A 60,948-nucleotide genomic window follows, 5' to 3' on the forward strand; every position below is an offset into this window, starting at 1 on the left:
GATTATAAAAGGCCTACGTAACACATTTATGAAAAGCAAATTCTATTATACATCAAGGTATAATAATTGGTATTTTTGATTTTTTAGTGGTTAATTTAGAACTTCACGATACACAATACACTTCTACACGTGTCATGCTTAAAGTTATGTTAACAATATGAGTAATATGTTCTATTGAGCTGCTCTGCTTTGCTCAGAAGCTCAAAAGAATAGAGTCTAAGACTAGAGTTCCTATTATTTGTATTCTGTATGTAATTTGCATAATCAAGAAGCTAAACTAAAGCATTAAGCAATAAGCACTAATATAATGCACTAAATACACTTGCTAGCTGCTTTCTTTACGTACACTTTGATCTTGATTTCTTGAAAGTCACAACTCACAAACATGAAATAAGATAGCCCACACAGCTGGATCATGTGTGTTGAGCAGACATACCACAGCCTTATTTACCTAAAGAAGCCATTTTTTCTTTAGCTTTGTTTTTAACTTTTGAATATGAGCTTAATTAATTTGTGTTTCTGCTTAAAAAGGAAGTGATCCTGTAAAGACATGCTTGCTTCCTACATACTCCCTATAAATCAAAGCTAGTTTAGTATAGTTCCAATTTTTGAATCAAAAATTTGATTTTATTTAACTTTAATTAGTAAGATATACTTCTTAGCTATTATACAATCAATCAATCATTATCTACAATTAGTGATATGATCAAAATTATAGTCAAAACATCTATCTCTTTCGAACATTTGAGAATGTAGTCTAAAGTTTATGATGTTTATATGTTTCTATTTCTTGAATCACAATTTTTAATTATTTCAAACATTGTTACAGAAATAATCACTATCAATCAAATCATTATTAATTATTAGTAATTTCCTACCATAAGTCAAGCAATTGTTACAGTGATTTAAAAGTAAGAGGTCTAATTCACAAAATGTGGGAGACATAAATTTTAATTGGTGTTTTTTTGTTTTAGAATAATTGGTAATTAGCCGACCATTAGATGAGACTAATGTAATGGTTATATTTTAAATTATTATATACTTAAAACAGAACCAAAAAATGGATCATCAAACAACCTTAAGATGAAGCATAAATTAAAGTTCACTAGTTCCATAATAAGTTATTATAGATATTAGTCTCACATCATTTTTATAATTTACATGTCTCACGTTTTAATACTTATAGTTCAATAGGCAATATGGTAGTTAGCTTGTCTATAAAAGATTTTTTTTTTTTTTTTTTCTTATTAAGTTTTGTCTTTATATTTTAGTTTTTGCATTTGAGAGAAATCTCCTAACTAACTTAAAATGATTGTAGTAGGGTGTCGGTGAAGGATAGAAATTACAAAGTTTATTTGAAGATGTTCTACTATTATTATCATACAAATTAAAACATTTATGTTGGATGAATATAAGTAATACGCATTGTATATATAACCCATCTTTTAACTCTTTCTCTAATTAACTTATGTAATTCTTTATTAACACGTCTATTTTTATAAATGCTAAACCTACTCACATATACACGATTTTACATATATAAACATGTTGCAAATCATTAGATAATCTTAATAACAAATTTATAACCCACGTACTTATAGTCAAGCAAATTGCTTATAGTAAACTGCCTAATCAAGCAAATTCTCATATCGGATCAACTTTTACCAACTCTAAATAAATAACTACTATTGCACAAAGTGCATACATACATGTAATACATGATGGGAAAAAGGGCGCGCATAATCAGTGATGGTAAATGCAATGGTCTAAAGAAAAGTGGAAAAAATGAAGGTTCTTGGGAAGCAATGGTGGGGTTAAGGTCAGACGGATATCATGTGATCTTCGAATTCTCGCCATTTATCACAAACTCACTTACATAGTGACGATGATGTAATACTAATATAATTATTATAATACTCTTTATTTATTTTTAAATAGTAGGTGTACCTTTGTAATATCACGTGTCCCACGTGACCAAATGCCGTACATGTAGCCCAAGTGATGACCACTCGTCACAAATGGAGGGCTAAAGAAATTAAAGAAGAGTGTCGGTGAAGAAAATGGCTTAATTTGAACTCACCTAAATGTGATGTTGCTCTTAATTACTGTTGCGCATTGTACTACTCTACTGGACCATAGGTCCATGAGACCATGACCATTTATGGGTCCATTCCTAAAACATGCGTAGTTTTAGACCTTCTACAGTTGTAGTCGTTGTCTTCTAGTTCTTATGGTTGAATCGAATTAGTTTCCTAGTAAAAATGCGATTGTTGCAAACGAAACTTACTTTCTTACAAAGTTTTAAGTGATGATAATGGATTCTGATTCTACTTGCATTTCTTTTTAAATTAATTGCAATGTTTGAAATTTTAGGAAGCAAAACCTACATTGTGATTGAGCTTTATTCTCTTCATTAATTCTTTCATCAATAACTTAAACGAGCATAATTAGTACTTAGTAGCAAAATTTTAGCTGAATTACTCCTTCCGTCCCAAAATACTTGACACAGTTATCATTTTCGTCCGTCCTAAAATACTTGACACGTTATCAAATATGAAATAGGACCACTAGTAAAAAAATATTTTCTTATACTCTCTTTGGGACCACTAACCCCAAAACCCAATTAAATCCTAAAATTTCTCTCTCCTCACTACCCCACCTCTCCAACTTTTTGTTTTCTTACAGTATAAAATACGAAAGAGAATCCTTTATATTATAAACAAATATTTTAAATGGACCCATTTGTAGTTTTTTTAAACTACGTGTCCATCTCAACGTCCCAAATATTATGGGATGAAGGGAGTAATAAGAATCATTTGAAGATCGAGAAATTTCATTTGTACTAATCTATATTCAGGGTAGCTTTTACAAAATATAATACTTCTGTTGAAACCCATTATAACCCACTTGTTAGTGTCCTACATTGGAGAAAGAGGAGAGATAGTTCCACTTTATAAGGTAGAGGAGTTACTCCTACAATTGCCAATTCGTTTTAGTATGAAATCTCCTCAGCTTTGTTTGTGGACCAAACTCTCCTCCTCCAAACCGAGACCCATTTCGTATTATCTCAAAATTTAACAATTTCAGTTAGTCGTCATACACTCGTACCCATCCAAATTATTCGGGCCAATTACAAATTACAATGTCGGCCCAATTCAGTTAATTTCAAGTCAAGTCCAACTACTTTATCCAAACTCAGTCCATCTAGTCCTTTAAGAACAACCCTTCCAAAAGTAATCGATAATTATTTTTATTATTACATTGGATATGTTTCGATAACATTCAGAAAAATTAGTTCAAAATCATACAACAATTAAGACTACTACTGCAGTATATATTTTTTAATTGCAATATTATATGTTCAAATAGATAGAAACAAAAATGTCGTAGTTACAACTTACAAGAAAACAATTACACCCAATACATCAAACTCAAACTCTACTACAATAGCTAATCAACTAATTAATCAAAATCAAGGACTAAGAGCTGCATAAGTTACTGATGGCTGAGGTTGTGGGACTCCCTCTATTAACATTTCAGCATTCAAATATGGAGCAGTTTTCTTGCAAGGCAAATATTTGTGCATTTTATTTTCAAAGTCACCACAAGTTTTGGGCCTTTTGAAAAAGAATGCGCAATTATCTGGGCTTCTTTGATCCGGAAGGCCCAATATACAATTGTGCCTCACATCCAACACCCCTTTTTGGATCAGCTTCATACATTCCGGCCCAACTTGGGTGAAATAGTTATCACACAAGCTCAATTTCCTTAAGTGAGGCAACATACACACTTCCTCAGGCACAGGACCATAGAACTCATTCTTTTCCAAGACTAGATACTCCATTTTACCTAAACAAGCGAACGATCGCGGTATTGGGCCGGTTAGGACATTCTTTGAGACGTCGAAAACACGGGCCTTTTTTAGAAGCCCAATCTCATAAGGAAGGCAGCCCGAGAAACTGTTATCTAAGAAGAGGACCTCGAGGAGGGTATTCGAGGCCTGCCCAATGGATCTTGGTATTGGGCCTGTGAATCTGTTGTGGGCAAAGGTTAGGAAAGCGGCCGGGGTTGAGCCCAAATTAAGTGGAAGGTCCTGCTCAAAATAATTATTGTTAATAAAAAGGGCCAACACTTGCAAATTAAATAGTTCGGGCGGAACCGGGCCCACAAATTGGTTAAATCTAAGGTCCAAGAAGGTTAATTTAGTAGCACTAAGTACATTAATAGGAAACTTCCCTGTGTACTTGTTGTTACTAAGATCTAACTCAAATAGGTAAGGAAGACCGCTTAACACCGGGATTTTTCCTCCGAAATAATTGGAATTAGCATGGAAAATCGACACGTCGGGAACATTGTTGATGAAGTTATCTAGGGTAATATTTTTGCCCTTGATGTAACACCCGTTAAATTGAATCGAGTAGAGGCCATTTTCCTTTTTGTTGGGAAGAGGTGCACACCCAAACTTGGGGTTGGCACATAAGTTAGGATTCTTCATGTATTTAACCTTGGTGGATAAGCTACAATTGTCAGTATCAATCCCTTTAATGAATTGTTGTATGACATTTGTGGCTATTTGGACACGAGATTCTCCTAGGGATGGTGGTGGTGACGATGGAGGAGGGGGGCATGGTGTTGGTGGTGGTTGTGGTGGAGGACAATTCTTAGGCATTTCAGGGGCAGGCGAGCCACCAATGGAAATAGGCTCGCCGCCTATGACAATGCCTAAGGCTTCTCTATTTGGTCTAAGAGTGGCTTGAATGTTATGGGTGGCTACTACAATTACAACATGATACGTAGAACATAGTGACACAAATATTAAGATAATTTGTATGAAATGGGTAGTAGGAATGGCAAGAATAGAGGATTTGGTGCTCATAATTCTGCAACTAAGGTTTTCACTCTTTCTTAGTTTAGTGGTGATTATGAGTGTACCTAGTTTAGAATTTCTTATCCCCTTATAAAGATGAAAAATAATTGATAAAGAGACATCAGTACAGCTGCCATAGTACTATAGACAAAAGTTGACTAATAAGTCTTCTTATGTAGAGGCTTTGTACAATTGTACTCGTGTATGGGTGGGAGTTGAACAATCAGTGGTTCATGGAGGCGGATGTACCATGCGCATGGTACATCCGTTCAAAAGAAGAAGAAAAAGCGGAAAGAACATGTATAGAAATGTAAAGAACATTTAGTTAAAGTGAAAAAAACATGGTATACAACTGTAAAGAACATATATCCAAAGTGAAAAGAACATATTGTTAAAATGTAATGAACGTGATAAAAGAACATAAGAGATAAAAAAAAAAAGAACATAAAGCTTTTAATAACAATGAACATGACACTATTTTATAAAGAACACACTGTTAAATAATATTCTTTATCTCCGTGTTATTTGATTGTCAGTGTAATGTATTTTTATTCGTGACATAATATTCATTGTTTACTGTGAAATGCTCTTTAAATTTTGTCTTTAGATTATGGTGGGTGAATATAAATAATGTTCATTACATAATATTATCACGTTCTTTATTAATATTATGGTTGTTCTTTAGATATACAAAAGAACATAAAGCTGGATGTTCTTAGTAAAATAGCTATATGTTCTTTACAAAACAGGTATATGTTCTTTACAAAGCAACTATATGTTCATTTCGCCTTTTATCAAAAATCCGGATGTACCATGCTTGGTACATCCGGCTCCACAAAGAAAATTTCAGGAGTTGAGTGAACTTTTGTTCTTAAAATAGCTACCAAATTTAATTTAAGGTTATGCACATACATTAAATTCCACATTAATTATTTGATGATTGCAACGAACATTTAATCTATTATGTCAAGTTATCTTATAAAGACATACATAGTACCTAATGTATACTTTGTAATAATTTAGGTTAAATGAGATAAAGAACGCTACATTATTTAATTGCAATTATGGGTATAGGAAATAAATTTTCTCATACAATGGTTGTGTCACTATAGGCAATACAGTGTATTATAGAAATTTATTAAAGTTGTAATTTGTTTTAATTTAATGCTCCGTATGATCAGTTATCAACCCTTGTATTGTATCATTTGGCTTTACAATGACTAGCGGAATTTTTCTTGCCGTATGATGCATAGAAAGAAAATGAAAAAAAAAAAAAAAAAAACGGAGATAGTAATCGGAGAAGAATGAAATGAATTGAAGGCATTTATAAGTAATTATCATTGCCATAGATGGGATATTAAAATGTCATTAATTTTGTCTTTGTAACTAGTTTTCTTGATGCAGACATTAAACATTCACACGTGGTATGTTTAAACCATTATAATGCTATTTGATGGAAAGCCACCTACTAATCTACTACATGAGACTATTTACTACAGTGTTTCTCATTTCAGGAAAATAGAATAAATAATGAGAGCAAAACCTATTGCATACTTGCGTAAAGGGGTGGTACAATTAACAACATGCATGCTACTGAATTCATGAAATTACAATTTATTATAGTTTGCATGCTATAATCAGTAAAATTATTAATTTTGTTTATGATCATGTGAAGGTGATAACACTAAGTGAATATAGGATACATGATCAAACATTTTAGAAGTACTAGTAAGTATAAGACTTGTTTTACAAATAAAAATTTTAATTTGAGTCCGGCCGAGACATGTTGTAAAATCCAAACATTAGTCATTAATGTGTTGATAAAGGTGACATTTTTTCCCAATTGTCTTAAACTACAATTCGTATTTCTTCTTTCTCCGCTTGAAAAGTTGGGTATTTGACTATTACTGTCAATTTGTGCTCCGCTTAAATCTATGAATCTATCATGTAATTCTTAAAGGTAGAAGAGGCAAATATGAGTATAAGTGGATGTGAAACTATACATGTAATCTGAAAAATAGAAGAGGCAAAAGTGATTATAAGTGAATATGAAAAATTACACATGCAAATTGGAAGAAGAAATTAAATTTCTAATCTAATACAGATTGACATATATTTATGCTCATTTTTGGTCTATGATATGTAAACTTGCATTAATATTAATTTCCATCATAAAAAATACTCTCATGATGAACGATCGTAAAGCTCCAAGAGTTTTTGAATCATGGATTTTTATAGCTGAAAAATACAAATCAAGTTGTCAACCTTTTTTTGTTTTAGTTTGAAAAGTCAAGAATCACAGGCAAATAGGCTTGGATATTTTTTGAGAGTAGGGCAACATTAAGTTTCATGTGTTTTGTTTTCATGCATTTTTATTATCTATAGCATATGGTTCATATTACTTTGTTGAGTTTTTTTATTTTTTATTTTTTATTTGTAAGTTGACCATACTTTTTAAAGTCTTTATTGCTGCCTAACTGCCTTTCAATTCGGTTGTACGTAGTCTATTAAGTTCCTCCTTAATAATATGACATTGAGATTCTTTTTATCCATCATATATTATGGTAACATAATGTACGAACAAAAAATTTATTAGTACAGAGTATTGTTACTATATAATTGTATAGTGTATATATACTATGAATTTGCTTAAGAATAAGGATAAGAAAAGGAAAGAATGGAAGTTGATTGTAGTTAAAAAATGGGATGTGCTTAGACGAAATATTTTGCATGCATGGGTTTAGCAGGATTATGGTGTAAAATTTTTTGTTAATGATGGATTAATAACCATATACGAAGTATTATGCATTTATGCATAATGAAGCGAAGCTCTAGTCAATTAAGAAGCTCCGACACTCATATATAAGTAAAACAGTTCTGTTAGTTTCACAATTACTGCAGTTATAATCTAAGGATTACGCTATTAACTATCCATTGATTTGTCCAAACACTGTTTTTAAACAGCTTTGGAATTAATTTCATACTAGTATGTGACAAGAAAAGGGTACATCAACATCAATCTTCCAAAAAACAACATTTATAATTATTATTGAAGAAAAGTAAAAAAGCTCCCGAGTTGAATTTTTCTTTTTCCCCACCTTGATGTGCCTTATACAAACAAGAAAATTTACATCATCTACATACAATAACAATAATTATTCATTGTAAATATCGGGTTTTGTACATCAATTTTGATAAACGGGTCTAGGCCGCACCCGTCACAAGTGTCCACTATACAAGTTTAAGGAGATTACACCTCAAAACCATATGGCAATAAGGGGAGTAGCCCCTTAGCCTTATAAAAGAACTTCCTCTTTTCTTCAATGTGGGATACACATCCCAATATTCCTCTTCACTTTTATACTCTTTCAATGTGGGACAACATTTTCACTCACATGTGGGTTTTCTTATGGGCTCAACAATATGTTAAGATAATAATTAGAGAATATTTAGAGAATATTGTTAATATCTTTAGATATCTTATATATGTTAATATTTATCCTTCCTAGTGTATTTAGGTTAAGGAATCTTATGTAAACTATATATATTGTTTTAAGATGAAATGAGAAGGTTGAGAAGTTCACATTAATTTGACATGGTATCAAGAGCCTAGGTTTAGAGTTCAAAAAAAAAAAAAAAAAAAAAAAAAAATCAAATCAAATCAAATCAAATCACAAATTTTTTTACACGCTTGAAATTATCGGGGTGAGATTTGTGTGTCAATAATGACAAAAGACAATGATGATTTAATTCCACCACAAATTGACCTTGAGTATCACCTTGTATCAAGTGATCACCCTGGGATCGTGATAACTCTGATCAAACTAAAGGGGGTCGTGAACTATGACGAATGGGCAAAAGCTGTTCGTAGGTCTTTAATTGCAAGGGTTTATTGATGGTTCGATTGAGGAACCTTTGACAGATCCTAAGAAGAAGAAATATTGGGTTGCGGTGCATTCGATGTTGGTTTCTTGGATCACCAATACTCTTGTAGACAGTCTGCGTTCAACCATAGAGGACTTCGATATTGCAAGTGAACTATGGACACACCTGAAGCAGAGATATTGTGTTGTGAGTGGCACAGGAATTTGCCAGCTTAAGCATTCGCAGGGCATGTAAACAAGAGGCACAAGAATCGCTGACAGATTATTTTTGTTGATTGTCCAAAATTTGGTAGGAGTTGGTGCAATATTGTAGGGTGCCGAAGTGTTCTTGCGGGAAATGTACGTGTCACATTGCACAACAAGGAGAAATTCGTGAGGAAGATTACCTTCACTATTTCTTGATTGGCCTTGATGATCCTTATGAAGCAATTAGAGCACAACTCTTCGCACAAACACCTTTGCCAATGGTGGATAGTGCGTATCAAACGGTTATTAATACCGAGAGGTTGCGTATGAAAGATGGAAAGAAGGATTATGTTGTGGCCTTTAAGGTTGATTCGAGGTCGACACAATCTTATGGAGAGAGTGAGAATTTGATTTATGACCATTGCGGTAAGGACGGTCATGTGAAAAAAAAATGTTACGAATTGATTGGTTATCCTGATTGGTGGGATGATAAGAGAAGAGGAGGAAGAGGACAAGGAAAAAGTGGTCGTGGAGGTCGAGGAGGCCGAGGTGGACGTGGAGGTAGCACAGGCAACAACAATACTGTGCGTGCCAATGCTGTGCAAGGAGGGGTGATAGTGCAAGTAACTCCCATTCAAACAACAATCAGCAGTCTACACAAGGTCTTGCAGGGGTCTCTCCCGATCAAGCTCAACAAATCCTTGATTTTTTAAAGTCAAAATCAAAACTTGAAGGTAAAACTTGTATGCCGTGGATTGTAGACATGGGAGCTTCAAATCATAATACGAATGATTTGTCAATCATGGAAAATATCAAGACAATTCAAAATTGTCCGATTGGGTTACCGGATGGTCAGACTGTAAATGCGAATCAACTTGGTTCAGTCACATTGGAGGGTGGTTTGAAAATTGATAATGTGTTATTTGTTCCCCAATTGAATTGTAATTTAATTTCCGTAACAAAGTATAGTAATGAACTGAGTTGTTTGATTCAATTTACTAACAAAATTTGTGTTATTCAAGACGAGTTAAAGAGGACAGTGATTGGTATGGGTGAACGTCGAGATGGAATTTATTTTTCCATGGTGTTTCGCAAATAAGAGTGCTAGCAATAGATTGTGTGGTCGACTTGTGGCATCAACGTATGGGGCATCCGTCGGAGAAGATATTAAAGTTGCTCCCTCATGTGAGTAACTCTAGTAGAGAAAATAATAATGTTTGTGATGTATGTTCTCGTGCAAAGCAAACAAGAGATAGTTTTCCCATTAGCGATAGCAAAGCAAGTAGTACGTTTGAGTTAGTTCATATTGATCTCTGGGGACCGTATAAGACGGCCTCGTCTTGTGGATCAAAGATGTTTTTGACAATTGTGGATGATTATTCTCGTGGTGTTTGGATTTATTTTCTTAGCAATAAAACATAAGTTGAATTGATGTTTCTTAATTCTATTGCTTTGATTAAACGACAATTTGATAGAGTTATTAAAGTTGTTCGTAGTGATAATGGAACCGAGTTTAATCATTTACAAGATTATTTTGTGAAGAATGACATAATTTTTTAGTCTTCGTGTGTTGGTACTCCTCAACAAAATGGGAGAGTGGAAAGGAAACATCAACATATTTCGAATGTGGCTCGAGCTTTGCAATTTCAAGGAAAATTACCTATAAAATTTTGGGGGGAGTGTGTTTGGACTGCTTGTTATTTAATTAATCGCTCTCCGAGTCCGATTCTTCAAAAACCCCAAATGAGATGTTGTTCGATAAAGTGCCGGTGTATGAGTGTATTCGAGTGTTTGGATGTTTGGCATATGCTCATAATCAACGAAGTAAGAGAGATAAATTTGAATCCCAAAGCCGAAAATGTGTATTTCTTGGTTATCCTTTCGGAAATAAAGGTTGGCAATTATTTGACTTGGAGACTCGGGAAATTTTCGTATCTCGTGATGTGAGATTTCATGAGCATGTATTTCCGTTTGATGGTTTATTGGGTGATGATTTAGAAAAGTCCGAATCAAGTATGGATAGGATTTTTGATGAAGGTAGTGTTGAATTTGGAGTGTGGCAGCAGGGTGGCTTTGATGACGATGCTAGAGGTGCAGCACAAGGCACAACCAACAGATTCAGCGAGAAATCAGCGTCCGCTGATCGGCAGCAGCCTCGCCACACCGAGCAATTTGCTCTGGCCGCTGGAAATACATCGACGGTTGGTCAGCCCACATCACCCAACGACCAGCCAGCGCCTGCTGACCGAGGAGAAGCAGATACAACAGCAGCTTCTAGTTTAGGCGCTGGATTTCCAGCGGCAGATGGACGGACGACCCTCCAGCCTGCATCGCCTAGCAAATATGCAGCACCTGCTGGGCGAAAAAGGCAGCGACAGCAGCTTAGTCTCATCACCACAGCCCACAACACTCACCTCTCCTCCAGCTGGCAGGTGGTGATTGAGCAGGAATTAGGCTCTAAATAGGCCAGCACACAAACATTTGAGGAAGGGTCGGAGCTAGGTAATGCAGAAGATCAAGGTGCTGATTATGAGGAAGAATTAGGAAGGGGTAAACGACAAAAATTTCCTTCATTCGACAAAGTTGCGGGATTGCGTGACTCCCACAATACGGAAAAATAAAGATCCATGTTCACCGCCAACATCATCATTCTCTTTAAATACAGGTCTGGGCCGCACCCGCAAACCAAGAGAGATAGTCCACTTTACAAGACCAAAGGAGGTTCCATCCCAAAACCATATGACAATAAGAGAAGTAGCCCCTTAACCTTATAAAGTGATTAACTCTCTCTTCTTCAACCAATGTGGAACACTTACATGTGGTGATACTTGGGAGGTCTATTCTTCAACACTCCCCCTCACATGTAAGGTCCCTCTTTAACTTTATCTCATGTGATTTGTCGAGCTAGAGTGCTTCTTCACTCCCCCTTACATGGACCTACTCTTGGCCCAGTGAACTTTAGCCATTTGAGGTCCCATATTGTGAACCTGGCTCTGATACCATGTTAAATACGGGTCTAGGCTGAATTTATTTTAGTTCTTCATTTGTTCATTTAGGAGAGTTTTGACTGAGCAAAATGACTATGGTAATCTTGTAGATAGCACACTTCACTAGTAGAAATAGATAAATGTGCACCGATTATTGAAAACCGGTGCGAAAAATGCAAGCCTAAACCACAAAAATAAAACAGGCTTAATAGGGCACTAGTTAACCGATGCCCTTTTCCCAAATATTCCCTAAAATTAGAATTCTCTCTCTCTCTCTCTCTCTCTCTCTCTCTCTCTCTCTCTCTCTCTCTCTCTCTCTCTCTCTCTCTCTCTCCTCTCTCCTCTATTTCCTCTCTCTTCTCGAACTCTCTCGCTCTCTCTCCTCTCGAACTCTCTGCCTGTCTTTTCTCTCTTCTCGCTGTCTCTCCCACCACCAACCACCACCACCGCAGTCACTAATGGAGATGTTAAAGCAAGCCCTTAAAAAACTAGGAGAACGATGCCAAGATCTCTAATGGCGACGTTGCTCCTCACAAGGTTTATCCCTCCTTTATTTTTGTTAATTTTGTATAATTTGGGTTAGGGTTTCGATTTCGTTGAGCTTTTGGGTTTTGATTTTGGATTTTGTGATTTGGTTGTTGTGTTTGAGTTTGAATTTGTATGTGATGTTTGATTTTGAGTTTGATTTTGTCCCTCTTATTCGATGATTATTGTAATTTTTTTATTCCCAGAAATCCCTTTTTTTATTTTTCTTGTAATTTTGATATCTAGGTGTTTTCACTTAGTTTAGATTATGGGTTTAATTGGGTTTTAGTAGCCTTAGCAGACTTGATAGTAAGTTTTGGGGTTTGAAATCAGATTCTACAACTCAGTTTTATTGCGATTGATCTAGGGTTTTGTTAATTTGTTTCAATAATTGCGATTGATCTAGGATTTTGTGAATTTGAGCTTTTGGAATTGTGAATATACGGAAAACGGAATTAATTATGAGTATACGGAGTATTTGAATTGTGAGTATTTTTGAGTATTTGATACTTGAATTTTGAAATTTCAGTAGTTTGATTTGTGGATGTATTGTGAATATTGTATGGGTTGTCATTTAATTTGATTTTGTGGGTATATATTTGTTTGTGTATATTTTGACTGATTTATTGATTATGGACTTTATGGTATGGGTATATTTTGATCCTATTGAACTTACAATTTTAACTAAGATTGTGGTTTGATAAATCTGTTAAGTCAGTCTAAGTTGTAAATTTGACATATATAATGGTTCATGGAGATAGGTCAAATGTTCGTGTTGCATGTGTGTACATTGGTCACCTGCTAATTGCATTGTTTTCCTTGTGTGTGTGTGTGATGATTAGGAGCTGATTTCTGCAATCTGGTTGGGCTTGTTGCTTTACAGAGGATAGAATTTTGACACAACAATTTGCAATTCCTTTGGTATACGAGGTAATCTATGTGTTTATTGTAGTGGTTTTTTGTGAACTTGTATTGAGAAACTCAGTGTGAGCAAGTGAATTAGTGTGGGTTTTTTTTTTCTACTTAGGTTAGGGTACATCAGGGACAAGAGCCAATTGATGGGGTAGGCGTTTGCTTGATACAAATAGGCAGGATTATGGATATGGAAGATGGGATTTTGAAGCAAAGAATTCATAGTTTGGCTAGACAGAGAGAAGAGATGCAGCAAATCTCCTTGTTATTGTCGTCATAAATTCAAGGTTAATGACTCACTTACTTCTACTTTATTTTGGGTTCAAATTGTAGTGTTGCTTTATTATTTATAGATGTATGCTCAATATATTAACACACTAAAGTAATGACTCAATGCTTGATAATGTGATTAATCGCTTGATTTTGGTTCTAGAGTGTTTAAAATGACGCATCTGCTATCTTTTTTCTTTTTCTGCTTTCGCTTTGTTGCTCATAATATTGATGTTGGACTTGTTTGTTTGGGCTGAGAAATGTGACTTATGTGAGTCTTTTTTCTTTTTTTTTTTTTACCAGCTCTTACCTTGTTCATTGGTAGTTATTAGTCCTGTAAGTTGTGGACTATCTTATGGGTTATTGAGCTTTATTGTAGCCGTTCAGTTCCAAACCATGTCCGTATCATGTACTTTTGTCAAAATTATTAACGCTCAACACACTTCACATGATAGAATGTGTTGGATGCATTGTCTTCTGAAGAATATGGGCAGAAAGAATTGTCAAATGATGCTGCAATTCAGTTTGGATTTGATTTTCTGAGTTGTGTTTTGGCATCCTCGAATGACTTGAATATGCTGCCATGTTGCTTCCCCTCTGCTGCCTTTTTCAAATCTTAATTTAAGTTAACTTTGGTGTTCAATAAACATTTAATTTATCATTTCATAATATTTTATTTGGGGTTTTAATTGTTTACTTGTTTCTTAGTATTAGTTTATTTAATAGTTTTTGTCCCATCCATTAGCTTAATTTAGATTGCTTGATTCATCATTGTGTTTCTACTACTTATCCAAGTGTTATGTTTCAGCTCTCCACGCTGTTGACTTTTCACAAGAGAGTGGATCAACTCTCCACGTTGCTGCCTCTACTGCTCCCTGTACTGTTACTCCCTCTACTGTTGTTGCCTTATCTTTGATGCTACTGCCTCCTACATTTGATGTTGTTGCTGCTACTGCCTCCTTCTATTATGATAATAGAGAATATATTGATTCTGTAGTTTTTTTTTTCAGTTTTTTAAAGTGTAATATTACAAGTTATTGAAGAAAATATATGTGTTTTATGTATATTATGATTATATATAAGTATTTGGTACAATTTAAGTGAAAAAATGCAAAACCATTAAGGGCACCGGTTAACCGGTGCCAATAACCTTGTATTCGCACCGGTAAACCGGTGCTAATGTTAATTACTCCCACCGGTTTTGAACCGATACGAATAAACTTAGCTTTCTGCATCCCTCAAATAACCAACGGTTTAAAACCAGTGCGCAAAGCCAGTTTTGAACCGGTGCGCATTCATCTTTTTCTACTAGTGCTTGTGTGTCTAGTGGACAGTACATTATAATCATCTTTTGCAAGATATTTGCATTTGTAGTTTGCTTGCTACCCTATTACATCAAAAATATACTTGGAAAAAAAAGAAAAAAAAAAGACTAAATTGATCGATATGAAAGAGGAACAACTTTTTAGGTGAACTGATAAACATCGCCAGCAAATCTCTACATAAAGCCCACAAATTTGAAGTGAATCAACACTTTTGCCCACAAATTAAAAAACATACTCTCTTCTGCTCTCTACTCTCATTTTCTCTCTCTAAATTTTTTTTTTTTAAAATGTCGAGGCGGCAAGGCAAGGAAGTGGCGGCACCGGTGGCGGAGGGAAGGCGGTCACGCGGTGGAAAGGTATTTTTAATTTTTTTTTTTTAAAAAAACCTTGATTTGGCGGCGCCTTGGCAGGACGCCTAGGCCACGGCAGTGGTGTCTTACGTGGACGCCGCCACCGTGGCCCTGGCGTCAGGGTAAGGCACCGCCACTTTTTTTTTTTCCGGGTTTTTTTTTCCAGTTTTTTATATTTTAGGTTATTATTTTTTTGTTTTCTTTTCTTTTTTTTATTTTTTTTTTGTTATTATTTTTTTGTTTCCTTTCCTTTTTTTTTATTTTTTTGTTTTTTGTTTGTATTTTTGATTTTTTTTTGTTGTTTATATTTTTTTTGTTTTTTTGTTTTTGTTTATATTTTTTTTTTGTTTTTGATTTATGTTTATATTGTTTTTTCAATTTTTTTTTTATTTTTTTTATGTTTATATTTATTTTTCAATTATTTGTATATTGTTTTATTTATTTTTATTTACTTGTTTAATGTTCATATTGTATGTTTTGGTATTTCTTTTTTTTTGTGTATATTTTCTAATTTGTTTAAATTTTTTTTTTTGATGTTGTGTACTTTTCTTTTTAATGTCAATTTATTAGTATTTTTTTGTTTATTTGATATTTTTCTTGGTTAGGTATTTCTATTTTTTGTTGTTGATACTTTTAAAAATAGATTATTAATATAAATAATAATAATAAAAATTGCTATTATTTTCCGTTATTTAAATGGAGTTAGGCATCGCATTTTCGACCTGGTGCGGGAAGAGTATGGACGTTATTAGAAGTACAATCTACTCAATGGAGAGCTCGGGGCCCAAACACGTTAGATCCCATGGTATTTCGGCCCGGCTCGCAAAGAACGGGTGCACTATTCTGAGGATGATGAAGATGATGATGGTGATGATGATGAGGAGGAGGAGGAGGATGCAGATGAGGATGTGGACCATCAGAGTGGACCATATGATGATTACTGTCCATTCAGTCAGAGGCTTGATGATATGTATGAGACGCATAGGGTAGATGTGCGTAAGGGTAGATACGGTAGATTTGTTAGTAGATCTGGCACATCATCTGCGTTCATTGTATCTGCGGCTAGCAGAAAACGGTCGAGGGTCGTTAATGATTCTTGGGTGGTGAGGGGTAAGGTGGTTAGGGGACCTGTAGACGGGAGTGTGATTCCTAGATTTCTAGGACACATCGCTACCCGTATCTTGGAGGACCAGGAGAGGGCTTTGGATACGGGCATTTTGAAATGCCAAACCCGGAAAAACACTTGTAACTTTTTGCGTAGTTGGGCTGATGCTTGGCCTGAGGAGAGCCAGATGCTCGGCCGATTGAGGGGCACTAGAGTGAGTCACCTTCCTGCCACCATGCACGAAAGGAATGACTCAATGTTTATCACGGCTTTCGTTGAGCGATGGCAGTCGGATACGAACTCTTTCCACCTTCCGTTCAGTGAGATGACAATCATGTTGTATGACGTCGAGGCCATCCTTGGGATTCCCGTAGAGGGAAACCGAACAGGTTCCTTCCTGTACTTGTTTGTCTTGTATGTTGAATCGATCAAAATCAAAGATGGCCAAGACGTGATCATACCAGCACAATCAGGATGCACAAGGAATAAATGAGTCACCTCCGATGTGTCTTCATCAGATTTAAACCAGAACAGGTTCCACGTGCTTGTGCCTGGTGTAGAAGCTGCTGTATAGGGTTCCCTCCCTCTGACCATTCAAACCTCAATTTCTGTCTGACGTTGTAGATGTGTCTTCGGTTTGACTGGTCTTTAGGAAATTTCTCTAACACAGATGCTAATATTTTAGCAGGCTTCACTTGAGCATCACTCATTTCTTTTACAACTAGTTTCGCAGCAGGACTTAGGCCGCTTAACTGTCGATGACACACTTCATATACTATCATCTCATGGTTGTGATACCCCCATTTACCGTAACCCTTCACTTCCCAACCGTCACGACTTTGCTGTTGTCGAACCTTTACTCTGAATTGACACCCACAACCTTTCCGCTTTGTATCAAACCGAATCGCTTGACTGAAATCTCGTTCCTCAGCTCCCTTTTGCAATAACGGTTGCAAGACTCGCAACTCAAAATGCGATCCATTCTACCATCCCGTTGGAATTTATGACTTGCTACTACTAAACAAAAATCTAATCTAATTGCAACCTGTTTTGCCTAATCAATCGCTTGTTGAGCATCTTCGAACGGACCATCATGTACAAAAATCCCACTATAATCATTTCCGTCTCCACCATAATCCTGCAACAATGACATATAAATATAATTACATAAGGATTAAATTAATACATTTGACACAAAATTAACACAGAAATAATTTCTAAATTTTAAATTTCTAAATTTACACGTAATTAACACAAAATTAACACGTAATTATATATAAAAGTATTCACACACATACAAAATTAAAACATAAATTTGTTTATTTTTTGAAATTATTAACACATATTAAAACATAATTTCAAATTAAACCATAATTTTGTTTTTTTATTTTATAAATTATTAACACATATTTAAAACATAATTTCAAATGAAATCTTGTTTTTTTAAAAAAAATTATTAACACATATTTAATTTCAAATTTATCAAAGTTAAAAAACAAAAAAAATAAAAAAATAAATTAACACATAAGTAATTTCTAAATTTTAAATTTCTAAATTTCATTTGTATATTTAACGCATAATACATTTAATTTCTAAATTTACACATAATTAACACGTAATTATATACAAAAGTATTCATACACATACAAAATTATAAATTTGTTTATTTTTTGAATTTATTAACACATAATTTCAAATTAAACTATAATTTTGTTTTTTTATAAATTATTCACACATATTTAAAACATAATTTCAAATTAATTTTTTTTTAAAAAAAATTATTAATACATATTTAATTTCAAATTTATCAAAGTTAAAAAACAAAAACTAAAACAAAAAAAAAAAAACAAAAACAAAAACAAAACTTTAAATAAAATTAAAAAAAAAATGTGGCTGGGGCGCCTGGCCGGGACGCCGCCACCATGGTTAGGGCGATCCAGCCAAATGCCACTACCATGGTGGCGGCGTCCTGCCAGGCGCCCCAGCCACGGTGGCGGCGTCTCGGCTAGGCGCCACACCCACGGCGGCGGCATCCCGGCCAGACATCCGCCACCAATTCGTAATTTTTAAACGCCAAGTACCTCGTTTTTCGGCGACGATGACGGCTCTCCGGTGTATCTCGCCGACGATGACGGCTCTTCGGTGTCCCTCGGCGATCAAGTGCTGCTCCACATTTTTGGTGAGAGAAAATTTCGTTTTGGGTAAAAATTAAAAAAAGGGCAAAAGTTTCAAAGTTTAAAAAATTTTGGGCTTGAAGTAGAGAATTGTGGGCGATTTTTAACAACTCCCCTTTTTAAACTATTATTTAATTAATCACGGTTGCAGATAGATCACCAACTTTGTATGTAGGATGTATAAGTCAATCCCGTTATTATTTGAAGTGATAAGAATCCACACACAAGACACAACAACATGTCTTTCAATCTGGGAAATATTGAATTATCATTGTGTTCTTGTGTGAGTTTTAAGTTTAACAACCGTTACACAAGTAGGTGCAATGTGCACATGTATCACATCCCTCCCAAAATATATGAATTTGAGCTAGTTGATCACTTGAGTATTATGGACAAATTTAAAGGGTATTGGACGAAAGCGTTTGTTATGCACTAAATTCCACCAATAATACTAAAACGTTATTAACTTGTCTCCATGTTATAATATCTTTTTCTTTTAGCTTAATCCTTTACAACCTTAATTTCCCTCTGTTTCTGCACTCAAGTATACGATGCACAACTTAAACTTTAAATATTTTTTATTAACTTAATTTTTTGATATATACATAATACAAGTATGTGTCAAATGTATGCAAGAAATTCAATAAACATGATAACAAATTAAACCCACATCGACATCAAAAACATTGATATCTTATAAGAGAGTAAAAGAAGTTTTAATTAGTTGTTCAAAAAAATTAGGTCACTAGACCTTGGGAATTAACCTATATAGCTTAAAATTATAAAGGGTACGGTATTCTATTACTGAACATAAATATACATTGAGATCAACTAAACAAAAATTTGAACAATATCGTAAAAGTATATCATCACATATTAGTGATAAAATTATGGTAGAATCTAGTGTATAAAGAGATTTTAAGTCAAAATATTAATGCTTGCAAATATTAAGACACAAATACGAGTAGGCAATGGCATGCATGTATGGGTTACAATGGGCTTTGGATTGAGGATTTCATTCCCTCACAGTCTTTACAGATCCTTATAATCTTGTTACCCTTCTTCAGGGGATGGTCAAGGTATATAACATCGATTACCTTTGGCTCATCCGTAATATTAAACGACTTGGCTCAACCTTTCAGTATTGTAGTATACATAAGACAGATTGTCAACGTGCTCATCAAATTGTTGGAGAAGCTGCTGTGTAATTTTATATGCTTTAGTATTACTTTGTAGTCTGTTTTTATTCTTTTTTTTAAAAAAAAAAAAAGTGGGAAACAGGTGAGATAGTATCAACAGAGATACAAATCATACAATACAGTGCTTTTACAATCATAAGATAATTAAGATTCACACCCTACTCAGCTCCATGTAACACTCTACTCCATTCTTAAGAAAATAAATTTGGCACTAATAAATGCCAGCTTTACCTATTTACATATTCATGTAACATGACCAACATCCGAAGAAAAGATTAAAGGTTTGTACTAGACTAAATAAATTAGGAATAAATTATCATATCATTTATTTAGTTACTCCTTCAAAGACAATGCATGATCTATTGATTGTCTAAAGGTCCTTTTCAGTTTTCACCCTCTTTGTTACTTTGGTATGGTGGTTGAAAATTAAATTAATTTTATGCACGGTGATTTTTGATTTTATGAGAAACGTATACGATAAATATTTGGAGCAAATTTTAAGGAAACGAAGAAAGTGTGTCAAAATCAGTAATTTGTATGGCATAACTAGAGCTGTCAATTCGGGTAAATAGGTCGGGTTTTGATCGGGTAAGTGTAGGTCGGGTGAACTCGGGTCAGGTCAATTCAGGTTATTGTCGTAACCTATGCAGTTCGGGTTCGGGTTGGGTCATGCTTGAGTTGGGTCACGTCGGGTTATACATCTTATCGGGTTTGGGTCGGACTTAGATCGGGTCAATAACAGGTCGGGTTACATTTGGGTCGGGTGAATAATAGGTCGGGTTTAATTTGAGTTTTCACGGGTTAAAACGAGTTAGGGTCATTCTCGGGTTCGAGTCAGGTTCGGTTCAAATCAATAATTTGCGGTTTATAGTTAGGTCGGGTCATTCCCGGGTTCGAGTCAGGTTCGGTTTAAGTCAATAATTTGCGGGTTATAATCAGGTCGGGTCATTTCCAAGTCGGGTCCTTCTCGGATTCGAGTCGGGTTCGATTTTAGTCATAATTTGTGGGTTACAATCAGGTCGAGTCATATTCGGGTTCGGGTCTCAAATATGGGTTAATTTGGGTTTCGGGTTGATTTCAGGTCGGGTCATATTGGGTTCGGATACATTTTTTGGGTCGTTTTGTTAACGGTTCATGTAATGACGTTCACATTTAATCATTATCAATTTCTTCATTTATTGTAAGAGAAATAATTTCAGATAAGTTTAAATTCGAGTTAATTAGTTCAAATAAGTTTAGATAAGATATACATAATAAGTGACAACGTAACTATATAACTATACTTTGATCAATAATAATAAGGTGGTCTAAATTGAATTTAAGGTGATTTGAAATCGGGTCAAGTCAATAACTAGAGCTGACAAAAACTGACACGACATGAACCGAACACAAAAAAAACGGGTTAGTATCAAGGGTTTTCAACATGTTTAATTAAACGGTTCAACACGACATGACACGTTTAATTGAACAGGTTGGGTTAGTGTTGAGATTCTCAACACGAAATTAACATGACTCACCCGCCTAATATAAAAACCCAATAATTTTTGGAATTATTGATAAATCTATTGAACAAGACCAATATTTTTCAATTCAACACGAACCGAACACGAAAAAAGTGGGTTAGGGTTAAGGGTTTTTGACACGCACGATTAATTAATTGGGTCAACACGACACAACATGTTTATTAAATGGGTCCGGTTAGTGTTGACCTTCCCCAACCCGTTTAATTTTCGACACGAAAACGAACACGACATGACACGACACGATTGCCAGGTCTATCAATAACAGGTTAGGTTGAGTTTGAAATGGGTCTGGAATAATTCGGGTTGAATTTGGGTCGGTCAACAATAAGTCGTGTTAATTTCAGGTCGGGTTGAATTTCGGGTCGGGTTAGTAATAAGTTGGGTAAAATTCGGGTCGGTTTAATAACAGGTCGAGTTAAATTTGGGTCGGGTTAGTAACAGATCGGGGTAAACTCGGGTTTTGACGGGTTAAAACGGGTTTGGGTCAATCTCGATTCAGGTCGGGTTCGATTCAGGTCAATAATTTACGGGTTATATTCAAGTCGGGTCATCTCCAGGTCGGTTCATGTTCGGGTTCGGGTCTCAAATACTCAGGTTAACTCAGGTCTAGTGTTGGTTTCAGGTTGGGTCATATCGGGTTCGGGTCACCATTTTTTCAGATTCAAACAGGTCGGTTAATAATCGGGTTTAAGTCGATATTTCGAGTCGGGTCAGCTTTTGACAGCTCTAGGCATAACTCATAAACATTTAAGCCATTTGTGCATGATAGGGGCACTATTATTAAGTACTAAGGGGTCGTTTGGTTCGCTGTAATGGGGAAAGGGAATGGGAATGATTACCTTTGTTGGTGTTTATTTTCCCTTTTTTGTCATTCTCATTCCCCCTTTTATTTTTGGGTTTACCCAAAATCCTCCTAATCTCATTCTCCACCCACCCTACCTTTCTCATTCCCTTTCCCCAACCACCACCCTACCCCATCAGCTGGATGCACCTCGCCGGACCTTGTTGTACCTCGCCGGAACTCGCTTCACCTCGCCGGATGCTTGCCGGCCTTCCTCCGACCCTCGCTGCCCCTCCTCCCACCTGAAAACCCTTCTCCCGACCCGCGTGTAACCTTTAAAAACCCTCCCCTCCACCGGAACAACTGGTCGCACCTCACCAGGTCGGAGGAGGGGCGACGAACAACCGTTGGAATTACGGCCCAACCATCGGTGTTGCTGGGGAAGTTCGATAGCTGCGTTTTGGTCGGGATTTGGTCGGGATTGCTGAGGTCGAGGACGAGAAGGTTTCCAGTGTGGATTGCTGTTCAACGGACTTCACAAGGTCGGGGAGGGGCGGCGAAGGTCGGAGGAGGGACGACCTGTTCCTGTGTGGTGTTGGTTGGGCGGTGTGGTGGCTGGAGAAGGTGGAAACTTATGAAGGAAGGGGTGCAATGGTTGTGCTGTGGTGGTTCTATGGTGGTTTCATTTCATTCTCCTCCATTCTCACTATACAACACCTTAAATTCTAAGGGTTTCATTCCATTCTCCTCCATTCCCTTTTTGCATTCAATTCCGATTTCCCTGTGCGAACCAAACGACCCCTAAATGTTGTAAATTTGTACCTAGTATAAGCAAAGCCTTCGAAGGTGAGAAAAAATGGCAGTGCATATTTACTATTTAGTTATTGATGTGGGTCAGAAAACTCACATTATGATGGTAAGCCCATTGTAAAAGTTAGGCCCATCTCAAAAAATTCAGCCTGCTCATAATGGGCTTTGTCACATTTTACTGTCCTTGGGCTATTTCATCTCCACAAAAATCAAGGCCTTATTGTAAGAAGAGATTTTTGTCTTCAGCTAATTTTTTAAACTTTTAGTCATCCTCATTCACTTCTTCTTTAAAAGTAGTACTTCTTTTAGGCCCTATATTCTTCAGATAAATATTAACCATCAAATTAAAATTTAAATAATCAAGTTATTTTTGCTTTTTTTTTTTTTATGCATTTATTAAATTTTACTACTTTATTTAAACTAGATGTTATTTACATAGCATTATTTTTCTCATATGTTAAAGCGGAGTAGCGGGAATTGTTAAATATTGATATATTCACCCTCGGACACCCACAAGATCTTTAAAGTGTAAGCTAGTCTGCGTGTTATTACCTCGAATAATATTTATTTACCACACTATCTTTGGGGTTATTAAATTCAAGCCAATTATTATAAAAAAGAAAATGAGAACTTTAATTTTGTTTTCTTATCCCGGGATTATTTAACGGGTAATACTTGGATCTTCCATAGAACATAGGCAATCGCCTTATTTTCTCATGACACTTCCATGTTACAAATTCTATATATGATCTACTTGCTCATATCAAGAAGAAACAAAATTACAATCAAGACTTTTTGGTAAATAAGAATTATGTTACCTATCCTTCACCAAAAAAAAAAAAAAAAGAATTATGTTACCTATATACATTGAATCAAGACTTGAAAAAAAAATCCAAAAAAAAAAAGTTAAATAAAATAAGATTCTAGTATCTAAAATCTACAGAATATACTATCTACTCCATCTCTAATTTATTATGTTGTCAAGTTGAGAATTATTCTCAATAATTGCATAATTGTTATTGGTTGGATCATCTATGTTAAGCTACCTTTGATTGCTACTTGCAACCAGCATGCACATGGATGTCTCTAATACCATATGCTTTGATCTCTTCTTGTTTTTCCTAGCAACTTACAAAGGATAATGTAATTTAACGCAATTTTTTAATGACAAAATTATTAGTAATAAAATCCAACATACTTCTATATAATTGGGGATAGCTAAAAGATTAATCTTTCATCATGTGACAGTATTTAATTATGACTCTAGAAGTCATCTAATTAATAAGCACTTGTTAATTGCAATTAGTGATTCAAATATCATCTACGTTAGCTTAAGAAGGAGTGGTACGGTCATCAAATCTGATGAAATTAGGGGTTTTCTTATACGAAGTATTGTTATTAATTTTATTCGTTTTATGAAAAAGTAATTCAATTTTTAAACGTGGTTCTAAGAAATACGTATAAAAATTTACAAAGGGGGATTCAAAAATATGTGATACGCTCATATTGGAACACTTTGTCACGGGCTCATAACCATTAAAATGCTTAATTATGTAATAGTAAACCTTAATAATAAAGAATTTAATTAATACTTAAAACGTCGTTAATATCTCACATGACAATATGGTTTTTTTCACATATAAATGAAGAGATTTTATTAGAGTTTTTACAAAAATGGACTGTTTGTTTATCATAATTTAAATTACAAAGTTTAGTTATATATGTGTGGTTAGATCTCATTTGTTGTATCAAAAAAATAATTGGTCGTAACTTATGAACGGTTCTTGAATGGATGAAAACTAACCGGTTCAATACCTTTCAAAGAGATAAATATTGTGCAGTCCAGAATTAGAATTACTTTATTGTGAGATTGCAGATTTTTTGTGACAACCACCATTTTTTGTATTTTTTTATAAGTTGAGAGTTAAGAGATTCTTTCTAATATAACTATTATTTAGATGAAATTGTCAATTTAGAGTTGCGTCTTCCTCTTAGAATACTTATCATTTACTCTAAGTTTCTGACCTTTTTTCCCCTCCTCGTTGAGGAGAGTACGATAGATGGATTCTTTCAGCATTAAAAATCACAACTCAAAAGCCATACTAGATAATTCTCTAATCCTCTTGTTAAATTTTGAAAAGTTTGCTATTACATGCTAAGAAATACTGAATACGCCCTTTAATTTTAAATTAATAGTCACGTAAAGCAGCTCTTTAAGAAAAATATAGTCGAGGTGGCTATTGTCACTATCCCACGATTTTTTTTTAGTTTAGCTTAATTTAGTTGACATGCCCCTATTTCTACACCGCACCTAAATAAAAGAAGTCAAATAGAATTATAGAATACGTATTGATTTCTAATTAATTATGAAGTATTACATTAATCATATTCCTCTATTCAAATTAAATGATAAGAAGTATATATTAAGGGGTTGTTTGGTTGACAAAATAAAATGGGGAAGTGAATATTCATGGGATTTTGTAATTTCGATAGTTGTTTGGTTGACACAAAAAAGCAAAAATGGGGGAAGTTGGAAATCATGAGAATTTCTACTTCCCACAAAATGTAGGAAGTAAATTACCAAGACCCCCCTTAGTCATTTAAAATTCATGGGAATTTCTTTGTCACAACCAAACAATTTAAAGAAATTCCTAGGAATTTCATTTGGAAAATAATTTCCTATGAAATACAACTTTCTATGGTAATTTATTTTCCGTGTCAACCAAACGAAACCTAAATATAAATGACCTAATATATTTAAAATTCAAATATAAATACTTTCATTTGTATAAACACAAATTATTTGGTCAATGTAACAACTAATTTCGAAAAACTTTAACAAAATACGCAATAAATTGCACCTCACAATAAGTTTTGAACTTGTGATTGGTGTCATGGTGTATGATAATGCCTTAAAGGGTTGGTCTTGATAAGTAATAAGGTTTTTGCGACTAAAAAATCTATTAGTAAAGTCGGCGAGTGTAACAATAGATAATCCACGTCCCACCTAAATATCCACCATGACCTTGATTGAAAGAGATTCCTTATTACTTGGGAAACCTTACTATCTTCCAGATGAAAAATCTGTACTACACACTTGCCAATTTCACATACTTTTTTTTTAAATTTTATAAGGAGGATCCTGAGCGAAGACTTAGGGGTAGAGGAACGGGTTAGGGAATTCCTACTCAAACACCTTTACTTGGTAAAATTCAAACCCCAATCCTCTAAAATTTAAATTAAGAAAATTACCAAATTAAGAAACTTACTAAGTGAGTCACTATTTTGTTGTTTAAGGGGACATACATAAATACTCCTTATAAACAATTTTGAAGGAGAAAACGCATTTGTGAAAAGTTTCTTTGTTTATTTCCTTATAAAAATAATTACAGAGTAAAATGAGAGCGACATATAGAAGATGGATAGGAGTAAAGAAATACTTTGTAAAGATCGGACAATATAATGTTCATTATTTTCATAAAGAAAAAGTTTTTCACTTTTGGAAAAATTATATTTTCCGCTTTACAAGCCAAACCATTATAAAACGAAAAAAATCATTTACTTGAAAATGTTATCCGTCGAAACTTATTATTCCCTTTGATCCTTTTTGTTATTTCTATTTGAAATCATGACACTATTTAATAATAAGTTGAGACTTGAGACAATCTTTTATATTATTCTCAATTATACGTGTATAAAACATAACATAGACACATATATAGTAATGTTGATAAAAAGTAATTTAATTTATTAATCGTGTTTAAATTAATACATTGACAAACGTACACAAACAAAGTATGAAAAATACAAGAGTATATAACACATATCAAAGAGAGTATTATACCATTACAATTTACTACTTCCGATTCTAAAAGTTTGACTCACTTACTATAAATGTGGTCAAAATAAAATAACTTTGTCCACATTTTATGATTTATACAATCAAAATAAATTAACAAGTTTGATTTTATTAGATTCCCCATATGATAAATTTCCAACTATCAACTTTTTAAAAAATTTACTTATATATAGCCGAAGTTATTAATGGTAAAAAATGTTCATTAGAGACCGTGCAAATGCAAAGTGAGTCGAACTTTAAGGAACAGAGGGAGTACAAAGATTATATAATAATAATCAACTTATCTTGATTCCTAAATAGCTGGAATTTTTATGATTGAAAGATAAAACGACATGGGTAGATGCGGATAGAAAAATATAAATTGAAGAATAATTAAGATAAGGTAGATTTTATATAATTTGTAAGTATGTGCCATGACATGAGGACCACGAGGGTTGGAAGTGAATCTGAGGTCTGTTTACGAACACATACACTACAAATCTCTACAAGTCAGCTGTTTGGATCACGATATTTTGGCGTACACTTACACTTTTCTTTGAGTATTCAATGCAAATTATGCATTACATACATGATACATCTACTTGGTCACTTGTTTGGTGAGAATTGTTATTTCTATGTTTTGCCCATTAAATTATAAAAACTTCCATTCTTACGGCAAATTATTGATATACGTATGATTCATTTTCGGGATGACAAATGAACACGAAGTATTATATATGAATGGGACTAACTAACTTAATTAGGGAAGGCAATCAATATAAATTCAAGTAAGTCTCTTCTGTCTTCATGAAGATCAGAAGATGTCATTATCTTCTATAATTCTTATGTAATATAATCTTATTGTATTTAATTGTACTATAAATAAGATTTTAATTTTAAAGTATTGATATTAATATCGTTGCATGTATCGAATTTTAACTTTGGTACCAAGTGTTAGTTTCTTTATGCTAATCATTGTGGGTTTCTCTAATTGATCTAAACCTTTTAAAATGTATAAAAGTTGGAGATTTTTTTGGACAATGCATGTATGTTGCAAATTTGGAAAATATGCGACAAATCCAATAGGGCAGCGCCAAGTTGGGAGTAAATGAGGTGTTTTGGATGGTATAACATGGTTTTGTTTCTCCAAAATCCCATAATGCAAAGGAATTTTGGGATTCTTCGCATGGCCATGATTTATTGGAATTACTCGATCTCTTGATCTCTCTGTAACTTTTGCTAAATTAAGATTATCTTTGGGAGAAAATGAGTTGCTCTAAGATTAACTCACAAACACTTCCAAATCCAGGATTTTGCTAATTCACAATTGTTTGTTTAACGTTTTCTTTTTTGAAATTGCTTTTTTGTGTTGATATTTTAGATTATAGCGTACAAAAGAAACTTTTATTAATATTCTAATGTAGTCTTGACTTTTGACTAATACAATTTTTTAAAATGGACGGTTGAGATTATTTGTTTTTTGATTTATTTTTAATTATTAATTTTAATTAAAAATAATTTTTTATTATTTTAAATATATTTTTATCTTCCAGAAATTGTTTTTTAATAATTTTGAAATTCTGAAAATAAAAAATATATATAAAATAATTAAAAAATTATTTTTTTAATTAAAATTACTAATTAAAAAAATAAATAAAAAAACAAATAATCTCAGTCATCCATTTTAAAAAATTATAATAGTCAAAAGTCATAAGACTACATTATAATTTTCATATATGGTATGCGACTATGATGTGTCGAGAGACCGCCCTTGCACCTTCATGCATTGACGCATTCACCGACTATAAGTCTATAAGGATGTTTTGGGTCGAAAAATTATCACATTATTATTTCACTCTCACATTAAAAATACCACACAATTATATGCAGATTGTGTAAGTAGTTACTCCGTATTATATACAAAAAAATCCATATACTATACATTATCTACTCGTATTAAATTGGGCAACTATTTTGATCATATATTAATCATACGAGTACCCAATAAGAGTCCTATCTTATTATAGACCATGTTTTATTAAGGGCTTTTTAACCTTGACTCTGACCCTATTATCATCATTGAGATACCCAACCTAATAACTAGATTACTCCATAAGTGTGAAAAAATGAACCAATTGCACAATACAAGTAAAATGATACGAGTAACATCGATGATTACTCCCTCCGTCCCTACTTTTTTTTGTCATATTTGACTTTGCACGGCCTTCGAGATGTGTCTTAAAACGTCTTTATCTTTATTTTCATATACGTAGAAATTATAAAAACGTGATATTAAAAAAAATATAATGAGACGAATCTAACAAAATCTCATATGACTATATTATCTCTTATGAACTAAAGATAATGTATGATCAAAGTTTTCTAAGTTTGACCCAAAAAATGACAATAGGGCAAAAATAAAGCCACGAAGGTAGGAGAAGTTTTGTTGATATACTTTTAGTTGGTGACGCTAAGAAGGAAAAAGGAATCAATCTCAACTTTTCCTCATCTTAGGGTTTTGTACATGGTGCGAATAATTTCCACACCACTTTATTCCAAAGACCAAAAATTTAAGATAAACCTAATTTTGGTAGAACTTAAATTATGGAGTAGCCTTTTTTTTTTTTAGGCAAGATTAGTAGGCTATTTATTAAACATCGTTCTCCGTCAAAGTAATTAAGTTTTGGAGAAAAGAGTTCATACAAATTAATTCCGAACTGCAGCGTGTATCTCATCACGCAACGAGATGAGCCAACTATGGAGTAGCCTTTTCTTGTTTTTTTTTATTTTTTTTAATTAAGAAATTAATTACTTGTAAAAACTATGGACAAGTATTATCTGTTCCAAACAAATCTTGGTGGAGTTGGTGGGGAACTCAACTTGTGACTTTGAGCTCCACTAACTACAAATGCTTAGGAGTAGGAGAATTCTCTTATTTTTCTTTTTTTGTTTTTGAAAAAGAAACACACATCTTAATTTTCTAAACAATATACTCCATATTTTTATTTTCTCTTAAAGTTTTGTTTTACAATAATCAACTCTCCACAAAAAAGTCAAAAATAGAAAAAAGAATCTCCCCCAAATCCCCTCCAATAGCCATTATTCATTATTGAATCAATTCTATCCAATTTTAAAAATCAACCCCTAATTAATTATTCTAATAATCACAATTATCAAAGTTTGTCAATGACACACTACCTTGTCATCAAAAACCAAATACTAGGTCTTGATTTTTTATACTCCGTAATAATTTTATCTATATTTATAATTTTTATTTAATCAAATTAATTAATTTCATAGTATACCAATTTTATCCTTTTGTCACCTCACACAATTGTCTACAATTGATTAGTAGTTGTCATCCCATACTCAACCAACCCCACCTCCTTTCTACATAATCCCATCCCCTCTTCCCCTTTTTCTCTCACAAATTCACCTTCCACTTTCTCTCTCCTCCTCAAAAATGGCGTCTTCTTCAATGGCTTCCTTCTCTCTCCTCCTCCTTTTCTCTCTCCTCGCCGTCTCCTCTGCCGTCGACATGTCCATCATCTCCTACGACCAATCCCACAACCTCCTCCCTTCTTCCTCTGAACGCTCCGATGACGAAGTCATGAACATCTACGAATCATGGCTTGTTCAACACCACAAGAATTACAACGCTTTGGGTGAAAAGGAGAAGAGATTCAAGATCTTTAAGGATAATTTGAAGTTCATCGATCAACATAACTCCGATGATTTGAATTCGTATAAATTAGGGCTTAATAAGTTCGCTGATTTGACGAACGATGAGTTTCGATCTAGGTTTTTGGGGAAGAAGAAGAGTTCGAGTTCTTCGATGTTGAAATCGAAGGTTAAGAGTGATCGGTATTTGTTTAAGGAAGGTGATCAGTTGCCGGAGTCCGTTGACTGGAGAGAGAAAGGCGCCGTTGCTAAGGTCAAGGACCAAGGGCAATGCGGTAATTTCACTTCTCCTTGTATTTTCGAATCTCTTTTGTTCTTTGTTGTTGATTATGCTTATCTTACTTTATTTGATGAATTACAGTGCTTAGTTAAATTGATTCAGATTTTAACTTATTATGGTAATTTTTTTATTTTTATATTTATATGTTGGATTAGATATGAATAATGATTAAATTGTGTAGGGTTAGTGGAAAAGTTATGAATTTATGGTAATTGCATGAATTTTTTTGCAGAAAAAGCGGATTGGACTGTTATTTGTTTGTATATGAGCAAGTGGTTGCGTTTAATTGGGTGGAATTTTGTACTATTGCTTCAACTAAATAAGATGCTTTAATCGTGTTGTTTCAAAACAAAAAAAAAAAAAAATTTGCTTTAATCGTGTAGATGTCTACCACTATTTATCATTATTAAAGTTAAAGAGAGATTTAAGGATGATTTTTATTTAATTATTAGTAGGTCTACAACGAATCTTATGTGCTTTTATAAGATAAGATAAGCTCAATTACTCTGAATCACTCAAAAATTGGCTCGTTGTATATAAGTTTTTAGCTTTAATTGATTAGATTTGTGTAATTGTGTTGATCATGTAGATTATCATAGTGTAAAGGGTTCAGTGTATGTAGCCTGTAAATTTGGAAAAAGGTGAAACAATCCGTGAAATGGTTAAAGTAGATAGAAGAAGTCAACAACTGGAAAATATTTTATAATATTTTAATTAAGTAAATAGAATTTTATTGTATTATTGTTTTGCTGGAAATTAGGATAGTGGTTCTGTTCATGCTTTATAATATAATGTATCTTGAGTCATATTTTTCATTAAAATTGTTGATATTTGTTTTGTTTATCAACTTGTCCTTTTCCTCTCTAATCATTAATCATTGTAGATCAAGAAATAAAATTGGGTTATTAATTTATTATTATTGTTTTGTATAGGACCATTATGATGATATTTTATGGACTAACAATTATCTGGTGTGAAAATTGAATTGTGGTTGTAGACTGGCCCCACTAAAAGTGCCTTAATACAATTTTCATTTTAGAAACTTTATCTTTTTCCACTTTTGGCGTTTAGATGGGCCATATAATTAGATGCCCCACTAATTTCCTTAGTGTGGTCTAAAGTATCTATACTTGTCTATTTTGCATATGCTTCTTATGTGGCTTGAATATGATTTTTCTGGGAAAAAATCTATTTTATGTTTGGCAAATGTTAGAATAGTTGTTAAGGTGAGCATGATTGACTTGTAGATAGCAGGTGGATGATTTTGTAAAAGTGATACTTAAATATTATGGAGGTGTTAAATAAGATGTAAATTTATCTAATTGTGTAAAAGGTGTGGTCCATGAGAGTCTAATTGATGTGGATAATTGTAATTGTGTAAAAGGTATGAATCTGTGAGTGTATTTGATGTGAATAACTGATGTTTTTGAGGGTCAGTTCTATACTAATCTTATTATTGAAGAGTTTGATTATTATCTATTACTTGGTGTTCAATATAATCTTAATCAACTAGTGTTACCCTCAAATGTGTTTGAGCAAGGCTGATTATTATCAACTACTGTATTATTATTTATTTATGGATGATTAATTTTGGTTTTTAATCTTTTGATTGATCAAGTTAAAGTATTATGTATTGAACATTTTTGATTTCTATTGAAATGAAGGGAGTTGTTGGGCATTCTCCACAATTGCTGCTGTGGAGGGAATTAACCAGATCGTGACTGGGGATCTGTTGTCATTGTCTGAGCAAGAACTTGTAGATTGTGATACAACTTACAATTCTGGATGTGACGGGGGACTTATGGACTACGCATTTGAATTCATTATTAACAATGGAGGCATTGATACTGATGAAGATTATCCGTACAAAGGAACAGACGGCAAATGTGATCAGTACAGGGTATGTACTGTCATATGTTTTGCATTAAATTAGGAACACTGAGCACACCTTCTATGTATCTGATACAAAATCGACACACATATTGACCTACTCTCTTTTTTCTTCCCTTTTTGCAGAAGAATGCCAAGGTTGTTACAATTGATGGGTATGAAGATGTCCCTGAAAATGATGAAAAGGCATTGCAGAAGGCAGTTGCTCACCAACCCGTTAGTGTTGCCATTGAAGCTGGTGGCAGTTCCTTCCAGTTCTATCAATCGGTATGCATTTCCCCTTGTTATCTTTTTTTTCCTTGGAAGTGAACTGTTTTTTTATTGTTCTGCTCCTGAAGAAATGTGAATGACCAATGTTTAAATCAAATGCAGGGTGTTTTTACCGGAAGATGTGGAGCAGATCTGGATCATGGTGTTGTGGCGGTTGGTTATGGCTCTGACAACGGGAAGGACTACTGGATCGTGAGGAATTCATGGGGTGCTGATTGGGGAGAGAGTGGATACATAAGGATGGAGAGGAATGTGGAGCACTTGAAAACTGGTAAATGTGGTATTGCCGTAGAGCCATCATACCCAATCAAGACCAGCGAGAACCCCCCTAACCCAGGTCCCACTCCTCCATCCCCCCCTTCTCCTCCTTCAGAGGATGTAACTTGTGATTCTTACTACTCATGCCCTTCTGCAACCACCTGCTGCTGTGTCTACGAATATGGCCCTTACTGCTTTGCTTGGGGTTGCTGCCCATTGGAGGCTGCTGTCTGCTGTGCTGACCACTCTAGCTGCTGCCCTCATGACTATCCCGTCTGCAACGCTAGGCAGGGTACTTGCAATGTGGTAAGCCCGCTATTTTACTACCGTCATACTTGTATTATTTAGTAAGCATTACCCGTTCTGTCTTGTTAAAGTTCTAGAGCTGATATCTTTTTCTTTTGCTTAACAGAGCAAGAACAGCCCATTGAGCGTTAAAGCAATGAAGCGTACTCCTGCAAAGCTCCACGCAAAGTTCGGCATTTTTTAAGCACTTGACATTGCAAGCTTGCAACTGCAAAGGATTTCTCAACCTGGCAACTGCGGAATACGGAAGAATTAGGGTTGCTTAGGTTGCAGTAAGGAATCCCATTGTTCACCATGCATTGTTTCTTTCAGCATGGTGGTTTTGTAAATACGAAGTATTATTTAAAAAATTGTACTAATACTCTTTAATGGCAACGAAGTTACTACTATGTCAAGACATGGCACAATGCACATTGGTTTTAAGGAATCATTGGTTATGTAAATAGTTTATGCTACCTTTACTTCAATATGGTTGATTAGTTGCTTATTCAATCTCTGCATCCTCATTTAATCTCTGCATTCTCATATTGCATGTCTGACAAATTAAATTGTGGTTTGGGAATTAGGACTGCTGAAATAATATTTTGGTGTATCTTAGGCAATTGCCCACTACCATTAATTTGAAACTCTCTTCGTTATTACTCCGTGATTGATGCTCCGTTATTCTATCTTCTGTTTAAATGTGTTTGTTCATTTCCATTGTGTTTTTATGAGAGTAATAATTTCTCAATATGAACAGAGGCCAGAGGGTCAGCTCTTAATACTTCTTATGACACAACAACACTACCACCTCTCCATACATATAGATGTGTTTTGAGAACATTATCTGATAAGAGGCATTTAGAAGTTAGAATCTCCTTTTCTTAAGGTTACAAAATCAAATCCTCTTAATTGCAATACCCTCCTCCTCACACCTTAGTGTATGACATTTTAGAAGTGTTGAAATTTAATTTCAAAATTAATGAGATTCACTTAATTACATTGAACATATATTATTTCAATTAGTTTTTAGTATTTTTGTTTTACAAAAATCTTATGTATTGATACAATTAAGTTATCATTTATCATCAAAATAAAGAAAATAAGCAAAAATTAAAACTAGGACGGTTGAAATTAAATGAACCTATATGAACTTATTAAACTTGAAATAAGCAAAAATAAGGTGATTAGAACACAACAAAGTCTTAAGCATCTTATTGATATATGCTTTCAGTTCAGATCTTAAATTTTTTTAGTTGTAATTTGTAACTCTTATTTTTTTTGGTGTTTAGAAAGCCATAAGGGCAAGAGTGAGAATAGATCTCATAATATTTTACCACTTGAGCTATCCCTCATTCTGATAATTTGTAACTCTTATCAAAACTATTTTTTAAACTTATTTTATCTGAATATGTCAGACCTAAAAATTAGTAAAAATATGACGAATATAATAGACCCCGATTATATAGAAATAATAATAAGGAAATCTTACTATAAAATGTTTTAAGGAATATAATTGAATGAATGAATTGAGTAGTAATTATACTACTCCTACCAAACTAATCACATTGGAAATGTTTTAAGGAATATATAATGTTTTAAAGAATATGATTGAATGAATGAATTGAGTAGTATTTTTATATTCCTATCAAAATAATTTCATTGAAAATGCATCTTTGTCGATCTCATAAAGGCATAACAAATTAACAATGCCATAATAATGATATTCGTTCGTATCAAAATAATTTCATTGGAAATGCCATAATTCATAACTCTCGTCAAAGGGAGTGATACAGTACATCACAGGCAACTCAACTCCCCAAATAGTCAAACTCATCATAACCGTCAACATATTTTTAGCAAAGATCAAAATTAATCAACGGTTAAGAAACGTCCGACACATGAAGCACGTGACCTTTTCCACAATCAACTCATTTCTCTCCTACATCATCTCGTGATCACCCAAAAATCGAACTTACTTTCTCTCTCCTCTCAGAATCGAACTACTCCATTAATCTTCATTTTCTTCTGCAAATTACCTTCAATTTTTCTAGGTATTTATTGATTTTATTCTTCAACAGATCTGAAAAAATCAACGATTCTCAATTCAATTTCTACGATTATTTTTAAATATTGCTGAAATTTTCGTTTCTATTTGATTTCCTCTTTATTGTCGCTTTAATTCCAATCGAATTAAGTTTTTTAGCTTATATGTTGTGTTAATTATTGTTCTGTTGATTTGAGAAATGTTCAATTCTTTTTGCTTGTTATTTTGAGCTAAGTTTTTAATTTGAAATTAGGTTTTGCTGATTGTGTGCATAATCTTTTATTTTATTTATTAGGATTGTAACTATGTTGAAATGTTGATTCAGTTTTGTTGATATGATGAAATGAATAAGATAAGAACGAGTGATTGGATTGAGTTCTAATTATAGAAAGAGTATTAATTTTATCATGAATATAGTTTTATGTGGGAAGTTTAGGGTGCAAAAAGCTTCTATTCTTGTTATTGTAATGATGATGTATGAATTTACTTTGGTAGTTGAATTTTCTTAATTTAGTAGGTGTGATGAAGATGTTTCTGACTAGTTGGGTGTTTTCTGATCACAATTTCATTGCAGTGGTGTTTGGTTTTGTTGGATGCTGAATCCGAAATGAGTGGTGTCGAAACGGATGTTGGATCTGTGGATTCGTCAACCGCACCTCCTGTTGGAGCTGCAGTTGTACAGCCTACTCCTCCTGGGGATGCCGCTGTGAATAATGCAGCAAGTGATGATGCGTCGGCCAAGCAACCGGTATCTGGGATAGCATCTTGGGCGAAAAACTTGAAAATTCCGCAGTCATCAGCAGGAGGACAAGTTGAGTTGCCTGCTGAGAACTCTCCAAAGTCGGCCTTTGCTCGGTTTACCAGTGGAATAACGGCTCGTTTGTCCCCAAGAGATCCTGCTCCTGAAGATGCCTCTGATGTAGGATCTTCTCAGTCAAATTTTATTGGAACTTTCACCAAAGGATTGGTTGACACATCGAAAAATGCTGTAAGGGCGGTATCGGTCAAGGCTCGGCATGTTGTTTCTCAAAACAAACGAAGATATCAGGTGACGTTGCCTCGTTTTAAAATTTTATCTCTTTGCATTGCTTCCAATCATAAGTTTCTCTATGAATCAAAATATTAGATTTATTAAACAGTTAAAAGTTTTGCATTTGCTCACTTAATCAATGTCTTGCAGCAGTAAAAGCTAGATAGGAAATATCTCAACTGGTTTGATAAATTGATGATGAGACTTAATTACATGTTTTCCTGTACTAGTAAATTTTAAAAAGATTATGAAATCATTTTAATAGTTACTTGTGATCGATTATTTATCAGGGAAACCTGATGTTCTGTGTTCCCCTGTTCCATGAGATCAAATAAGAGGTGATATCAACCATATTGTAGGCTATACTTTTCTTTCTGCGCGCGTGCGTGTGTATGCGTGAGGTGAAGAGGGGGAGGGGGGAAAAAGAATACGATGATTTATCATTTAAGTATAATTGCTTGTATGTGCTTCTGATTTTGTTAGTGTTTTGCAGGAAGATGGATATGATTTGGATATGACTTATATCACTGAGAACATTATCGCTATGGGATTCCCAGCTGGTGATATGAGTTCAGGCTTTTTTGGCTATGTAGAGGTATGTGACTTTATGACACCGCAGCTTCTTTGTAATCTTTTTTGTGTAGTCATCTACTTTTCGTTTTTTGCTAAATACTGTATTGAAAATTGTGATGCAGGGTTTGTACCGTAATCATATGGAAGAAGTGATCAGTTTCTTAGATAGCCATCATAAGGTAAATGGATAATTTTTGTCATGTCTAAATTTGAGTGTATCCAAAATGTCAAACATCTATCTCTTTATGTAATATGCTACCCTGTATGCCCTTCCCCGAAGCAGTGCTGCTTAATTATCTATTAGGCCTTTGTTTATAATGCTGCCTAATTGCTTATATTATCACTTCTGCATGTCTAAATCACGGGTTTTTTAAATGCATTTGTCTAATTACAATGTATGCAGTAATATCAGATGTGCTGGAATCCAATACTGTGGTCTAGGGAGTTCTATAGAATTGTACTGCATGATCCTGTGTGTCCAAAATGCAGAACCATTATTTGATCTGTTAATTTAGGGAGTGAATATTTACTGGATCAATCTTTGGCGATTGCCACTTCCCAATTTCAAAAATAAAATGTATGTATTTGTGTTTCAAATTTTCATTAAGACTGAACAAGTTATTAATTGCTTTTTTGACTACACCAGAAATAGTAGTCCTTAGGAAGTAAAAAAGGATGTAGAGCTTACAAAAACTGGAAATTTACAAAAAGTTCTGCTGTCAACAAAATGAAGGATTTTTTTTTTTTTTACCTATTTTCCTTAGGTAACTGGGACTTCCCTCAAGAAGCTCATTTTTATGAAGTCATCCAAATAGTTTTTTGATAGTTTCCAGTCTTCCACTTCCTGGCTGTTGCAGTTGCTTCGTATACCCAAACAACTAAGTACTTTGATGTGGAACTCTTTTTCATGGGGTGAGATAGGCTTGCTGTCTGACTATTGATTTTTGGTAATTAAACACCTTAGCCTCGTAGCGTTATATCCAGAACCCTCATGAAATAGTGAAAGCCTCATTCTCTTGGAATTTTGGGTTGCATTTTGCATCACCATCATGTTGTATATCACTTCCAAAGTTAGTGAAAGGAATTTTTTTGGTCAGTGGTTTTCTCCCATTTGTTTTCATGTTTAAACATTATAATAATAATCTACTACTCTTATTTTCCTCCCTATCCTTTCTTATTGATATTATATTCCATTGTGATTTTTTAGGGATGGGTATATCTGTTTTGTTGGAACCTCCAAATCTACTATAAATGAGATTAGAAACTTGTATAAATCTGTGGTCACCATAGTTCTTCGCATGTAGAATCAAGGGGTAAAGCTTAAGATTTTAAATGGTCTTCTGTGTTTCTGTGAAATCCTAAATCTTGTTATCTGACTGATGTTGAATGGACCTTTTACTTTGCAGGATAAGTACAAAGTTTACAATCTTTGTTCTGAGAGATTGTATGATGCCTCTCTTTTTGAAGGAAAGGTATGCTGTTATAAGCCTATTGATGTTTATTCTCCTTGTTTGTCATTGAGAATACCCTTTTTTCTCAATTAAAAAGCATCTATTAGTTTAATGTAATAGCTTTGTACTTTGTACTATTGATTCAGATCCTGGTTTATGGATTTCTCCTGGCTTTCCTTGAGCTATATTTCTTTGAGTTTCTTTGAATTAATCACTTTAATGGAAGTTCCAGCTTATTGTGCGTGTTGTCATTATTTTCCTTTTCTTCTCATTGATGCTGTATGAATTAATTCAAAAGAGAAAGGAATGTTTATTGGGGACCAACTTAAGAATTCTAACTAGCAGCAGCTTAGCTGGGCTCTTCCTGCTTTATAAATTTTCTGGTGTTTAATAGGGTTTCAGAATACTACACTAGAACTTATAGTGTAATGTTGATTTGGCGTTTTGGACTCACTATAGCCCTCAAATAGAATTTGCTTGTTTAAATTGATTTTGGCTGTACATGTTCCGTTAACACACTTGCTAGTTTATAAACTTTACAAAAATTGATGATTAATATTTAAGATAAATGCTCTTTGCCTTGTAAAGTTGAATAAAGTCTGAGAGTGTTTCATGTTGCTGACACAGTGACATTAACTGTTTTCTACTGTGCATTTTCTCACTTTTCTGAATATATTGGGTTTTGTTATGGACAGGTTGCTAGTTGCCCATTTGATGACCACAATTGCCCACCAATCCAACTCATTAAATCGTTTTGTCAAAGTGCTTACTCTTGGTTGAAGGAGGACATTGAGAATGTTGTGGTTGTGCATTGCAAAGCGGGAATGGCTCGGACTGGTTTAATGATTTGCAGTCTTCTCGTGTACTTGAAGGTGACACTTGATAAACCTCTGGGACTCATTAAGGGTCCAATCAGTTTTGTTCCATTCCTCTGAACTTCTGGTTTTTATTTATGGATTACAAGACTAATCAATCTCTGTTTAACCTCTACAGTTTTTCCCAACTGCTGAGGAGTCAATTGATTACTATAATCAAAAAAGATGTTTTGACGGAAAGGCTCTTGTTCTGCCAAGTCAGATTGTCAGTTCTTACTCAATCGACTTATGCTCCTCTTGCCAAATTGTCTTGTTTTGTAGCATTTTGTAATTTAGTTTCCATTAATATTTTACAGAGGTATGTCAAGTATTTTGAACGAACATTAACATACTTTAATGGGGAGATTCAGCCTGGGCGTAGGTATGACACTTTCTATTCGATGTTTGTCAATAATTACTAGACTGTTTCTTTTTACTAAATTTGGTATATATCCTACTTCCAGGTGCATGCTTAGGGGATTTCGACTTCACAGGTGTCCTTATTGGATCAGACCCCATGTAACTGTCTCAGACCACAATGGTATGGTGCATGTGTTTGTTATCTTGAATAATATGCTCTGAATGTTAAAAAATCTGCAAGTCTAACAATTAAAAATATCTACTATCTGCATTGTGCTTTAATTTTATGATAATAACTGACATCTTGTAAAACAGTTACGGGGTATTAAAATAACTCTAGATTATTTGGATCTTTCAGTAAATTTCTTAAAATAAAAAAATGAGTTACCTTGTCACTTTGCAAAACATTTTGAATTGTAGAGCAATATCTTATATTGCCTTGTTACAGAGTACATTTCATTCCTGTCTTTTATGAAATATTACGATGTATATTTCACTTTTGAGGCCTGATCCTTGACTGTTGTATGAAGCATCACTATATTGAGTGTTTGAAACTCATCCTCTATGTGAATTTTGGAGTGATTCTTGTACAGTTGTACTGTCCCCTCCCCTCCCCTCCTTGGAAACTTACATACCAGTTTATTATATTAATTGTTCTACATTACTGGGGACAGGTGTTCTTTTTTCTACGAAGAAACATCCAAGAACGAAGGATCTGTCGGTAAGTTGCTTGATAAGTTGATATCATTAGAATTGACACAGAAATATGTCCGTGTCATTTGAATTTGGATTTGAGCTGGAATTTTGTTAAGTCGTACCATTTTCTTGGCAGACGGAGGATTTCTGGTTTACTGCACCAAAGAAAGGAATTATGGTGTTTGCTTTGCCAGGAGAGCCTGGACTAACAGAGTTGTCTGGTGACTTTAAAGTCCTCTTTCATGATCGACAAGGAGATTTCTATTTGTATGGAACCTTACTATGTCTAAACCCTTATTTTATGTGCTCTTTATCAGTGCCATTGTTTATAATTTACATGTGTCTGACAGTTGGCTAAACACAACAATGATAGAAAATAGAAAGATCTTAAACACCAGTGATATGGATGGATTTGATAAGGTAAGCACCGACCTTTCAGAGGTTGTTTGATGTACTTGTAAGCACCACTTTTTTGTATTAAACACTTCTTCAAAAAGTCTGATTTGTTCTGTTTGCGAATTACCTGGATTTCTTAGTTATTGTTTTTTGTTTTCATGATTACCAAGGATAATAAGTTTTTTTGCAATTCACCAATAAGAAAATTAAAAAATAGTGGCCAAAAAGAATTTCCCTTCTATAAAAGTAGTTTCTAATTTATTGTTGTTAGTTTTCGAATTTAACATTTTACGCAACCTATATCATATGACTTGGAAATTCTCAAAATCAATACTTTTAGTTGACAAATTATATCCTTTTTAATATGCTGATTTTGTATGTATTTTTTGGGCTTGTACAGCGGAAGCTGCCTTCCCCTGGTTTCCAAGTTGAGGTTGTTCTTGTAGACTATGATGGCACTCCTCCATCTCCTACACCTCAGCCTGAACCTGTGGTCCAGAAGCCCAATGACCAGACTGGCCCCCCTTCTGAACAAGTAAATGAGGTCTCGTCTGCTTCAGAAGCTAGCAAAGATTCTCAAGCTCAAGCTCAAAGTGAACAAGAAGACAAAGATGATGTGTTTTCAGATGACGAGGCCGATGGATCAGGCTCGTCAAGGAGTAGAAAGGCTCAAGCAGCTTCTTCAGCAGATACAAAAAAGTCAACTGCCCCTCCTGCTGAAACTAAGTCCACTTCAGATCAGAAGGTGGATGGTTTGACACAAAAAGTTGAAAAAGTATCGCTTGGTAAAGGAGGATCGACAGAGGTCCATTCAGTAAAAGAGTCTAAAAGCGAGGCTGTTGGAACTGGAGCTGCCCTCTCAGCTCCCAACTCTGAAGGGGTTAGTGATTTCAAAGCAATGGCTGCCGATGCTTCTGTCTTTTCCTTTGGTGATGATGAAGATTATGAAAGCGACTGAGCCACTGGGGTTTGTTGCTCGATTTCTTCAATTCAGCAATCTGTACATAAAAAATTTCTATACCATAGCAAAAGCACTTCTTTGTTAAGGAAGATCCTGCCCTATTCATTTTATGTTCATGTTACTTTGGAATGTCAATTTGTTTTTGTGGCTCATCCATTGTGAACTGTGGATAAAGATTTTTGTTGTAGTTTGTACTTTTTTTTTTCTTTTTCGGATGTTCGTTTGTAATCTCTGGCTTTGTACACAATGATATTTATTTTGGTACAAATCAAACAATTTTTTTAAGACATCCTTGATTCCTTCTCTCTTGTAGTTGGAAGAATGAGTTGTGATTAACTGAATACATTTATGGCATCAGTAAAATGTAGTCAAAATCAGCAGCAAATAACAGTCACAGTGAAACATACTTCCATTAGTTCCATAGCACTTAAGTAAGTTTAGTGTGCGAGAAATGTCACATTAACTATGGTAATACTGTTTTGTTTTTGATATACTTTATACTTCTTATTGAAATTAGTTATTTTCCTTGAATATATTTATATTTTTATTGGTTTATATAAATTATCACGCCCCCTCACATGAGAGTCCATTGAGTTTGAAATGTGGATGCAACATGAGCCTCTCCATACCCAACGCGAAATATTACACTTGAAAGTGAGTGTGGATGAGATTTGAACCCGTGAACTGTGTTACATTAGCTCTGATACCATGTTAGAGGACCAAGTCAAAAAAAATCTTAAGCTAATGATTGAAGCCCATGATTGGTTTATATACTATATCAATTATGAACAGCTAAAATGTTTGTAACCTTATAGATTCGGAATTTCGGAGTTGAAGCCCGTATTATACCAAAAAAAAAGGTAAAGTGGACCCTAAAAATCTAAAATTGGTTACTTTGATACGAGTTACAAACCAAAACCGTACCGCTTGTTTGTTTAGAGGGATAGAAGAGGGGGATAGAATAAAAGAGGAGGGATTCAACAAGTCTTTTGTTTGTTTAGAGGGATGGGGATTAGGAGAGGGGTAGGCGAGCAATAAAAAAGGGAGTTACCCCTCCCAATTAACAACTAAAGGGGTGGTATAAGGGATGCAGATTAAATTTAATGGATAAAAGACATTTTTACTCTTAATGAAAGAGAAAGAAAAAGAGAGTGAAGAAAGGATAATAAGGGTAATTTTGTATTTTTATTAGTCATTTCAATCTAATCCCAACCCATACTAAGGCCTTGTTTAGTTCACCTGATTTAAGCTAATCTGATCTGATCTGATCTGAACTTATATTTTCTGATCTGATCTGAACTCATTTTTTCTGATCTGATCTAATCTGAACTTATTTTTTCTAATTTGAACTTATTTTAATTATTTAAATATTCTACTTTTAATGTTAATCAATATTAATGTTTAATTATTATTGTTATGATTATTATTACTATTATTATTATTATTTATTATTATTATTATTATTATTATTACTATTACTATTACTATTATTATTACTATTACTATTATTATTATTATTATTATTATTATTATTATTATTATTATTATTATTATTATTATTATATGATATTATATTATATTATTATTATTATATGATATTATATTATTATTATTATTATTATTATTATTATTATATTGTATTATATTATATTATATTATATTATTATTACTATTATATTATTGCTTGCAGACCAAGGTTAAGGCTAAAAATGCGTAAATTATAAGCAACAGTCATGAAATTTACGACTCTTCAGTCTTCACTGTTTAAGCTTATTCAGGCAAAGAGTTCTATCACCACTCTGACCACCTTATTTTCTCACGTAGTCAACCCATAGAGAGAGTGATAATGGGTCAATTTTGGTCTCTTTTCCAAAAAAAATTAAGATTTTTTGATGCATTAGTAACAAATAATAAATAGATAAATAAACGATGGGATTGTATGTTATTCGAGTAAATCAAGTCCGAATATGACCACTTACACACATATATGTTTTTAACTTCAAGTAAGGTAAGGAAAATGATTCATAATTAACCTTATTTTCAGCTATATAAGTTTAGCTTTTCAATTCATGTAGCAAATGCAGCATATAAATGATTTTTATTTTAATTAACCTTTTGGAATGATTTAATTATTTTTTTACTTTGTTTTCTGTTTTTTAATTTTTCACTTTTTCAAATTTTGACCTTGCTTTTTTTTTTTTTTCCCATAACAACTGTCTATCTCTTTTTTTGTACTCACACTTTCTCTCTCCTCTCTGTTTTTTGTGCTTACTTTACACTCTTCACCATTGTTGCTACTCTTCACCATTTTTTTTTATTTTAAATTACTTTTTCTGTAATCTGAATTGGGTTTCTCAGTACTGTAATTTTACTGTCAGTCAATTCTAGAAATCTGAATTGGGTGACAAAAATATTAATTGGGAGTATTGGTAGTTTGGTACTACAGTTTTTTTTTTTGTGTATATATATATTTTTTCGTATTGCAATATCTCTTACCTACAACACATCAATCTCTCCCAAATTTTGTCCTTCTGTTGGTCATTGTAGTAGCTTGCTCGTATACAATCTCGTCGACAGGTAAATGCCTTTAACTCTTTGTTATTTTTTTTTATTATTTTCATAATTTCATCTACAATCATGACTTCATCTGTTGGGCGTCTATAGTATACAGTTGAATAATTTCAAAATTTATTTTACATACATACGAAGTACACATTTGGGAGCTTATAATTGAACTTATAACTTGATGGAAGTTACGTGTAGTTGATACAATACTTCAACACTTATAATTATAATTGAACTTATAATTTTACATACTACGTAGTTACGTAGTATAATTTCGTCTACAATCATCACTTCATCACACACCCACCACACACACCCACCACACGCACCCACCCTTCCACCAGCCCCCCCATCCCCACCACACGCACCCACTGCACACACCCACTGCACATACCCACCACACACACCCACCACACGCACCCACCCTTCCACCAGCCCCCCCATCCCCACCACACGCACCCACTGCACACACCCACTGCACATACCCACCACACACACCCACCACACGCACCCACCACCCCCGAAAACACCCAAACCACCCAAACCGTCCGAAATTAACCACAAATCCCAGATCCCCACCATCACCACCCCCCACCTCGGCATTCCCAACCCTCCCAAACCACCACCGTCACCACCCCAACCGTCCAAAACCTACCACAAAAACCAACCAAAAATCGAATTTCAACAATTTAAAAAAAAAAAAAAAAATTAAAATCACGAAATCTTACCTCAAAATCTGAAATAGGTTCGAACTTCACCTCAAACTTGGTTAATAAGGCCAAATTCGACCAAGAAACCTCTAGCTTTAGAGTTTTCTTGGTCGAAATTGACCTTAAAAACCTTTAAAAATGACAATAGATGCTTTGTTAATGGAGGCTTGGTTAGTGGTTGATGAGAGAGAAGAGAAAAGGAGGAGGAGGAGAACTCAATCGAAAATAGAGAGGAGAAGGAAAAGATATCAGAGGAGGAAGGTAAAGAGATATTACGGGGAGAAGAAGGAGGAAGGAGGAGAGGAGAGAGAAAGGGGAAAAAGGCAGAGGAGAGGAGAGAGAAAAGAGAAATGAAAGGGGAGGGGAATTAGGGTTTTCGGGTTTTTATGGTTGTTTTTTTTTAATTTTAGGGAAATTGTTATATTGAAGAGGAATGGAAAATTAAATTATAAAATTCGGTAAACTCTTGTTTTGTGCTTGCGTGAACTTTGCGGTTGATGTGATGTAACCATTACAATTTACGCCACTAGTTCTGAAAACCCATTTATTTTTATTTTTTTTTTTAAATAAAAATAAATTGCAAAATAATAGAAAGAGGATTGTGAGAAAACCAAAAATATGGCCCATGCAGGGATCAAACCTGGGACCTTCGCGTTATTAGCTCGACGCTCTAACCAACCAACTCAGCTAATGGGCAATTTGATGATAATCTATGTCCTTGGTTATCTGGTCCTAGTTTCTCAATAGATGTTAGAAGTGGAACGTATATATTTTTTGATGAAGAAGAAACGTAACGTATATATTTATGTACTTATTTTGATTATCTATATCCTTCATGCATGAAACTAATAATTTTAAAGTGCTCTTGATCATAGTGTAATGGCTGGTAGGGTAGCATGGTCTGATGACAGTACAGAAATTTTTTTGGACATATGCTTGGAGATGAGGGCAGGTGGACTATCAAAGGTTAATTGGGATAGAATAGTGAGTACTTTGAACGTTAAAAGTGGGAAGAATTTCAACATTAAACAAGCAAGAAATCATTGGGATGATTTAAGGAAAAGGTTCAAAATTTGGAATGAAATGGAACTCAATTGGACCGGTCTTACATTTGATCCTATTACTGGTTGTCCTGTAGTTGAACAAGATGATAGGTGGAATATATTTGTGAAGGTACGGCATTTTGTTTATCCATTTTGTTGCATTATGACCTCTACAATACTAGTTTATTTTAAAATTTATTTAATCGAAGTTTTGTGCATTTATGCAGAAACATAAAGGTCTGCCAGCGAGATTCCTAAGGAGACCATTGCCTCATCTAGAGAAGTTACGGGCACTTTTTTCAGGGTCTTTTGCTACTAGCAAATGGAGTTTTTCTCCCGGATTAGGTGGGGAACAAATTGGTAAAGAAAATGAGGAAAGGTCCGGGGACAGTGATGAAAATATAGGAGATATGGAAATAAGTAGGGGAATAAATAATTCGGATGATGAACAGAGCATTTCACCTCCTAAAAGTACCTCGTTGGGGAAACGTAAGAGTGATGGGTGTACTAGTAAACTTAAAAAAAACAAGAGTAGTAACATTGACTCTTGTATAGAGTTGTTGAAAATGTCTATTGAAACTAATTGTAAGCAAGGGAGTGGTAATAAGTATAAAGATGTCTCAGATGCTCTATACAATATTGAGGCTATTGTTCAACAAGGAGAAGGATTTATTTACCAATGTATGAATTTTCTTCATCATGGCGATAATGCAGATTTCTTCTTAGGTCTCTGTACTGATGATCAGAAGATCATGTATTTGAAGACAGCATTTCAAGATCCAACATTGGGTGGTCCTTAATTAGTTTTTTGGGGAGATGAGTATTTGAAGTTAACTTTGGATTATGTTTTCCTATGACTTGTTTTGCACTTTCATATGTTCTTTGTTAGTTATTTGATGTTGTTCTAGTTTTAATTAAGGTTCCACATATGAAGCTACTATTTTTTCTGACCTTTAGGTTTAAGTAGCTTCATATGATGCTATTGCTTTTCAGGTGATCTAATTAAGAAGCTTTAGCCTTTATTTTAAAAGTCATTGTTGATTTTATTTTACAAATTGAATAATGTTGGTATTTTGTTGGTTTATGTTGTAGAATGGATAACACACTTCCAATGTGCTTGACAATTATCGCATTGGAAGAGCTAAAGAGACTTCTTACACCAATTGAGAGATTGCCTCTAAGGTTAGGTGGAGAATCTGGTAGCGAATACATAAACAGACTACTACATGCCCATCCTGATTTATGCAAAGAACAATTGAGATTAGATAGAAACATATTTGTGGATCTTGTTACTTGCATGAAAAATAAAAATTTATTATCGGATGGTCGTTACATATCTGTGGCTGAGCAATTAGGAATATTTTCATATAGGCTAAAGGCAGTTCTTATCGTGATGCTGCCGGTCGATTTCAGCACTCTATTGCAACAATTGGGTTGTACTTTAAACAAGTACTGGAAGCAATGGTTCATTTGTCTACCGAGATCATAAGACCATACCAAAGTTTGACCGTGGTGCCAAAAAAAAATAGGTGACAGCACAAAATATTGGCCATATTTCAAGGTATTAAGAAACATTATTATTATCTTGCATTGTCATTATATTATTTTATGCATATGCAATATATAATCACTTATAAAATGTATCCTAAATGTTAATGAACTATTAGGATTGTGTTGGAGCATTGGATGAGACTCATATAAATGCAGTTGTAAGCGATGATGATGGTGTGGCACACCGAGGGCGTAAAGGAAAAAAACATGGAATGTTTTGGCTGCTTGTTCCTTTGATAGGCTTTTCACGTTTATCAACGTTGGATTTGAAGGTAGTGCTCATGATATTACTGTATGGAACCATTGCTTAACTGTACCAGAATTTCGGTTTCCCCATCCACCTCCAGGTATAATTTAAAATAGTGTATGTTTTTACTCCATACATGACACTATACTAATATGCTATATAATTTTATTTTGTAACAGGAAAATATTATCTAGTAGATTCTGGATATCCGAATACCGTTGGATATTTGAGTCCAATAAAAGAAAAAGATATTAGAACCCATTTGCCTGAATTTCGAAATGGTCCACCACCACAAGGCATGCTTGAACTTTTTAATTATCTTCACTCTTCACTTCGAACAACGATCGAGAGATGTTTTGGACAATTAAAAGGTCGATGGAAAATATTGACAATGATGCCACAAATGGACACTAAACATCAATTGACAATTATGGTTGCTACATTCACACTTCACAATTTTATTCGATTACATGAGTTGGATATACCCATTAATAGTGGTATAGAAATCGAACCAAGAGCAGATTATGATTTGTTTAACGAGAATCGTAAAGCTGTAATGAAAGAAGTACAACTTAATATAGCGAAGGAAATTTGGAACGTCTTGAAATGAAAATTATATTTGTAAACGTTTATGATTTGGAGCTTATAATGAAATTTTAATTATTATCGTTTATTGTTTGTGCTATTTAATAACATAGACAATGTTGCTAGTTCAAACAAACGATAAAATCAAATCCGATACATCATAAATCAATAATAATAATAATAATAATAATAATAATAATAATAATAATAATAATTTGATCTGAACTTATTTTTTCTGATCTGATCTGATCTGAACTTATTTTTCCTGATCTGATCTGATCTGATTTGAACTTATTTTTTCTGATCTGATCTGATCTGAACTTATTTTTTCTGATCTGATCTGATCTGAACTTATTTTTTCTGAAATAAGTAAAAATAAGGTAAACTAAACAGGCCTAAACCCTCTTTCTTTCTCTTCTCCGGCGAGTTGGCGACCGGCGTACAGTTTGAAGCAGAAACTCCGATTTGCTGCAAGCGCACTTCATCTCCATTTTCTGCGGTAAAAGCCCCCTTTTCTCTCTTTGAATTTGATTTGTGTTTTTGGGTTCATCTGGAATTTGAACACATGTAAATGATAAACATTTAAGGAAATAACAAATTTTCTCATATAACCACTGCCACTCAACAAGACAAACCAGGCAAACTACAATACAAAGTTCATCAGAATTCAGAAACCAACTTCATTTTATGTCCTAAGGATAGCCCAGAAAGAGTTTGGTCAATAAGATGACAAAAATGGTGTTAGCGATTTTACCCTTTTTATATAAAGATAATTAACTCAAATTTTGTTATTAATGTGTTGCAAAACCCTTGAAATTTTTACATTGTTTTTGCAATTGTTGTTTGTAGTATTTAAATTACTTAATTTTTGTTGGACCATAGTTTAATATCAAATTTACTGTATTTATTTAACCTTGGCTTTCATTTATTTAATTTTGATGTCTATATGAAAAAATTATGATTCAGCTGAATAGTCCATGGCAAACAGCAAATATGAGTATGTTAAGTCCTTTGAAGTTCAAGACAAAATTATGCTGCCCACTCTACTTGTTGTTGTCATCGATGGCCGGAATTTTCGAAGGTGATTTCTCTTTATTCCTTGCTTTAAAGATGGTCTTCTACACTTCTACCTAGATGACTCCTGTATCTTGATTATATTAGCCACTTATTCGAGTATATATCCTCTTTGCTTGATTATAATAGCCACTTATTTATCTGTTTATTAAGCATTGCTGATAATCATTTTACCAAGATTTACACTCATTCCTTTGTTAGAGTTCGACTAGAGTATTCACGGCCTCACGGGACATTAATGTTAGCTTACATACTATCGTATACTCTCTCTACTTGGTATTTTATATGATCTCTAAGACTGGCCCCATAATTGATGATTGATACGAAGGCCTATTGTTGTTAGATTTTTTTCCCCTTCGTTTCATAATATAGATAGAATAATGTAAATAATGCTACACTTGTATAATTTTCCGAATTTACTCTCTTTTCTTCCATTTATCAGCATTTCATATCCTCATGCAACATTTAAGAAGCATATTGAAGTTATTTACCATTTCTTTTAATGGATTTGAGGGGGTCTAGTTAATGCTCTACAAGCTTCAACTCCCTTTATTATAAAAGGTTTATAATTCCTTCACAACACGATCATGTAACTTACTATTGGTTCACCGGAGAACTGTGGAGCTGACTGAAGTTTATTTGCTGGAGGACTTGCTTCTATTTAGAGTTTGGATAACTCTTTTTTCTTTTAGTTGCTTTCTTTGCTAAAATTAAGCTGATAAATTTTCTTGAGTGGTTGAAAGTGTATTGATTGTCACAATACGAAGGTTATTTTCATACTGTCTATGTGATGAAGTGTTGAAGGCTTGTATTCTTAACTACCCTTCTAAAACACCTTTATTTTTTTCCCCCTTTTCAGCTTTGTTGTTGGTAACTAAGTTTCATTTACCTGGGTGAACTTGATATGACAGGTTCTCTGAAGTTCATAAATTTGAGAAGCCTTGTGATAGAAAAGCCTTGGAGCTGATGATTTCATGCGCTGCTGCTGTCATGAAGGAATACACTGACATAATATTTTCATATGGATATAGTGATGAATTTAGGTACCTGTAACTCTCACTTTACTATAGGTACTTACTTGCTATACTTTGAAATGTTGAATCTGATATTTATCAACTGGTTGTTGCTGTTGCTCTTTGCAGTTTTATATTGAAAAAGGAATCCAAATTTTACCAGAGACGTGGAAGGTTTGTGGTTGAATCTACATTCAGATGTTAGTACCTGGGTTCACAAATTTCCATGTTGACATACATGTTATTAGTTGCTGTTTGAACATGATTTTCATATTCTTTTTTATTTCTCAATAGAAAATTCTTAAAATTTTCAAACATCTCTTTTGCAGTAAGATATTGTCCCTACTTGTGTCATTCTTCACTTCTGTGTATACCATAAAATGGAACGACTTCTTTCCACATCAGAAATTGCTCTATGCACCTTCATTTCATGCACAAATCATTCGATGTCCAACTTTGGAGGTTCTTCAAACTTATCTTGCATGGAGGCAGAATGATTGTAAGTAATTTACCTCATGGCTAATTGCTTTGAAGCTCTGATGTTTCCATTATGAAGCTATAAATACTGTTATTATATGGGGTGCTGTTACCTCAATGTATGTTTTCTCTTTGTTTCGTAGGTCACCTCAACAATTTATACGATACATGTTTTTGGAAGTTGTTTGAAAGAGAAAAGAGTGAAACTAAAGCCCATGAATGTCTCAAGGTGCTGCCAAATTAATTCTTGTATGCATATGGTGTCTACATGTTAAAGGATATAACAGACGTGTGAATTTAATGAATGCCTGGTGCATTTGTCGCATATAGTAAAAATGTTTAGAGTTTAGTATTTTACTATTTATCCATTTTGTTTGATTTATCCTTAGTAGTGTTATCGTTCACCTATGATATTCGTAAAGTTGTAATTTCTTTTGTGGTTAGGAATTTGAGGATGTAGATTATTCAATCTCCAGTCTACTGCAAACAATGTCAGTAGCACAATGCCCCAATCTATATTGGTCATGGTAATGAGGTGTTGCGTTTAATTGGGAATCTTTATCAAATAAAGGCGTATTTTTTATGGTTGCTTGTATTACTTGAATTCTGGCAAGCTAAGCCAAATAATTCTGTAATGAGATCATAGAGATGAAACCTTATTAATCTTCACTGTTGATATATCTTAGAAATTATGCCATGCTGTAGTACAGAAGTTATTAACTGTTGCTTTACTTTATCACTTGATGCTCATATGTTACAATTATCTTCGCCTCTTATGTATATCTGTTCGCCAAATTTTAAATTTATTGACTTTCTGATAATCTGAATGATAATGAGGGTGACTACTAATATTTTCTAGATTCATAATCTATCTCTTGCTTTCATTGTCAGAGACACAGAGCTATGTGGGAGGTTTGATAGTTTTCAGATTACTAGATTTATGTGTGTTGCATAGTAGTCATTGCATATATTCTTTTCAGTTCACTCTCTTTGTTGATGTATATGCTGTGTGACTTGTGTCATATCTGTAAATACAGGGAACACAAAAACAGGAAAAAAATGAGCTTCTCTTCCGGGAATTTTGCTTTAATTATAAGACTCTTCATCCAATGTTACGACAAGGAACTTGTCTTTTCAAGACTCAGGTGCACATCTGCTACTGTTTTTTGGATTTTTTTTCCCTTTTCTTTAATAAACTTCTATTCTTTTGCATTGATATAAATTTCAAAATCCATCAAGCTTTGGTCAACTGGCATTTTCTAATTGACTAACTCATTTTATTGAAATTAACTCATCTTATTGAAATAGCATCGCATGAGTGGGCCCAAAACATGGGTTTATACTTGTTTTAGAATTATTAATCATATTCCATTTTAGATCTTTTAGAACTTGTCATTTTATATGTTCTCCTCTGGTAATTTGCAAAGTGTTCCCCAATTCTTCTACATTTCATTCAGGTGACCGGGTATATGAGCAACTTCTAACCGCCCTATTGGAACCAATTTTTTGTTTGACTTAGGGTAGATAAACACAGATGGAGGAGTCTTCTTTTCTTCTTTTAAAAAATGGTTGTATAAGCCCCTTTTAAGTTCTAACTTTTGGTGATATGAACCTTTTTTTTTTCCGAGGGTGGGGGGTGATTATATGGAGCTTTATGTTGTCAGAAATAAGAGTGAGTGGTGTTAATGGTAGTGGCAAATTAACTAAGCCCAAAAAAACCCTGGAAAGGACTCTTTATTACTGTTATAATTTTGGGGCAATAATTATATTTTTTATCTACTGTGGAAGAATTTACTTCTTGTGTCAACACTCATTGGCTCCTTACAAAACCAAAACACAGAAATCTAATTAAACAAAAAAATAAACTAAATATAAGAGGTACTGTTCAAGAGTGCCACTTAAGCTTTCCATGTCACAGTTTAAAATTTCAAATAAAATGTAAATAGAGTTTTAATTTGATTAAAGATACATTCCTTATGGAGTGCCAGTTATCCTTCTCAGTCTCCTTGTAAGTGGTTCAAAGTATACCAATTTGTGATTTTTGTCCGCTGATATAGATTGAAGAGGTTGTCAAGTACAAGGAAAATGGTGATCCTATCAAGAGACTTCGGAAAAAGATGATGGAAGTTCACTCAGATAATATAGCTGGCAAAAGCTTCTGGAATCAGCACTCTTCTCTTCTCTCAGAACTAGGCAGATTTGAAGTAGATATTCATAAAATTAGACCAGAATATGTAGAGTCCTTTCTATTTCAGGATAAATTGATGTTCTCCACTTGGATAGTGGTCAGAATTGATGGTTGCCATTTCCATAGGTAATTGACTTGTGTCATGAAGATTTTTTTTCCTCAATATGAATGTAAGACTGCAAATTAATATAAACGCTTGTTGTACTTGTGATGTATTGTCTCTTCACTATCAGTATGGGCTATGCTTCGTTTAACAGTTAAGGACTAGTAAAAAAGAATGGGGTCCATTGCACACATGATTTTTTCTTCTTCCTGACGATTAAGTTTATGTATCTCAATATAACTGGTGTATGGTGAATCTAGCCTGTTGTTTGGTTCAAAGCTGAGATGGTGTAAATGAATCTTACAACTGAATGTGTTTGACTTTTGTTAGGTTCTCTGATATTCATAAATTTGAGAAGCCCAATGATGAAAAAGCTTTGAAGCTTATGAATTCATGTGCAGCAGCCATTTTGGAAGAGTTTCAAGACATAACCTTTGCATATGGTGTCAGTGATGAGTTCAGGTATTTTGGTTGTTGCTTTCTAGCTACCAACAGTTCTATAATTGCATGAAGTCAAAAAATAATAATTTGCTTGAAGTCAAAAAAATTCTAATTGCTTTTGTTGATGAACAACTTGCAGTTTTGTTTTGAAAAAGGAATCCAAATTTTATGAACGGCAACCCAGGTATGTCTTGGTCTACCCCTTGGCTTCTTATCTGGTGGGATTTGGTGTAAATTTAATTAAAATAATGAAAACATAGGAAATCTTCAAGGTTTTTTAAAATTAAGCTGAGCTCTTTTACCTGTACAGTGGAATAGTGTCCACAATGGTATCATTCTTTTCAACGATGTACATCAGTAAATGGAACGAGTTTTTCCCAGAAACAGAGTTGAAGTATCCCCCCTCATTTGATGGAAGAGCTGTTTGCTACCCATCATCTGAGATTCTTCGAGACTATTTGTCTTGGAGACAAGTTGATTGTAAGTATCATCACTTTTATTTGTCCTGTATGCGTTATGCGTGTAGATCTAATTCACTTCAAAAGTAGTAATTGATTGGAAATATTTTTTATTTTTTTCATGAAATATGTTGTATTTAGTTTGGACTGCTTACCTTTGCAAATTCAGGTCATATAAACAACCAGTATAATACCTGTTTCTGGATGCTGGTAGACTCTGTAAAAAGCAAGCGTGAAGCCCAAAATTATTTAAAGGTACATTGTTCCTTACTAGAACTGTGGCAGCTTGTTTCATATTCTGAATGTGATATTAGTGCTGATTTCTTTTGGCTTAATCTTTTGGAGTAATTTGAACATTTTTTATCTTGTAAAATGCAGGGAACACAAACACAAGAAAAGAATGACTTGCTTGCTCGAAATGGTATTGATTATAATGCATTACCAGATATATTTCGTCGAGGTTCATGTATTTTTTGGGACAAGGTATGGCTCTCCCTCTCATTTGTTGTCTTCCTCGAGTGAAGTAAGTTGTAAATTTTCTCTTTTCGTTGATTTTATCAATCGCGCACATTTTCTTCTTTAGCACTTTGTGTGAAGTTATAAATTGAGTCTGATCATTGGATATGCATGATAAGTCATTTAGTGACAGACCTAATAATGTTCTCTAAGGCAACTGTTTCTATGTGTAGGAAAACAAGGCTCTTATGGAGGTGAATTGTGCTGAAGATTCTAGAAAGAAAATTGTGATTGAACACTGTAACATAATCGATGACGATTTCTGGGATTCACACCCATGGATCCTTGGTGACAAACTCCCTTTGGAGAGTGCTAATACTAGAGCTATGAAGAGGACGTTAGGACAATTGGAGGATCGGTAAACTAGCAGATTAGATATATTTTGAGTCATGTAACAATGCCCTTTTCTAATAAGACAATTTAGGAAACAATTGAGCTTCAAAATGTAAAATATACGAAGTATGTAGGTATGCATTAAAAGTTACGGAGTTATATAAAAGTTATTGTCCAACATGCTCGAAATAGATAAGATTGATGCATTTTTGTCTTTGTGCTAATTACCAACTGTACAAACAATCTTGTAAATAACTACGAGTAAATAATACTGTAACATCCTTTGGCAAATCGATTAATCGATAGTGATGGTCCTTCCTAACTCCAATTTTTTCAAATTTTCACAATTAATAAATGAGTTAAAAAAATTAAAATGAACTACCAATTTTAGAAAAATGACTTCTTATAATGGAAAGATGAAAGTATATCATAATACTACTTATTTCCCTTTTTTTTCCATATTTTTTATTGGGTGTTTAAAGAGTCATAAGTGCGGACAATGAGAATCAATCTTAGGATTTCTTGGAACCGGGAGAAAAACTTTAACCGCCCGAGCTATTTCTCACTCCTTTCCTCTCACTCTCTTTTTCCATATTTTTTGAGAATTACTTCGTATAATTATGAACAATAATTATGGTGAGAAATATCAGAATTATAACTTGACTAACCTACAATGAAGGTTGCCTCGTATTAAGTATAGATCATGAGGTGTCAAAAATCGACCCAAACAAAAATCAATTTAGATTTTAACTTGTATGGACATAATAATTTACTAATTTAGCGCCTGTTCCGATTTACTGAAAACAACTTAACTAATTGGGGCTGAATTGAACTAAACTAAACAGAATAAAACTGAAATAAATTGTTTATGAGAGAAAGAAATTAGGAACTGAACTATATTGAACTGATTGTAACTAAAGTGAACTGAAAATTGAATTAAAATTAAGTTGAATAGACCCTTAGCATAACTCATTTGAAATAAACCAAAAATAAAAAATTGAAAAGAACCTCGTATATTTTTCATCATCGAAGTTGTCAACCAAAAACCACAAAACGAAGCCCTTTCTGCATTTCCATGTCGATTGCTGGCGTCCAGGGTCAACTTTTGGAAGTTACAGGTCAATACTCATTTATAACTAACACTAAAACCTTTGAAAATCCGCTTTATTTATTTTTAATATTACGGTATTTATGTTTCTTTTTAATCGAATCAAAATATAATACTTTAATCAAATCAAAGTATTAATTAGGATTGTTTATTCGTCAAAATATTGGTTAACTGATAGATTTTTCTTGCATTATTATTGTTTGCAGTTGTTGGATGTAACAAATTGAAAGATACAGAATGGATTTCAAGACAGGATCCTTATGTTTGTCTTGAATATGCTAGCAATAAGTTTCGAACCCGCACTTGCACAGGTTAATTCCTCTCTTTTTGCATAATTTATTATCTGGGTTTTTAATTTTAATTGAATTTGATTAATGGGTTGTTTAATTAATCTTGAAATTTTCAAATTTTGTGATGTGGGTTTATTTCTTTTTACTGTATAGATGGAGGGAAAAACCCAGTTTTTCAGGAGAAGTTTTTATTTACACTAATTGAGGGTCTTAGAGAGATCGATGTTGTTGTTTGGAATAGCAATACTCTCACTTTAGATGATTACATAGGCAGTGGAAAGTAAGTTCTTGAATTTTATATACAATTTCGAGTTTTTTTCCAAGTATTTGGGATGAGATCATGAGATTATGGGGAAATTGAGCATTTTAAGTGAAACCCTTTTCTTGTTTTTAGAGTTCAACTTCATGATGTTCTTTCCCGTGGATATGATGATAGAGCTTGGCCTCTTCAGACTAAAACTGGCCGGTATGTCTCTATGATCACGCTCTCAATCTTGTTTTCGGGATCATGCTGATTTTAGTCTTTTGTTGAATTGTTGATGTTATTATTCTTACTATTGAAGTGTGTTGGTTAATGCCAATTCTATTTAATTGTTTAGCTTTATAATAGTAAATGATATAGTTACTTGAGGAGCATGATCATAGTGTGAAGCTTTTGCTGCTAATGAGAAGTGTTAAAGAGCAGTGGTTTTTGTTGATCATAAACAGCCTTAAGTTGGTTAAGACTGCATACATCTAGAACTTATCCAACCTTGCCTTAGCAGAATAAGTACTGGATTCTTGTTGTTTTTTGTTGTAGCTGTTGTCTGAAGAATTTAAGTTTATCACTAGGTAATGAACTACATATAAGAAGTTGTGGCTAATATGGAAAGAAAAATAAGTGATTGAACCAAGAGGTTGGAGGTTTATATTGCTTGTGCTGTTACAAGGAAGAAATCATTGAAGTCTTCTTGTTTATTATCTATGATTATTGATCAATATTTTAGCATCTCTGTTGTGCTGAAGTTATGATTGCGTAGAGAAATCAATGGGTGATGATAAATTATGAACTATAAGGCCCAAGGGAGCCTTGTCAGACCATGGGCAGATTTGAGGTTTGGTTTGGAAGGTATATATGAAGCCGCTGATAAACATGGAAAGAATTCACCATCTGCCTTGATGCTTGTTTAGACGATGTGGGTTGTACTCGGAGTCATTTAAAAGAAGCAGATGGATGATCAGCACTCAGCAGGCAATTTTACCATGACAAGTGACACTTGGTGGAAAACGAAGGTTAAAATGTCAAAGTAAAGCACCTTAGAAATAACACTAATTTGAATTAGTAGTAAGAAGTATGCTTGCTTGAGCTATTGTGTATATGTCCCATAAACGTCCCCTGTACCTGGCTTTTCCATGAATTTACTGCATCATTTGTGGCAACTTTGATGATAATGGTGTTTTATTACAGTTACCTTATTATCTTTGGTTTTATTCTGGTTTATATTTTTTTATAGATACTTAAAAAAATACTTGGGAGAGACTTAATATTGGAGTGATTTTAATCAATATGTCATGGATTGGTTGGTTGTCAAGTTTGGCTGTTTGGTACAGCTGATTGTGATTTTTGTGAAGGTTTACCAATTGCTTTGTGTGTTTACAGGAGAGCCATTTGTAGCTTTCCTGGCAACTTTGGGATTTTCAGTTAGGAATTAGGACGTGATTCAGATGATAATGTGGATTCAGACTGTATTGCCTAAACAATAATGAGCTGTGATGCTTGTGAATGTAAATGAGGTCATTGTTTTAAGGCCTGATTTTTCCTCTAAGCTTCATTGTTAGATAAAAAACTAGAAACTTTAGTCTAGGTGTATCTGTGAAGGCTCGAAAACTCAATAATCCTTTGTTCCTCTTGAGTTATATAATGATTGTTCTGTATTTTGCCCTTATTCACAAACATGATACTGGCATTGCATAGGAAGTAGGAAGTTATCTTTTTTGCTGCAATGCGAGCTCCCCACATCCTCATTTATATAAACTACAGATGGCCTTTGAACTTCGATTACATATATCATTAATGAGAGCGTCAATTCTGTGCTCCTCTTGACGTAACTCTGTCGGTAAAAGTTGCATGTAAGCTATTTCATCGTTTCACTGTGAAATCTTTTGAGCGGAACTGTTCGAGTGTGGGAGTGTAGTTAAGACACCTATTTAAATTTTATGGAGAATGATACAGCATAATGCTAGTTTAGAGAAATCTTCAAATTTCCAGTCCACTGTCTGTGCAATTCATCAATGAGTACTTCTTTGCTTTCTGTTCCATTTTAACTTAACTGTTATATCGTATTGCAGACATGCTGGAGAAGTTAAATTGATTATGCATTTTTCCAAAACCAATGTAAGCTCATATTCAGCCTGAAATCCCTGAATCTCTATCAGATCTTTCCCTGTATTATCAGTCTATCATGACAATAAACAGATAATCTTGCTTTATTGCAGAAACCATGTGCAAGCAGTGCTCCTTCAGCTCCACCTTATGGTGCATCACCTCAACCTCAATTATCTATGTACTTAGCTCCTCCAGCGGGTTCAATGTCTTATATAAATACAACCTCAGCCTACCCACCCCCTCCAAATGCCTATCCTCCTCCACCAACAGCTTACCAACATCCACTGCCTGCATATCAGTCTACTTCACCTTATCCGTATCCTCCTAATCCATCAGCATACCCATCCTATCCATATCCGCCACTCCCAGATCATTCAGCATATCCTCCGTCTGCATACCCACCACCTCCTTCAGCATATCCTGCTCCATTATATCCTCCACCTCATCAAGCTCCACCTTATCCTCATTCAGGTTTTATTCATCTTCGTATATTCCACCTTTTTTTTTTTTGGTACATCACTGTTGCTCATTCTATATTTTATATTCTTGATATAGGACATCACCCTGGAATGTACCCTCCTCCACCATACTGAAGAGACGGAAGTGTTTGATGACAAGACACGCCAATCTGCTTCGGTAACCTCTTTTTTATGTGTAAACCGTTTAAATCAATGTACTATAGCTGTTAAGGCTGTTTTGCTATTGAATTCAATGGCAAAAGTATTCTTTACAACTGTTCATATTGTGGTATGGGCTGGTATAAGTTGACATTAATGTATTTGATGATTAGAATTTTGCTTTCATTTTAGCTATGAAAACATCTGATTAATGTTGTGGTGTAGTGGCTATATGTCTCACATAGGTTATGTTTACAATGAAAATAGGCTCTCGTTAGATGTCACTGCAGAAACTGGAATTTAGCTTATAAAGTAGGTCTCTAGTTGTAGTCCCCAACCCCAAAAGTTTCCTTATATAGAAAGATTAGAAACTGTACCAGGAACCACTGAATACACGGGGAAAAAGTTTTGATGTAGCTTCAAGATAAGAGTTTCCCCTATTTCACCCTCTAAGCGATTTGAACACAACTGAATCTAGAACCTTGTTCTATAAGTTTTTGACTTGAATTGGAAGCTCTTTTGAGGCAGTGAATAGCTCTCGGAATTGTGTAATGATCTTTAATGGCATATTGAGTATGACAATGGACATAATCTACACTCTACACTTCTACAGTGAGTGTTAGGAAATTGGAGCTAATTCCAACAGGCTTATTTGGAGGCTTTAACTCATTCCAGGATTCCTTTGCCAATGAGGAACCAAACAGGATCTAGAGCTTATATCGCTGTGGTTTGGAGTGGCGACTAATTTCTGTTGACACAATCACACATGGGGCAACAGTTTAACACTGCCAAGGCTGAAAGGGGGTTGTTGGCGCAATAATGCTAGATGCCCTGGATGAAAATTTTAGCCTTATGGGAGTGACTTGGGTCCATAATGGTGGCTCTAGACCTTACATCTTACCATACATGAGAACTGTAATCCTGCAGGCAAGACCTTGATTTGACAAAAGTTGATATATAGCTTTTTATGATTTTGCTATGGCCAATACGCAATAGCCCGTTTGACACCATGAAAAACACTAGATAGCTCCAAAGAATTGTCTACAAAAAGGCTATTATAAACATTATAAATGGCATAAAACCTAAAATAGTCCGAGTATTGTGTTAGAATTTACATGTGAGTTCATATAGGTTGGTGAATAAACTAGTGGATTTCGTTTTCTGGTTGACTGGGGCTTAGGTGAGGTTGGAAACGACCAGGAATGATAGTAAAGAGGAGGTGATTCGCAATGACTTGAGTGTGGGAGTTTACTTAGGTTGTAATTGTCTATTGACCCTTCATGCTCACATGTTAAAGGTGAACTCAACTGGTAAAATTGAGGGATTCAGGGAATCTAAACCTTTCAGAAATACACAAGTTTGAGTCCTTGTTCTACTGTCATAAACAATTGTTTTCGATTTTGCTCTTGATTTAGGTTGGTTCTTTGTAGCTATTGCCATACCAATTCAAATCCAGGCCTTTCACTTGTCTTTATCAGCCAGCAAAATGAGTATAT

General features: G+C 34.1%; 7 protein-coding genes and 1 long non-coding RNA gene across 10 annotated transcripts; 7 read left to right on the top strand and 1 right to left on the bottom strand.

Annotated features, from left to right (window-relative positions):
- Positions 1 to 3,335: 3,335 nt before the first annotated feature.
- LOC110718760 (uncharacterized protein At4g06744-like) lies at positions 3,336 to 4,927 on the bottom strand. The gene has a single exon (XM_021897659.1). The coding sequence runs from the start codon at positions 4,874 to 4,876 to the stop codon at positions 3,473 to 3,475; it is 1,404 nt and encodes a 467-aa protein (XP_021753351.1). The 5' UTR covers positions 4,877 to 4,927; the 3' UTR covers positions 3,336 to 3,472.
- Positions 4,928 to 12,288: 7,361 nt separating this feature from the next.
- LOC110718761 lies at positions 12,289 to 14,696 on the top strand. Its single transcript, XR_002510974.1, has 4 exons — positions 12,289 to 12,461; positions 13,292 to 13,379; positions 13,477 to 13,648; positions 14,440 to 14,696. It is a non-coding gene; the product is annotated as an uncharacterized LOC110718761 (long non-coding RNA).
- Positions 14,697 to 30,155: 15,459 nt separating this feature from the next.
- LOC110718763 (low-temperature-induced cysteine proteinase-like) lies at positions 30,156 to 33,888 on the top strand. Its single transcript, XM_021897661.1, has 5 exons — positions 30,156 to 30,692; positions 32,362 to 32,597; positions 32,714 to 32,854; positions 32,960 to 33,421; positions 33,528 to 33,888. Exons 1-5 carry the CDS (start codon positions 30,200 to 30,202, stop codon positions 33,603 to 33,605), a joined length of 1,410 nt encoding a protein of 469 aa, XP_021753353.1. The 5' UTR covers positions 30,156 to 30,199; the 3' UTR covers positions 33,606 to 33,888.
- Positions 33,889 to 35,316: 1,428 nt separating this feature from the next.
- LOC110718762 (phosphatidylinositol 3,4,5-trisphosphate 3-phosphatase and protein-tyrosine-phosphatase PTEN2A-like) lies at positions 35,317 to 42,057 on the top strand. Its single transcript, XM_021897660.1, has 13 exons — positions 35,317 to 35,454; positions 36,022 to 36,495; positions 36,971 to 37,072; positions 37,173 to 37,229; positions 38,457 to 38,522; positions 39,197 to 39,373; positions 39,495 to 39,581; positions 39,673 to 39,737; positions 39,820 to 39,896; positions 40,390 to 40,436; positions 40,548 to 40,678; positions 40,762 to 40,831; positions 41,208 to 42,057. Exons 2-13 carry the CDS (start codon positions 36,055 to 36,057, stop codon positions 41,763 to 41,765), a joined length of 1,878 nt encoding a protein of 625 aa, XP_021753352.1. The 5' UTR covers positions 35,317 to 35,454; positions 36,022 to 36,054; the 3' UTR covers positions 41,766 to 42,057.
- A 1,910-nt stretch (positions 42,058 to 43,967) lies between these two features.
- LOC110718764 lies at positions 43,968 to 48,617 on the top strand. Of its 3 annotated transcripts, XM_021897663.1 has the most exons (6): positions 43,968 to 44,345; positions 45,919 to 46,216; positions 46,314 to 47,268; positions 47,500 to 47,647; positions 47,754 to 47,984; positions 48,064 to 48,617. In XM_021897663.1, exons 2-3 carry the CDS (start codon positions 45,923 to 45,925, stop codon positions 46,884 to 46,886), a joined length of 867 nt encoding a protein of 288 aa, XP_021753355.1. In that variant the 5' UTR covers positions 43,968 to 44,345; positions 45,919 to 45,922; the 3' UTR covers positions 46,887 to 47,268; positions 47,500 to 47,647; positions 47,754 to 47,984; positions 48,064 to 48,617. The 3 variants fall into 3 exon arrangements, with proteins under 3 accessions (XP_021753355.1, XP_021753357.1, XP_021753356.1); XM_021897664.1 differs by lacking the exon at positions 43,968 to 44,345 and having other exon boundaries at positions 45,780 to 46,216; XM_021897665.1 differs by lacking the exons at positions 47,500 to 47,647; positions 47,754 to 47,984; positions 48,064 to 48,617 and having other exon boundaries at positions 46,314 to 47,460.
- Positions 47,180 to 48,494, top strand: LOC110718970. The gene is made up of 5 exons (XM_021897907.1): positions 47,180 to 47,374; positions 47,458 to 47,550; positions 47,754 to 47,811; positions 47,910 to 47,984; positions 48,064 to 48,494. The coding sequence occupies exons 1-5, from the start codon at positions 47,180 to 47,182 to the stop codon at positions 48,492 to 48,494; spliced, it is 852 nt and encodes a 283-aa protein (XP_021753599.1).
- Positions 48,618 to 48,831: 214 nt separating the features above from the next.
- On the top strand, positions 48,832 to 55,357 carry LOC110718765 (tRNA(His) guanylyltransferase 2-like). The gene is made up of 14 exons (XM_021897666.1): positions 48,832 to 48,968; positions 49,436 to 49,550; positions 50,455 to 50,586; positions 50,686 to 50,730; positions 50,886 to 51,055; positions 51,177 to 51,262; positions 52,071 to 52,178; positions 53,091 to 53,347; positions 53,655 to 53,786; positions 53,905 to 53,949; positions 54,076 to 54,245; positions 54,393 to 54,478; positions 54,602 to 54,706; positions 54,913 to 55,357. Exons 2-14 carry the CDS (start codon positions 49,447 to 49,449, stop codon positions 55,099 to 55,101), a joined length of 1,629 nt encoding a protein of 542 aa, XP_021753358.1. The 5' UTR covers positions 48,832 to 48,968; positions 49,436 to 49,446; the 3' UTR covers positions 55,102 to 55,357.
- Positions 55,358 to 56,033: 676 nt separating this feature from the next.
- LOC110718766 (extensin-like) lies at positions 56,034 to 59,676 on the top strand. The gene is made up of 7 exons (XM_021897667.1): positions 56,034 to 56,190; positions 56,387 to 56,491; positions 56,624 to 56,750; positions 56,865 to 56,936; positions 58,799 to 58,844; positions 58,946 to 59,306; positions 59,391 to 59,676. The coding sequence occupies exons 1-7, from the start codon at positions 56,148 to 56,150 to the stop codon at positions 59,426 to 59,428; spliced, it is 792 nt and encodes a 263-aa protein (XP_021753359.1). The 5' UTR covers positions 56,034 to 56,147; the 3' UTR covers positions 59,429 to 59,676.
- Positions 59,677 to 60,948: the final 1,272 nt, after the last annotated feature.

Source organism: Chenopodium quinoa, unplaced genomic scaffold (assembly GCF_001683475.1).
Source record: "Chenopodium quinoa cultivar QQ74 unplaced genomic scaffold, ASM168347v1, whole genome shotgun sequence".
NCBI lineage: Eukaryota > Viridiplantae > Streptophyta > Magnoliopsida > Caryophyllales > Amaranthaceae > Chenopodium > Chenopodium quinoa.

What these genes read in the sequence shown, in the direction of transcription:
- LOC110718766 (XM_021897667.1), top strand. Translation starts at nt 56,148, where the DNA reads ATGTCGATTGCTGGCGTCCAGGGTCAACTTTTGGAAGTTACAG. An exon ending in GATTACATAGGCAGTGGAAA is followed by an intron (nt 56,751 to 56,864) that starts GTAAGTTCTTGA and finishes TCTTGTTTTTAG; the next exon opens with AGTTCAACTTCATGATGTTC. An exon ending in TGCATTTTTCCAAAACCAAT is followed by an intron (nt 58,845 to 58,945) that starts GTAAGCTCATAT and finishes GCTTTATTGCAG; the next exon opens with AAACCATGTGCAAGCAGTGC.
- LOC110718762 (XM_021897660.1), top strand. Translation starts at nt 36,055, where the DNA reads ATGAGTGGTGTCGAAACGGATGTTGGATCTGTGGATTCGTCAACCGCA. An exon ending in CCTCTCTTTTTGAAGGAAAG is followed by an intron (nt 38,523 to 39,196) that starts GTATGCTGTTAT and finishes TGTTATGGACAG; the next exon opens with GTTGCTAGTTGCCCATTTGA. An exon ending in TTGTTCTGCCAAGTCAGATT is followed by an intron (nt 39,582 to 39,672) that starts GTCAGTTCTTAC and finishes AATATTTTACAG; the next exon opens with AGGTATGTCAAGTATTTTGA.
- LOC110718764 (XM_021897663.1), top strand. Translation starts at nt 45,923, where the DNA reads ATGGCTGGTAGGGTAGCATGGTCTGATGACAGTACAGAAATTTTTTTG. An exon ending in GGTGGAATATATTTGTGAAG is followed by an intron (nt 46,217 to 46,313) that starts GTACGGCATTTT and finishes GCATTTATGCAG; the next exon opens with AAACATAAAGGTCTGCCAGC.
- LOC110718765 (XM_021897666.1), top strand. Translation starts at nt 49,447, where the DNA reads ATGGCAAACAGCAAATATGAGTATGTTAAGTCCTTTGAAGTTCAAGAC. An exon ending in AAGCCCATGAATGTCTCAAG is followed by an intron (nt 51,263 to 52,070) that starts GTGCTGCCAAAT and finishes CTGTAAATACAG; the next exon opens with GGAACACAAAAACAGGAAAA. An exon ending in AAGCCCAAAATTATTTAAAG is followed by an intron (nt 54,479 to 54,601) that starts GTACATTGTTCC and finishes TGTAAAATGCAG; the next exon opens with GGAACACAAACACAAGAAAA.
- LOC110718760 (XM_021897659.1), bottom strand. Translation starts at nt 4,876, where the DNA reads ATGAGCACCAAATCCTCTATTCTTGCCATTCCTACTACCCATTTCATA.
- LOC110718970 (XM_021897907.1), top strand. Translation starts at nt 47,180, where the DNA reads ATGGATAACACACTTCCAATGTGCTTGACAATTATCGCATTGGAAGAG. An exon ending in GAAACATATTTGTGGATCTT is followed by an intron (nt 47,375 to 47,457) that starts GTTACTTGCATG and finishes ATTTTCATATAG; the next exon opens with GCTAAAGGCAGTTCTTATCG. An exon ending in AACAAGTACTGGAAGCAATG is followed by an intron (nt 47,551 to 47,753) that starts GTTCATTTGTCT and finishes ATGAACTATTAG; the next exon opens with GATTGTGTTGGAGCATTGGA.
- LOC110718763 (XM_021897661.1), top strand. Translation starts at nt 30,200, where the DNA reads ATGGCGTCTTCTTCAATGGCTTCCTTCTCTCTCCTCCTCCTTTTCTCT. An exon ending in GCAAATGTGATCAGTACAGG is followed by an intron (nt 32,598 to 32,713) that starts GTATGTACTGTC and finishes CCCTTTTTGCAG; the next exon opens with AAGAATGCCAAGGTTGTTAC. An exon ending in CCTTCCAGTTCTATCAATCG is followed by an intron (nt 32,855 to 32,959) that starts GTATGCATTTCC and finishes AATCAAATGCAG; the next exon opens with GGTGTTTTTACCGGAAGATG.